Source organism: Calidris pugnax, unplaced genomic scaffold (assembly GCF_001431845.1).
Source record: "Calidris pugnax isolate Ruff unplaced genomic scaffold, ASM143184v1 scaffold103, whole genome shotgun sequence".
NCBI classification, from domain to species: domain Eukaryota; kingdom Metazoa; phylum Chordata; class Aves; order Charadriiformes; family Scolopacidae; genus Calidris; species Calidris pugnax.
This window is the reverse complement of record NW_015090990.1, coordinates 21,460,684-21,532,772: the sequence shown is the minus strand read 5'-3', so window position 1 is coordinate 21,532,772 and position 72,089 is coordinate 21,460,684. Positions and strand designations below refer to the sequence as shown.

Genomic DNA, 72,089 nt, shown 5'->3' with positions numbered 1-72,089 from the left:
TATACTTTTTCTCCTTTTTGAATAGAATTCTTAAACACGATGTTTATGGTTACCCAGCTGATTCTTGATGGGCACATCATAGGAATATTTTCCTTCAGTCTCATCTACTCCAACGTCGACTATGCTCACAGTAAAATATTCAGAGTAGTTCAGAATTACCTGACAGGTCAGTCTGCAGAAAATGAGATTTGTAACTTTCAACTAAAAGTAGGAAGTGTAACTGCTTTGCCAGTGTGCAAGTAAAGTGGGCAATTTGGTACCAGGTACAGTATAAAAATCAAAGGATACATTCTTCACCAGAACTGTGTTTTTTCATTAGTGATTGTGTTGATTTAGAAACTGCCTGAAGTGGTTTTAGGCAGTATACTCTAATGGAGCTGATGCAGATTATGCTTCTTTAAGTGGTGATTAGCTTTATTTGATCAGCTGGATACTGAAGATACAGATTGTGAACTGATATGTCATAAAATACAATATGGTGCCCTTGGTTTAAAATGTTTTAAAGTTTCCCACCTCCTTTTGCCAACAAAACTGTAAATAAAAACTGTCAACTTTAAAATACCTGTGTTGATTTTTCTCTGTTAAGTTAGGATATCATACCATCTGTTAATTACTTCATCTTCTAATATAGTGATAGACATTTTTCTCTCCAGTCCTCATATAGAAGTGGTGATGTTGGCTTCAGTTAAATTAGGGCTAACGGCGATTACAATTTTTTTCTGCACTTCATGCAGTGTAAGATCCAGCAGCTGACTTTTTTCCCTGCTGTTCTTATCTCCTACCCATCCATTAACTGCTTCAATACATTCTATACATCACTCAGTGCTATTTGAGTCTCATTCTTTCTCCACTGCCTTCTGTGTATTACTGATGACTTCAAGCTCTGCAGAGCAGGGATGTTACGGTCTAAAAAATGCCTGTCATGTCTTTGGTGTTCTATAAATAACCAAGTTATGCAGTAGTAAGTTGCCTCAAAGCGGAGCAGTGCTGTACCCTGCAGGGGGCACTTACTGTCAGGCTTCAAGTCAGGCAATGTGTCCTTTTAAAATTCATTGAATCCCTGCCACAGAGATTTCTCAGTAGTGGTGCTTTTGCAAGGGGGCTGTAGGTTGTGCTGCCTTGCCATACTTCTAATAGTACCTGCCAACAGTATTGCTGTACTCTTGATACAGTTTGTATTGATTTTTCTAAAGCTTTTAAATTCCTACTTAAAGACCATTAAGGTTCATGGCATTCTTAGTGAGCTTTTAGGTGGTAATATTAGCTTTAATAGTTCTGACACTGCTAAATTGAGTCTTGTATCTTGAATGCTATTTCTAAAATAGCTGACTTAGACGTTACTTGCCTGTTTTGGGATCTTTGGAATGTGTTTTCTCCTGTAGGAACAAGAAGCAGTGTTTGGGAGAAAGAGGCCTACTGAAATTGACTTCTAAATGTAAGTGTTTAAGGAAAAGCTGCAATATCAGATATAAATATTTATTTATGGAGATTTTTCTCCTATGGCCATAAATAAACAAACAGTGTTGACAGATTATTGTATTATACTGGCCAGCAATAGGATACCTGGGTATCAGGACACTTAAGAATGCAATTCATATTTGAATGTATGATGCATAATTTTTCAAAGTTGTATATTTTAAATTGGAATAAATTTAATCATTATGAAGGATGAAAATGGCTTTCTATATTCTGTGTCTTAGAGGCTGGTATATATAATACTGATTTCTGTAATACTGATCTGCTTCACTGATGTAAATAGGTTAAATCTTGCCACAATTGTTGTTAATGATTTGCATTTTCCCCCTGAAGGATTGATAGGGTAACTCAGACTAATTTCAGGTAATAAAACACTGAGATGGGCAGAGAGAGAACGTGTTCACTTTTGCATCTAAAGGGCTCAGTTGTGCATAACTCCCTTGTGCCTGCAACATTTAAACATTAGGACAGTCGACTTCCATAGTATTTAAATACATTCAATATTTTTAAGTTGAAGAAAAACTTACTTTTCATTGGCAGTAGTGACTAACACATTACTTGACGTGGTCAGGAAACTAGTTTGCTGTCCCTCTTTGGTTTTCATTCTTTGCTTTCAATTTTCTCTGGCACTTCTGACTGGACTTGTTCTAGCTTCTTGGCTTGGTTGGTCTGTCTAGATTTCTAACCATGGAAGCAGGGTGGCTGCTTTTAAGGCAGTCTTTGTTAGTGTAGCCTTCAGGTGTACTTTAAAGGATTGGTAGCAATTTGCTAGTTCCTTCTGATTGAATATAACCTGTTAAAAGTTCTGAATCCTGTGAGTTAAAGAAGCCTAGATTTGCAGCTGACAGGGCGTTGCAGTCAATAAATGCAAATGCCTCACTTAGGGTAGATTAATAATTAGTATTTTGGAAATGAGCACTGTGATAGAATGGAGTCCACCCTAATGGGACTTGCCACTGAATTGTTCATATTGATGCAAGTTTCCAGAAATTAATCTGATGTCAAGTGTATGAGTCACTTCTGGAAAAATGAGATGCAATCTGAATCCTAAAATAGTATCTTCACTTCAGTGACCATCCAGTTTGTATGGGGCAAAAATAGAGAATTTCACTGTTACAGGAGTAGGAAGGCTCTGTGGAGACACACAGTGGGTCAAGGTCGGGCCATATCGCATCATAATCCAGGGAAGAAACACCTCTGCAATAAACCTTATTCCTGTCCCTTGCAGCCTGCACCACAACCTGTTCTCATAACTCCAGTGAGTACTGTGGGAGAAGTGCAGGGGAGCCATGGCTGGAACATTTCTTAGGGAGATAAACACTAGTGCAGCACCTTTCTTACTGGACATCTACATAGACAAAACCAGTTTAAGAAATGCTGCAGAAAACACATGGCTTTCCTTCCTGGTGTTTGCTATTGTAGAAGTACAGTACTTGTTGGCTTTAAATTTTGATGTACGTTAAAATCCCACTTGTCACACAAAAAAACCACTTTAAACTGGCTAGCTTTAAATTCTAGGATATCTTTTTAACTTTTTTTTTATTATTATTTGAGACCTGTGTGATTGAATTTTATGCTTGCCACTGCTTTGTTAACTCAGAGCTCCCTGCTTTATTTATAATAAGCACTGTTGATAAAGGCCGGGAAAAAATTTAGAAGAAAATTAAATGTAAAGACTGACCTTAAATATTACAGTAGCTATTAATTTTTGTAACTGAAATGTTGCCATTTCTTAATAGACAGTGTTCCCTAACTGCTTTTTTATCAAGGGGAGATTTTGCAATTGATCAACTTTGGATGAAGCAGTGGTAGTTCTCTTGGTAGTTCAGTGTTGTTATAATAGATAGCATGTGTTTAGCAAGTAGATTGTATAGGAAGAACCTACATGTACAAATTAGTATATTTTTATTAATATTTTCTTTCACAGTGCTTTAGTGAGATGCGTGAAATAACAAGTGTCCAAACAGTATCTTAGACGTTCTGAATGCTGATTTCTACTTAATTTGCGATGTTTATGCCCCTTCGTAAAAACTACCCAAATATAATAAGCAATGCAGACTTAAATATTTTGTAAGCTTATATATATTGCAAATAATGTACTTAGAAGTTTCATAAACAGTGTGTGTTATTCTTGTTCCATGTGTTGCTTTCAAATAACTTGCTGAAACTGTAGAGTGATTAAGTGACTAAACTGAAAATCTTATGAAGTTAGATCTTTGTTTTCCTCACAGAGAAATTATTACAGCCCGAAGTTGAGGGAATGAGATTGCTCTCATATGCAAATATCTTTCATATATTTATCCACATGACATATCTCAGGAGAAATACCCCCTGAATATCATTGAAAAGAATAGGAAGAGCATTGGAGAAATTGAGATCTGAGAAGGCCAGAGGAATGGCAAAAAACCCCATGCTGCTTCAGACCAAGAAACCATTTACCACACTCTGAAAACCAGACACACAGGGAAGAAAGAGGTAAGAAAAGGGTAAGTCCATGCAATTCTCAGGAGTGCTTGACATAGGTACCTTCCAATGATTTTTAATCTAGAGGCTTTCCTCTACTTGATGTAGCCAGTGATGGCTTTCTCCTCCGAGTACATTCCCTGTTTCTCCCGTGAATCTCTATAGGTTTTTAGCTTTTTTTGTCAACCCAGCAGTTCCACTGCTCTGCGACATCTTGTTCTGAACATGACTCCTACGAGCTTGTGTTACTTCATCTCTAGGGAAAAATACTTAGAGGAAGTGGTATCCTACGCCTGCCTTTGTTTTGACTTGACGCCAAGTAGAGAAAGTGGATATAAAAATAGGAATTGATATATTTCAGTTGTGAAGAACACAATTTCTTGATGTATTTCTGTGCTAGAAACAGGTTTCTTAAAAAATTAGAAACTTTCAAGGTGCTTGATTGTCTTTTTTAGTGCGAATGGGCCTTAATCAGCAAAATCTTTAATGAAGCAAATAGTCTTTGTTCCCAGTTATGTACCAGATGTATTTTATGTGGCTATGATCACATTAAGCGCTTTTACAGCGATAAGGGCAAATCACCCTTCTCTTTTTTCCCTTCACGCTAGTATTGGAGGCTTAGAAGTGACATTGGCTTAGTCTGTCACTTTCGGTCCTCTCCTTTCAATAGATGCTCTGTCTCTTCACAGAGAGTGGCTGTTGCTGGCGTTAGCAATAAGGCCAAGATGTTTTATTCATTTGTGATGTTATAGCCCTAATATGTGACCACACTAGGCTCCTTCACAGCACATTATTGAAAGGAATGGCAAAAATAATCAGTTCTTTTGATCATAAAATAGCAGCGTCTCATTTGTGTTTAGTGAAAGAGACCTCAGAGGTAATCTTGTTATTTTACATTTGTGATCGAAAATCGTTAGCGTGTAACACATTTGGACATCAATTTGAGTAAGGCTGGCTTAAAACCAGAGGTGTTCCCAAAGCACACCCAATCAGAATTCAAAAATGAGGATGACTCCTAAATTTAAGCAAGGTACAATGGAAAAGAAAGTATCCCAGCTATTCTTTAAAAAAAAAAAAAAAGCCCCAAAAAAAACCACCCCACCTAAGTTGCTATATAAAAAGCATGGAAAGAAGTAGAAGCATTCCTGAAGGGAAGAGAGGAACAAATTACTACAAAAAGTTCATAAAGCAAAAAGATATTCTCTGTACAGACAGCCATTAGGGAAACGTGTTCTACGGATGCTGCATCCTTGGACCTGTGCTGGGATGAAACTGTCATGTCAGCATCTAATATGGGTGTGGTACATCTTCTAGAGTTGCAGAAATTCAGCTAAAACCTTACATTTTTCAGGCCTCTAATAAGTTTTAACAGACTTGCTATGCTAGGAGACCTTTTGTCCTGTTCATGTTTCATCTCTTTTCCTGTTTTACTCCTTGGTTTATCTTCTTAGACTGAGGCCACCAGTCTTGTTCTCTGAACGCTGCATCTAAAGATTGAAGACGTTATGGTAGTTTGGTCTCTATGCAATAATACTACGAATCCTCTGCAAACTCTAAGTCAATGTTTTCTATCAATCTTATTAATGTCTGACACATCAATTAGTTTAGTGTCTAGAGTTAGTAGACTACTTAGGAAAAAGATGAATAGACCTCCACTTCAAAAATTCTATAGCTGCAACATAATACCTCCTTAAAATAAGATAACAGCACAGTTTAGTGTCTAGAGTTAGTAGACTACTTAAGAAAAAGATGAATAGAATTCTATAGCTGCAATGTAATGCCTCCTTAAAATAAGATAACAGCAAAGTTTCTAGTCAAGAAACTTTTAATCTTCGCTCTTCATCACTTTCTTTTCTTGTCTTCTCTCTCTTCCAAGTATAAACACTACATAAGAGAGGCTTTTCCAACTGACCAAGAAACTTTTAATCTTCGCTCTTCATCACTTACTTTTGTTGTCTTCTCTTTCTTCCAAGTCTAAACACTACATAAGAAAGGCTTTTCTGATTGACCTCTCCAGTCTGATCTCTTTTCCTGTTTTACTCCTTGGTTTATCTTCTTAGACTGAGGCCACCAGTCTTGTTCTCTGAACGCTGCATCTAAAGATTGAAGACGTTATGGTAGTTTGGTCTCTATGCAATAATACTACGAATCCTCTGCAAACTCTAAGTCAATGTTTTCTATCAATCTTATTAATGTCTGACACATCAATTAGTTTAGTGTCTAGAGTTAGTAGACTACTTAAGAAAAAGATGAATAGAATTCTATAGCTGCAATGTAATGCCTCCTTAAAATAAGATAACAGCAAAGTTTCTAGTCAAGAAACTTTTAATCTTCGCTCTTCATCACTTTCTTTTCTTGTCTTCTCTCTCTTCCAAGTATAAACACTACATAAGAGAGGCTTTTCCAACTGACCATATCAACCGGTGCAGCAATTGGTGGTGAAGCCGGTTCCTTGGCCAGGCACAGAGCCAAGCACAGCATGGCCCAGGAGTGTGCTCTCCTAAGGCAGCTCCAAACACTTGAGGGTTTTGTTTATAAAACAGAGAGAAGGATTAGGAAAGTTGGTCAGAAAAGACACGGCGAAGATCTTATCTATTCCGAAGTCTGTCAGACTAGAGTGAAAAATGATAAGAGGGGATAAACTCTAATGCACCCATAGGAATTCAACTATCTTGGTGGAGTTTTTCCTTGAGTAAGAAGTTGGTAGGTGTCAGAACCAGACTTTGGGTCAGTACTATTAGCCTTATACCACAGGCATTTCAGTCTGTCTTGTCAATACAAAAGTCTGCATTCTGTAAATAGCACTTGAGCTTTTTCCTTGACTAAGAAGCTGGTAGGTGTCAGAACTAGACTTTGGGTGAGTACTATTAGCCTTATACTGCAGGCATTTCAGTCTCTTTCTGTAAATAGTCTGCATTCTGTAAATAGCAATTAGAGATCTTGTCCCACACAGGGTTTTCCATGCAGAGATATAAAGTTACAGTCCTACAGAGTACTTACTATACTTAAATAATTGCCCGTTCTTTGTAGCTATGGGGAGGTAGGAAGAAGTGGAATTGAGGACTCTTCCCCCAAGACAGCAAAAAGGGGGAAAAAAACCTTTTAAATATGCTCTTTATTCAAAGCACAGATATGTCTGTAGTTTCTGCTCTGAGACTGAGCTCTATTAGATGACTTTGAAAACGTGTGATGAAAAAAATCATAGGAAAAAAAAAATCAGTGAAAAATTCTTAAAAGCCAGGGAATAAAATTGTACATTAATTGCATACTTCTACTAAATGAATTTTTTGCACTACCGACAGGAATGGCAGTATCTGTAACACAAAGCAGTGGTCTCCGGTATTTCTGTATAACCAGGAGCAGGCAAGAATGTAAGAAAACTAGAAAATGCCTCTTGTCTCTTAGAAATTCTCCATAAATGGAAATATACTAGAAAGTGACCCTTGTCTTCTGTGCCTATAGATCCTCACCACAGAGAAGTGTTCTGTTTCTCTGGGTTTCTAGGAGGATACTGTTTCACAAGTATCTCTGCCAGGCGTAGTCACTTCTACTTTCTAAATAAAAACTGTGTAAGTATTGGAGTGATGTGCTCTATATGCATTTGCTATGGCTGATGGTCTGATCAGCAAGGATGGCACTTAAAATTCAATAAAAACAATTGCAGGCAAAATAAGGGAAAGGTTGTTAGGAAAGAAATTCAGATACAACTAAGAATACAGCAATGGGTGAGCAATGACTTCTTCCTCACCTTTGGGGAACTGCACAAAAGCAGTGTGCTCTGCAGGATCTTTTGTGAGTGTAAAGAGGTGGAGTTAAAATTCATGGCACAGAGTGAGAAATTTACATTCTCCGAAAAGGAGAAAAAAGGTAGAGGAGAACGTGAAGAAGAGATAGTAGGGATGGTTATTTATTCAGGTGTAGTATCAGTCCTTTTGTATTAATTGTGCCTGCTGTGGATTTACTAGCTCTGCAGGATAAAACCAGAAGGGTGGATTAGGAAGAAGTGCACATCTGATCTGAAATCAGAACCAGCCCATAAAGGAGGTGCCACTGCATTAGTGAAGGGAGCTGGAGCTTTCTCACCTCGTGGCTGACACTGCGTAGCATTGATGCAGCTGTCTCAGTGGGCAGGAGAAGCAGAAATACAGAGACACCTTCTGGACACCATACACACATCCCTAGGTGAGACAAAAGAGCAAATCAAGCTTGTTATTTCTGTTTCCTCTCATCTCTTTTCTTTTCCTATTCTAGAAGCATAAAGCCAACTCTATTACGCACTCTAGATTAGTGAATTCTCCCCATGCCTTTCTAGAAAGTCCTGCTGAGACCCTTTCCACCAGAGGACATGAGACCCCCGTCTCTCCCTGCCTGTCTCCTGAAAGCTCCTTCACCATGGTTAGCTGAGGGTGCCCTGCTGGGTCTGGAGGTAGGTGTGATGACTTCCCAGGCTTTCCCTTCTGGGCTGGTGTCTTCCCTTAATGGAACAGGGTGGTATTTTAACTTGTTGTCTCTCTATTACATCTCATATATACATGAATAATATGAAATCTTTTTTTATTCAGATGGGGTAGAGAATATTACAGAGGTTGGGTTTTTTCCTGATCCATTTATCCTTTATCAGATTATTTCCTGTTGATCCTTTTCTCTATAGTAAAAATATTGTTTAAAAACATTTACGTCGTTGGGGTGTTACTGAGCAATGTGAGAATATGGTTGTTTGTTAAATCTGTAGAAGTGCTCTTTGAAGCATAAATTGAGGCACAAACATGATTAATAATGAATAATTTTGTTTGACTGAAGAAATACGGATCCTTTTGTAAATCAAGCAAAGCTATCCCTGAATTTAACGGTATGAAATCCTAATATATACCAAGGGCTGGTGAGTAATAAGCGTTCTGTAAAACACAAAGAAGGGATGGTGGACAGACATGGACTATAATACTGAAGTAATGCTCAGTAATAATCAGTATTGAACAAATTAGAAAAAAAAATATCCTGGTACAACTCACTTTTTTTTGAAATGGAAGATTTCAAACTCTGTGCTGAGAGTTGCTCACCAGCTAGAAGCTGATTTTAAAAACCTAGTCATACCTTTGTCGTCCTAAAGAAAATATTGCCCTGTGGCCTTTGGCTATGGACAGCTTTTGTTCAACAACTGCATGAGTTGCTGGTGATGTGATGAATTGCTTGTAGGAGCAATAGGGCCAGTCAAGCTTACAACATTGCTGTAGTGGTTTCCCTGTGTTTCTCACCCAGTAATGCTTCCATAGTTTTCAGATTTAATGTGGGGTGGTTTTGTGTGGTGTGTTTGTGTTTTTTTTTTAAGAAAATGAACATGAAACAAAACAAACAAAAGGCATCAATTGACCAAAACAGAATAATATGTGAAGTCCATCTTTTTGGTCAAGTCAGGCTTGCTTTCTACTGCCTTGTTGGGAATGGAGTTATTCTGTAGAAGATCTGTTCCAGGCAGCTAATCTGCTTTACAGGTCCAGGTGTCTGGTTGTCACAAAACATGTCATAAAACTCCCTTGTCAATAAGGGCTTTTCTGGGAGGCTAATAGTGGTATCGATGAACAAATGAGCAGTAATCCTTTCTTTGCTCCAGATATTAATACCACTGATACTGTAAAGCACTGGATCTGCTAAGAGGCTGAAGCTTATCGCTTCTGTACAGGACATCTTGCTGAGCCTTTTAACTAGGACCGTGCTGGCTTGCACATTCACAATTACACCGAATTATAGGACTCTGTCCATTTCTTGCTGATGAGTGTCATGTCGTGAGGAGGAAACATAATTGCAAAGGAAAAATATTCTGAAATACTCTGTCAATCTTACAGGCTGGAGATTCAGGAATTGCCAAAAAATTAATACCTGCCTCCCCAAAGTGCTTTCCATCTTGCAAAGTTTTATTCAGCTGTGTTAATAACTAGTTGGGTGAGTAAAAACTAACAAGACTAACAGCTTGTAACAGGAAACTAGTTTTATCTGCTGCATAATGGAAAACAGATATTTAGACTCCAAAGAATTACAAAATAATTTTATGCAATTGTAATTAAAGATTTAAAATTTCAGTATCTTGTTAAAAGGAATCTCAGTTCTTTTGTCTACTTTCTTAGTGGTTAATTTTCACCGCTGAATTGCTTACTGGCCTGTAAATAGACATCTAGAGATAACAGGAGGGTGAGTATAAAAACACATAAATCATTTGTTTACATTCTGTAATATGATCTCAGTGGCTGTTCTTTATCTACTTGTTAGTCATGCTGAGAACTAACCAAGCAGTAAAGAAAAATACATCTTCAGTGAATGGGTGTTTCCTGCTTTACATTACCAGCAAAGCCTGGTTTGGGCTTTCACTCCTCTGCCTGTGATTCTGTCAGACCCAGTAGCTCAGTTTAAGCCATGGAATCAATCACTCGGTTTCTTCTGCAACAGAAAATATTTTCCTTCATTTACAGTAAGCTTGGCTGTGATTAGAAGTGTAACTCCAAGCCTGCACACTTCAGTCTCTTTCCCATGTTGAGGCAGGGGGGGGTTGAACACCAAATAGGGTTATGGAGCTCCGCTCCCAGGCTGTCTAGACTGATTGACTCTGATTGTGCTCTGAATTAAGGCCAGACAGCGGTGACGCCACCGCTTCCGTCTGCCCCGGGTGACTCAAGGCGGTGGGAGCCGAGCTGGGTGCTGAGTCAGCAGAACAACAGGCTGCTTCACCTTTCCTGGCCCAGGGATGGGAGAAGGCAGATAGGCACGGAGCAGCTGCTGAAAAAGCCATTATCTTCCTGAAGGCAGGAAATGGCTTCAAAAAAGAGTTCCCTGGGGATGAGTAACCCCTGACTCCATGTAATAAAGTCTGAGTTATGCCTGTCTTCTAGCAATTTGCTGACAGTAAGCAGTAGTGCTGCACAGCCAATCCTTAGGAAACCAAAATTTATCATTTTGGTAAATCATTTCATCATTTGGTATCGTTTTATCATTTGTTAAAACAATTCTAATATCTTAAAAATAACTTCTCCTTCACTGTTTGTATGATGTTGTAAAGCTATACAAACAAGTAGAGAAGATAAATTCTCCTTTTCCCTAAGCTAATGACTTAATGACCAAAGTACACACAACACACTTTTCTTTAAGTTTATTGCCCTGTCTAGTTGCTAGAATTTGGGAACTTATTAACCCATCTGCAATTTTGCTTTGACCAGGTCTGTAGTACAGCAGCTGTGCTAGAGTAGTCAGTAAATAACAATAAATTTTATTAATTTTTTTTTTAATTTATGAAAAGGCAGCAAAGTTAGGAAAATTAACAAGTATGAAGTCTAGGTATAGGAATTCTCCTCCGATTCTTGATAGAATAGGAATTTTTGAGTTGGCTTCCTCAGAGAATTATTATTATCACTTGGTAGCAAGAACAAGTGGTTGGAACACAGGGTTACCTGGTTCTTCTCTCTGGCTCTGCCATGGGTTTACTTGAACAATGTAATTATCCTCTGTGTGCTGCTGCTTGTCAAGCTGGGATAGACTATACTGCAGACAGGGAAGTTGTGAGAAGGAATAAATGGAAATGTTTGGGGGGTTCTTCCTTGTACACCATGAGGCCACTGAAAAACCTACATTAAAGCAAATATATATTTTTGGATCACAAATATTCATTAGTTAGTGCTTGCAGTGAGGTAACAGTGCTGCAGGGTTGTGCAAGAATCGAGACGACACATCTATTTCTAGATGGGAGGAAACAGTTCAGACGTAAAGTCTTTTTAAAAAGGAGAGCTAACTCACAACTCTTGCAGTGAGGTAACAGTGCTGCAGGGTTGCGCAAGAATCGAGGCGACGCATCTCTTTCTAGATGGGAGGAAACAGTTCACATGTAAAGCCTTTTTAAAAAGGAGAGTTAACTCACAGCCCTTTTTCACTGGAAACAATTTATTGTGAAATCCCGTCTTGCTTTTTATGCTTGTTTTCTTTTTCCTCCTGTATTGATAACTTTTCCAAATTATTTTTTTTAATTTCAAGAGCAAGTAAGTAGCTGTAGGCTTGTCAAGAATCCATGGTGTACAATATTGCTGATATTTTACATCTAGCTTCTAGAAGGTTGCCATTACTCACCCTCTTTCTCTTACTGTATTGTGTTTTCTGTTGTCTTCAAGACTAATTAAGCTTGCATGTTAATATAAAATCTGTCTGTATTAAGATACAACAGTGTGGATGTTCTCAATTGAAAGCAACTTCCTCTATTGAGTAAGAAGTAAGAAACTGCAATTATCACTCAGTACCAATGGTCAGTTCTTCCCCTTGGGATCCTTTATACATTACACATCTCTTTTTCTTGAAAGCCTAAATACCATGCTATCCGTAAACAGAAGCTGAGAGAACATTATTAGAACAAAACAAAACAAACCCAAAAGAACCAAACCTTCAGTGACTGTAAATTTGCACTCTGAGGGAAAACAGGAAACTGATACTGATTCTGAGATGTGATTCATTAGTGAGTGATGAAGAAAGCACTTTTTTTTTTTTATCTGAAAGGTCCTTGAGTTCATTGAAGAATAAGTCATTAAATGGAAAAGAAGACCGACCATGTTAAATGGACCTAGGTCAAAGTTTTAATATACTAATTTGTCTACATTGAATTAAGCCAATTACCTCAAAACTTCAGGAAGGTTCAATGATTATGAAATCCTGTCTCTCTTGTTCAGTAGGTTAATTATCAGTTCTTCTACAAACATAATGCTTCTGAGTGCATTGTTGCCTACCAGTATTCCTCAGGAGTTATTTTCTGCCATGATGATCACTCTCTATTTAAAACATTCTCAGTAAGAAGCCTCTAATTTTGCTCACTCTGCATCTTGTTAACTCTGTAAGTGAACTTTTGCATGTTCAGTTCTAAAACATCAGGTGCATCAGGTAACTTCAACAGATTTGTCTGGTAGGATACAAGTGGTTCCCATGTCCCATTCGAAAGTTTGGGGGCAGTTACACCAGTATTTTAGAAAGACATTTCAATTGATGTAAGTTCCACTCCTTCATTAAACAAGCCATGCCTTAACAAAACCTTTAAGGTAGGGTTTTCAACTTCTTGTTGCAGCTATTGTTGTATTACAATTAGTTACTTATGTTAAAAAGGCCTCAGGATAATCTTTCCACAACATGACATGCTTTCTGGGGCTTTTTCGTGTATAGCTTTGTGGGTTTTCATAAGCTTATTTTATAAATCATTTTCTTACGAGATTGCCTTTACTTGTAATCTGTCCCTCACTAAGTATGTATGGGCATTTTTAATTTGTATTTAGGGTTTGAAGCATCATTGTATGTTCTTTTTATGATGCTTACATGAGAAAAGCAAAGCTAAAGGTTTAGACTTTTGGTGGCAATAGCGTGAAATGGATTACATGGTAACAGTATTGGGTTTTATGAATTAATATTCTGAATTAATATGAATTAATTCCACTTGATAGGTGTTAAAGGGTGTTTTCTTTTTCCTGAAACCCTGCTATTCAAAGCAGGTGTTGGACTCCTCTGTGGGCTGATGCAGGTAAGGCTAGGAGGGGTTTGAAAGCAGCCTACACAAGGCCTCAGGATAATCTTTCCACAACATGACATGCTTTCTGGGGCTTTTTCTTGTATAGCTTTGTGGGTTTTCATAAGCTTATTTTATAAATCATTTTCTTACGAGATTGCCTTTACTTGTAATCTGTCCCTCACTAAGTATGTATGGGCATTTTTAATTTGTATTTAGGGTTTGAAGCATCATTGTATGTTCTTTTTATGATGCTTACATGAGAAAAGCAAAGCTAAAGGTTTAGACTTTTGGTGGCAATAGCGTGAAATGGATTACATGGTAACAGTATTGGGTTTTATGAATTAATATTCTGAATTAATATGAATTAATTCCACTTGATAGGTGTTAAAGGGTGTTTTCTTTTTCCTGAAACCCTGCTATTCAAAGCAGGTGTTGGACTCCTCTGTGGGCTGATGCAGGTAAGGCTAGGAGGGGTTTGAAAGCAGCCTACACCTGCCATACAAGGGAGAAAATCTTATTGGCATCAGGTGACACAAGGGCCAGAAGCTCTGGCTGAAGAGGGTTTGAAGCATCATTGTATGTTCTTTTTACGATGCTCACATGAGAAAAGCAAAGCTAAAAGTTTAGACTTTTGGTGGCAATAGTGTGAAACGGATTACATGGTAACAGTACTGGGTTTTATGAATTAATATTCTGAATTAGTATGAATTAATTCCACTTGATAGGTGTTCCAGGATGTTTTCTTTTTCCTGAAACACTGCTATTCAAAGCAGGTGTTGGACTCCTCTGTGGGCTCATGCAGGTAAGGCTAGCAGGGGTTTGAAAGCAGCCTACACCTGCCTGAACTACTGCCATACAAGGGAGAAAATCTTATTGGCATCGGGTGACACAAGGGCCAGAAGCTCTGGCTGAAGAGGTTCAAGCTGGACCCTGGACACTTGTTCAGAGGTAAAACCTGAGGTGAGCTCTCTGTCGGGGGGGTTTGACAGACCCTGCCCTTGATGGCCCCTGCACGCGCAGTGGCATCCTCCTCTCTGGCGGAGGGGACACCGAGATTTTAAATTGCTTCATTTAATATCCTATTCGTTGGGGTTTTTGACTCCATGGATGGATCTGCCGTGGCGTGCACCTCACTCTTTACTTGTGTCAGCAACTTTCCTGCAACAGACCCTCTCCAGGACTGGGTAAGGGCTTCTCCCGGAGAGAGCCCTTAGCGAGGCAGACTTGGTAAGAGGGAGCGTGGCTGTGTCCCCCCCCCCTCTGGGCACATCTCCCATAGCCCTCACCCTCCCGGGGGTCGCCTCCAGCAGAAACTGAGTGTGGAGACTCAGGTGCCTTAACGCAGGGGCCATCCCAGGCCCAGTATGTATTTCCCCCCCGTGGATCCCCCCCCGCTGCCGTTCCGCGGCCCCGGCGCTGCGGGCGGAAGGGCGAGGCGGGCGGGAGCGGGGCGGCCGCGGGGCCGGTGCGGGGCAGGTCCCGCCTCCGGCACCACATGATGCCGCTTCTCCTTCCTGCCGCCCCTGTCCCGAGCAGAAAAGGGAACTGGGCGCCGGGCGGGAGGAAGTGATTCCGCTTCCCCGCCCCGCCGCGGGAAACGCGCGGCCCCCTCCGCCCCCTTCCCTTCCCGGCTGGGGCAGAGCTGCGCGGCCTTGCGCGCCCCGCGGAGGCAGCGCCGGGCCCGGGCGATGGCGGGGCTGTGGCTGTGGCTGCTGGCGCTGCTGGGCGGCGCGTTGGCCCCGGGCAGCGCCTTCAACCTGGACGCGGAGCACCCGGCCGTCTACTCCGGCCCCGCGGGCAGCTACTTCGGCTTCGCCGTGGACTTCTTCGCTCCCGACTCATCCTCGTAAGTGCCCCGTCCCGTTCCGCTTCCCCGGGGAGGGGGCCCGGCTCCCCCTCGCTCCAGTGCGGCGGCCGGGGGTGGCGTTATCCCGGGTGGGGATGGTGATGAACACCCCCCCGTCCCCTCCATGGCTCGTTCGCGGGGCGGGCTGGGATGAGAAGCGATTAATTGATGGGAGCCGTCGGCCCCGCAGCGCTGTGGCGGAGCCGCGCCGATCCCGCCCCGCCCGGGCCGGGAGCCCCCGACGGTCGCCGTGCCCCGCTAGGGCCGTCGGGGGTCCCTGCAGCGGGACTCGGAGGGCACAGAACCCCGTCTCCATCCCGTCCCCGCTCCCGGGTGGCTCCGGCCGCCGACGCCCGTCTCTCGGGAAGGGCAGCCCCCGCGTTGGGGCTCGGTGTTGCGGCCGGGGGGCTGGCCGGCACGACCCTCGCTTCGCGCCCCTGGTTTTTCTGAGGAGCCTCCTCAGCCCCGCGGTTGGTGCGCGGGATGGCGACAAGAAGCGCAGCGCAGACAGATGGAGGTGTGGGGTTTTCCTTCGCCGCCTCTCCCACCTGAGGTTTCGGTCTCGTGCAATTTCGGAAGTTCTGCTCTTCTCCTTTTTGGCTGCTTTTTGCCCAAGAGCCGTGTTGGAGTTGTGCGGGCCACAGAGCTGCTGAGGAGTCCAGAGGAGAAAAAGTTCTGTGTAATTATCCCTCTGCGTCTGCTTCCTCAATTGTGGCCTCATTTCATGATAACTGAAAATCAGGCAGTGTCGAGGAACTGGTCTGTTTCAGGCTTTTCGCCTGGTCTGTTTCAGTCTTCTCGCTAATTTCAAAGTCGTGGTGTTGCCATAAAGAATTACTCTGTTTTTCCCAGGTGCAGGCTACATTAACACCCAGCTCTTGCCACTCTTTTTCCCTCCTTTCCCATCTTAAGGAAGGGCTTTAAAGCTGGAAAAGCTCCCATCGCGCTGAGGGGATTTTCTCTCCCTCTCTCTCTCCATCTTTAACTCATAAAACTTTATAAACAAGTTCTATAGCTCTTGAGCAAGTCTTGTTGCAGTGCATCACCCGGCCTTGTTTGCATTTCTTTATTGCCTGCAAACACTAGAAGCCATCCTGTCTTAACTTGCACATGTTGCAACATCTTTCTGTGCTATCTTAATCCTCTAAGTCTCAGCACTAAAAGAAAAAAGGTTCTATTTGTGTCCCTCCCTCTATTTTCAGTCAGCGTGCGTGGCTGCAGAGTTATCAGGAGACTGGTTAATGCATGGAGTAAACTAACTTTCTTTGCTTGCTGATAAGGAACTACGTGACCCAGCTCTCCTTGAAATTACTATTTGGAACCTTTGCATTATTTTTATGAAAAATATTGACCTCGGAGTGCGTGGCTGTTAAAGAAAAGATTGTTAGCTTGTTGCATTATTTTTATGAAAAATATTGACCTCAGAGTGCATGGCTGTTAAAGAAAAGAGTGTTAGCTTGGTTTTGGTTGTCTTTCTTTTTTTGAAACTCTGAACACTGGTGGTTTTCAGACACCATGGAAGACTCCTTGGTATTTTTAAGTGAATTTTTTGCTCACTTTCTAGCTGTGACTGGAAATTGTTTTTTTTTTTTTTTTTTTTTTTGAAACTTTGAACACTGGTGGTTTTCAGACTCCATGGAAGACTTCGTATTTTTAAGTGAATTTTCTGCTCAATTTTTAACTGTGACTGGAAATTAGTCTTTATCTGCGAAGCCAAAATCTGCTTCATCTTTAAATTAAGCTCATAATGGAAACAAAAGTAGCTGTACAACTTTCACAGGAACAGGCTCTAATGGTGTTAAATTTTGAGTTTATGGCTACGGAGACTCATCTTTTTGCCTCCTGAAATACCCAGGAACACGTGTAGGCTGGGCCCTCTGGACATAGTGTCTTCCCCATCCTTCAAGAAGGATGAACACACCTGCTGGAATGCCTGGGGATTCCCTCAGGCTCTTGGAGGAGAAAGAAAGGTGGTGATAAACAGCGAGCTCAGCCCTGGTAGTTAAAAAACTGCAGTGAAAAGCAGAAAACTGACTGTTTTACAGCATCAATAGCAAAAGGTGTTTAGTGAGACGAGCCTTGTTATGGGGTTTCTGTTGAGTGTCACACGTGTTGCTTGGTTCCTACACCTTTGTTGTTGCTTCGGTGAATTTTTATTTAACACCTGTTCTTTAGATGAGTACTAGAGATGAATTTAGCCAAGCTAAAGCTATTTGGAATGACTGGCCTGACAATGAAGGCGCGTTAATAGTTCTTGAATGCTCAAGCTGCTGTTTCAGTCTATTTTGACCTGCTAGGTACCAAAATAAAGCATGTTTAGAAGTTCAGTACAAAAGACCTATCCCAAGAGCAGAAGCAGTAGCCCTGTGTCGGGGTGCAGTGTGGTGCCTGATGGGGCATAACCACAGCGCTGAGTGACCCAACATAACTCCATAAAAACTGAAAAAGATTTCTCTTACACGCCATGTTTTAAAAGAATTGCATTGGGTAGTCTCTCTTCCAGCATACAAGTGCATGGAAATACCAGTTTCTCCTTACTGGCCCTCGGCAGGTGATTATTGCTGTAAGTGCACCTCCCTAAACTGAAGGTGAGGATGTCAGTGCCCTCCCAGTCCTGTGCTGGGGCAGGGGCTTGCATCACGCAGGAGATTGGCAGCATCCGAGCATCGCTGGTGTAGCCCCGTGGCTGTAACACATTGCCCTCTATCCCCCCCTTCACAAAATACGTGGGCTGGAGACTTCTTTGTATTTAGGTAACTTGTATATTATTGTAAGACCGATGGCAAAATCTGCTCGTTTGGTCTGTCATGATAAAAATGCATATTTTTTTTTTTTTTTGCTTTAGGAAAAGAGGTGACTAAACCTTTGTAGAGTTCCATAGTGATTCCTTTAGTCGTAATCTTGTTAATAAACTCAATCACAAAGATTATCTTAAGAAAGATTTAAAATATATGGTTAGAACAGGAATCATTCATCTTTTTAAACCAGTATTTAATTTGGGGTATTATTGTAAGACCGATGGCAAAATCTGCTGGTTTGGTCTGTCGTGATAAAAATGCATTTTTTTTTTTTCTTTTGCTTTAGGAAAAGAGATGACTAAACTTTTGTGGAGTCCCATAGTGATTCCTTTAGTGGTAATCTTGTTAATAAACTCAATCACAAAGATTATCTTAAGAAAGATTTAAAATATATGGTTAGAACAGGAATCATTCATCTTTTTAAACCAGTATTTAATTTGGGGGGCTTCTCAAATGCTAGTGATACAGGAGTTAAAGCGGGAGGCAAGCTACCACTTGCCTAATAGACTGTAATTAGAATAATGAATGTATTTCTTTACTTGGCACTATGATGGCTATTTTGAAGCATTTCTGTTATGCCCAGAGAGAATATTTTAAGTTGATTAAAGTATTCCAAATTCTTTCTTTTGGAATCCAGAGAGTGTATGAATGGCAACTGAGGGAAACAAATAGATTGCCAGCGAGGCTAGATGTCCTGCCGGGGAGCACACCAGGAAATTTTGAAGGTTCTGCAAATTTAAGCGAGTTGAAAACTGGTAGCCTATGTTGGTCTTCATATGAATTGAGCTTTGAGGAGGCGATACAAGTTTATACCTGCTATTTATGTATTAAGAAATATAAACCTAGCTCTGTACTGTGGAAGCCAGAACGAGTTTGATCAGTCTGGATCTGCCTACCTCTAGACATTCTCTCCAACCAGTCTTGCAGCTTGTTCAGCTTATCCCAGTTTCAAACCTAAGTAACTGTAATGCCTGATACGGGATGGTAAGACTTGCAAGCTCTCTTAAACTGTCTAAATGGAAACAACAGGGAAGATTCTGATGAAAGGAAGCATTTAGTTTTATGTCTTCTTCATCTGTACTTCAACTTGACTTCCTCAGGAAAGTGCTGATGAGTTAAGTGTGTCTCAGAGGTCTTGGAGTTCCTGGAAGATGTTAATAACCTTGTTGGAAGACGCTAAGCACCTTGTTTGGTCTGCCTTTTCATTAAACCTGTTTCTTATTTTGCAACTTCTGAATTTTAGCACCTGCACAGGCATAATCTTGTTGCAGTTCCTGCTCAGAGTGCACTTAACATGTTTGTATAATCAGGGATTTACAAAAAGCACAACAGAACTTAATAAGAAAATGATTGCTGTGTAATTAATTTCACTAAAGATTCATTAATATACAAACCTGTGGTTGACAGTCACTTGGGTACTTGGAGACTCATTTTGAAAAAAGAGCATTTGGTATTACTAGGCTGACTCACCCCTTAGTACCTTCAGGGCTCAGAAGCACTACTGTTCTGTTTATATATTGTTTCCATTTTTGAGTGACTTCATTGAGTTTAGTTACTGACAAAATTAACCAGAAATTGTGCTGGCCGATCAATTTCTTAAATTACAGAATTAACACAATTTCCTGTTCTGTTGCATACATAACACATTTGTAAAAGTGGAAAAAGAATACAAAAGTTGTTTATCTCACTTCAAAAATCATTTTAGGTAGGACAGAATGCTTTTATCTGCTTCGTGGTAAATGTTTTGGGGGTTTTTGCCTGCTTTTGCTTGCAGAAAAGAGGGACCCAAGACCTAAACCTAATATGAATTTCTCTGAAACTCCAAGTAGTTCTAGTCAGATTTAGATTTGAATGGGAAAGGGTCTTCCTTTTATTAACTCTTCAGATGTCATAAAGTAACAATGCCTTTACCTTAGGTTTTGAAACCTTTGTTTTATTTCTTCTTTTTTACTGCAGGATATTTCTTCTGGTGGGAGCTCCAAAAGCAAACACTACCCAGCACAACATCGTAGAAGGAGGCCAGGTGCTCAAATGTAACTGGAATTCCAACAGAAATTGCCAGCCCATTGTCTTTGACCCCACAGGTAAGGTGTAGTTGGCTGTGGGGGAAGATGGGGTGTCTCTGCTCTAATCCTCGAGTGAGAGTGCAGAAGGGATTCAGATGCGCGTGGGGTCTTCTGCTGGTTGATGTGAATGCAGCTGGTTTTGGATTGGCAACTAGTGAAGGCTTGGTGGATTTTGAGGGTTTTTTCCTCTCCTCTCTTTGAGAATTCTGTTGTCCATGGTATATGCTGAGAACCTGAGTGAGCATACACTATTCTTCTTTCCTTTTAACCTATTTATATTTCTCCTCTGTGCTTTCCATTGATCCGAAAACGTTTAGCGACCTAATTTCCAATAAACCCCAATGGGTTTAATGCCTGTTAAGTACGTGGTATATGAGGAAAGATGAAAATTTTTTAATATCAGCAGAGATGGTGTATGCAGAGATATTTAGAAGTTTGATCTGAAACTGGGCGTTTGTTGTTTTGTTTTTTTTTTAAATTTTTTTTAATTTTTCCCATTGGATGTAGCTTCCCAGTGTTTGTGACACAACAGCAGCACTGGGGGTGCCTCAGGTCAGAGGCGTTGCTTACCCAGCTCTGAAGCCCACTCCAGCTGAGCAGCGACGATGCTGCCATGAAACATCTCCCTCTGTCTTCGTGCTCTGGTGCACAGGGTGATTTCCACAGGCTGTGGCAGGTCACATGAGAACACGCTGCGTGTGCTTTGCCGCCGGAGCCGTTCCCTGTTGAATCCTGTTTTCCACAGCATGTTGCAGGGCAGCGGAAAAACCTTTCCGTGTCATGGGAGTGCATTAGCAAGACCCATATGGTACAGCAGAGGAAGCACCTGTGCTTTCTAGGTCTAGTTGCTTATCATTCATTCTTGCCTCTGCTGGTATTTGGACTTGGCAGCCTAAAGCCTGTTATGCAGCCTTTGTAAATCATGTAGGATGCAGTGGAGAAGCTCTTCTTCCAATCCCATTGTCAAGGCATACCACGAAGGTGTGCAGATTTCTGGAATCTCCATATATTTTTCTGAAAACTATTTACGTTACCAGTTCCCGTGAGGGGAAAAAAAAAGTATGTAGTGGTACACACAAAACTGAAGTGGTTATCAGTCTCTTTACAGGAACCTTTCTGCCACATTACTTAAGATCTCTAGTAAGCTGCAAAGTGTGGCATTTTGTCTGCATTGGTGTGAGACAGCAAAAAGAGTTTTAAATGTGTTTATTTATTTATTTTTAACGTGGGGATTATGGTTTGCTAGTATACACATGTGGTCTTTGTTTCAAAGAAAGAATCTAGATGTCCCTAATTAATAATCACCACAAATAAAATATCCAAAAAACTTCTGATAGGGGAAGATGAGGCACCTGTGTAGGTTCTAGATGCATCTTCCAGTGGGCTTTGCAGTGCATTTATCTGTTTATAGTGTGAACGTTTTCCATATGCTGGGCAGAGTAGATAGAGAGGCCACGCTGCTTTGCCGTGTGTCTCTGCTTCAGGGATATGCTACTGGGCAAACAAAGAGTGTTTTGCTCATAATTTGCCTTTAAGTAATGGGCATGTTAATCGCTTGAAATTGAAAAGGAAAAATAGCAGGTCATAATGGCTTAAGAGGATTCCTTTCAGGCGCATTTTAACTCATTTCAGCTTTGTGGCAATGAATTGGGAAATAACGCATTTGTCAATTATTCTCTGGGTGAAAAGAGGCATTGTGTTTCAGTATAATAAAATAATAAATGCACTGGGACAAAAATAAAACGTCTTTTTCTTTGTGCATAGTACAATGGTTGACTCCCTGCGTTATGATGACAATGTCTTACTGCCACCACAGTGTCAAGCCCCACTCCTGCCTGCCCCTACCTATGGTGTAATAGGAAGAGCTGTGATCCCTTTTGCAGGAAATAGGAAGCAGATTGGACCACTGATTTGTGGTGCTCACGCCAAGGTGCTTTTTGTAGATGACTAAATGGAGCCTCTGCAAGAATCCAGGCTCATCCATCACTACTTCAACACTTAAGTAATACGATTTGTAATCCCAGAGGTATTGCTTAGCCCTGCAGTACAAGGGAGATTTTTAATTTTAATTTTCCCTTTCCCCTCCAAGATTATTTAGCTGTTTCATCACTGGAAAAAAGCAGCGCAGGTTGTGCATAATTTATTAGGTGGGTTTCTTTGGAGTTCTTTTCTGATTGCTTACAGCTAGTGAGAAATCTGACCCGTGAAAATAACGAGAACATTTGCACTAGTGGCTTTTCTCTGTTTACCTGTCGATGCCAAGCTCTGTATGTGGAGTTGCAAAATGGTAATTGCTAGAAGGCATGCCCTTCTTCCTTCGGCTGTTTCCCTGTGCCAGGTGGCATCGCTGGCAGATCCTGGACCGTGCCAAGCCACTGCCTCTTGCATGCAGTGTCTGAGAGCAGGGAGGAGACCTTGTTCCTGTGCTGCGGAGGTAGTAAGGGAACAGAGGACTAAACAAGCTTTGCTCTGAGGTTGTGTTTGTCCACTTGTCTCCTGGGTGTATCGCTAATAAACAGGAGAGCAGGATTTTACAGAGGTCCAGCAAGCAAGGGCTTTTTCTCTCTCACTTATTATTCTTTTTTCTTATTAAACGTTACTTGGTTTTAGTTAAGTTTTCCTCCAGCTTTTTTTTCCTTTTCCCCATCTGTGCAAAGGCCACACTGAGCTCAGGTGCACAGCAGTGGCTGCACAGAGTTGGGTTTTATTTTCTAACGCTTGCTTTTGGCTAAAATACTGTGTTGGCACAGAAGCTTGGTCATTTCCGTGAGACAAACACAGTGTAGCCCAGCAGAGAAGGTCCTAGCGGCTTCACCTTCAGCTTTGGGGGAGGAGTTGGTCAAGCCCTTGCCATATACCAGAAGTGCTTGTTACTTGCATTTACTGTCACCCCAACTTCTCTGGAGGGAAGCGATAAGTCATTAAGGTGATAGTTCCTGGTAGTACCAAATTTACCACTTCATTTCTTCCTTCCTGTGCATGACAACTCAGCTCTTTGAGGAGGGCAGCGGTGCAATAGAAGTCCATTTGTGGAACTTGCGTAGCTCCCATGCTGAAAATATATGTATTTATCTTCCTTTCATGCCCTCCTCACCAGCCTGTAACATCAAAAAACCCTCGTTAAAGCGTGTAAAAGTTCTTTCGGTGTTCCTACACAGTGTATTTTCTCATTTGAATCGGTGGTATACTTGCAGAGGGGAAGGTGGATCTCCCCTTGTCCTAGGTCTCCCAGCGCAGTGGTTACACACATGTAGAAATATACTAGAGAATATTCTGTGCGTGTGTTTCTGTGCATATTGTACTAATTGCTTTTGACGTTCTGGTATACATGGTGGCTTTGGAAGACAAAATGTTTATATCGCACATTAACACTTCCCAAATGTAAAGATGCTTCGCTGTGGGGCTTCTGAGCATTTCAGCATTGACATCAGTTGGCTTTGATTTAACGGAGTTATGACTATGTGAAAATTGCATAACAAACATGTGTGGTAGAAAATGCCCTCAAATTCAGGGGTGCATATAGCTGTGCTGCGTGTGCTTGTGCATACATGGCCAGAAAGTTAGAATAATTTTTTTTTTTTGAAAGGCTTTCAAGTATCGTTAGGCATTTCAGGCTGGTTTTTGCTCTGAGAAGCACATAAAGGTTAAAGTTAAAAGGGAGCTCACCAGCTTCTTCACAGGCAGCTTCTTTTGCTGGTACTGTTGCAAAGCTTAATAAGGAAGCAGTGCTTGTATCTGTTCCTGTAGTGGGTTACCCTGAAATTCTAGGTAAAAATAGATCTGATTAAGAAGGACTATGTAAGTGCTGAACTTCTTTGACCATATTCTTGTTTACCTTGTTAATTCAGAAGCTGAATGTGTCACTGTTACAAACCTCAGGTTTCTGAACTATAGCATCATAGAATACCAGGTTGGAAGGGACCTCAAGGATGACCTGGTCTAACCTTTAGTATTTCTATTTGGCATTGTATTCAGTATTTGTATTCTTTCATATCTTGGCTTCTTATTTCAATCGCCACAGCATCACTATTCCAATTCAATTGTTATGTAAAATACTTAGGATTTTTTTTCCCCTCTGTCTCAGTTAACTTTCAGAGTTTCAGAATGCGTAGGAGACTATTTCTTCAGGGCAAGCACTGGGGGGAGATTTTGTGGCTGAAAGTTTAGTTTATTTGTTGTGTTAATCCATAGCATTAGGGGAATGTTCCGAATCTTCCAAAGGAGAAAGGATCTGTGAAAGCAAATGGTGGGAAAGTTGCTCTTCCAGCTTTCTGAGCCCTAGTACTGCTCTTTCTACAAGTGACTGGAGAGGAGGTTTCTCTCTTAGAAAGTTTAGGAGTGTCTAGTGAGCAGTTGGCTTCATCTGCCAGCAGTTTAGCAGCTTTTTCCAGGAAAAACATATTTCTTGTGGGTAAACTGTGAAAGGAATGCATTTAATATAGCAGTCCGTTTTCTCCTCCTGATCAGTTTTGAGGCAGAGGTCCAAAAACATTTGTTTTAAAGACACCTCTATTCTCCCTCACCTTTTTTTGTCCAAAGCCTTCACAGATTAGCACAGCAGAGCTTGCATAGGTAGTACATGAATATTACTGAAAGTATTTCCATAATCTTGCTCAGGGAAAATATTCTTGAAAAGTTCAAGTTTTTTTTTCTGTGAGTTTTATGTATTTTGTATAGTTGTCCGGTTTTTTTATGTATAAAATTAAACATGGTTTTTCTATGCGAGGGGAAGATCAAAAGCTCACTGAGCCGGACAATGAAATCAGTGAGCAGAGGGGTGGTCAAATCTGCTTTTTAGGAACATCACCAAGCCAGTTTGGCATGCGTGGAATAGCAGGGTGGATACACTTAGCTAATTGTCGGACATCTAGATAAATAACTCCATTATTTGGCCGTGGAATTTTAGAAAGAGGAATCACTCTGAATTTTCGTGCTGACAAACAAACAAAAGATTCTTCAGAGACCCATGTAACCAGTTGGAGTTAATCAGATTGTACACATGTGAGCAATATGTCGCAAATTAATGTAAACCAAATGAGTTTCCTGTGTGCTTGTTTTCCAAAAGGAAACTATCTCCTTCGTAATGATTCATGTTATTTTACTTTTCATCTTTGGGGCTCTAGCTCTTCATCAGTCAAGAGTCCTGGGAAGTGGGTTGGTAAAAGCAGCATTTATTCACGCTCCCCATGGCTTTTGGTAAAAATGTAACAGAACCGTTTTGTGATGATCAAGTTTCTTTTGCAAAACTCGCCAGTTTTTAAATGAAAACTTTGAGAAATGTACCTGCTGAGGTCCAGGATGCTCAAAAGCACAGCTCTTTAGGTCAACGTTAAAAAGTGGAGTCCTGAGGCTGCTCTAAGAGCTTCTGGGTTTAGAGTCATCTGATGCAATGCAGACAGCTCTGTGGACTCTTACAAAGGAAAATATGCTCATAAACCAACTTTGAACTTCTGTGCTAATGAACTGCAGATTTCTTGAGCAGATTACGTTTTTAGCCCAGAAAATGTGCTTGCTCAGACAAGGTATTGTTTTGCTCTCCTGGGACACGCAGGGTAGCACATCCACGCGCTGCTCCGTTGTCTTTCCTGCTTTGGGTAAAAGCTTTCCCTACTGCTTCCATGCTCTGTGTCAGATCTCAAAGTTCAAGAGTGGGGAAACATACAGAAACTTACAAATATTTTCAGCTCTGCGTGGTGTGTTTTTACTGCTTTGGAAAAAGAATTCAGTGCAGCCTCTGGCTGCATCAAGTTTTATCGCTTTGACTGTTGTCCTGTCCCTCCTTCCCACGTGTTTTGATGCACCAGAGTAATTTTAGAGAACTGGTTTGTTCTTAAATATTTTTTGTATGAAGTTCTTCTAAGACTGGTTATTTTGATCTGTGCTAAAAGATGAGAAAGAAGCTTTTGAAAAAGAAAATACTTATAAAAACTCTCCTGACTCCTCCTTATGTTTCCACGTTTTTTTGGTTGCTTTTTTTTTTTTTTCTTATCCTCAAGTGGGTGAATTTAGACAATAGGAGTCTTTGTTTGGAAGCCTAAACCACCAGTTTGGCATGGCTGTATCTATCTGTGACCTATTTAGTTTGAAGTGGGTATTTTAACTGCCTTGCTCAGCGTGGTGCAGTAGCATTGCACAGCATCTGCTGATGTTGAGAAGTTATGTCTGGAGTTGGTGTCATCAGCTTGTATTTGCCTTTTGGAGATTTGTGATCGTTTGTGCAAATGAATCAGTTGTTCGTAGCTTGCATCTTTTCCACTGAGGGAATAAGGAAATGTGGGCTAGGTCAGTATTTTGTGATAATAACATGCTTTAAAAAAGTACTGTTTTATTTTTAGCTGATGGGTTTTATTGCTATAAGGGTGTGATCTCTATGGGGGTTTCAGTCTCCAGGGCTATTGATGTAGTCAGCAAGAAAGCACTCAATCTTGTGAAGACCATTCATTCAGTTGGAGTAAAATGGATTGATTTTTGTCTCGCCAAATCTATCACTGCCTTGGTCCCACTGAAGCTGGGTGTTTGTCCTCATCGGGTGTGCTGACAGGGTGTATCCAAGTCTGTGCAGGGCCCCGGGTACTGCTCTGAAGAAGAAAAAGGGCGGCAGAACGTATGAAACCTCCTCTGTGTGTTGTTACAGCTGACAGTGGAAAAATGCTCATGCTTTTGTGATTAGGTAGACTCCTGCGTGAATACTGTTGGCTCTGTGTGTGTGTAGCTGGATCTCAACCCTATGACAAGTTGGAAAAAAGGAAAAGAAAAAAAAAAAAGGCATCTTTCTTATATTAGGCAAAGGGAAAAGATGCTTTTGTTCCAGCACCCGCCCAGGGAAAGAAGCAGGATTTGTATCTCAGAAGAGGGAAGGGGAGCTGTGGGAAGCTCTGTATTCCCGCCTGCCTGAGTCATTAACAAAACACTGTGGCTGAAGCAAGGTTGCTAAATCATCAGCTCCCTCTCGGCACAAGGAGCTTCAAGTCAAGATAAGCTCCTCCGCGCTCACTCTTGGCTCGTTAACTGAGGTTGAAATCACTGTGATTTGGCTGGAAGTGAGCTAGTTCTCATAACTAAGAAAAAAGGGCGCTCGCATATTTTTCAAGTTTGTCTGTCTTACAGCTAGAGGCGTAAAGTTTCCCTTTTACCTAGAAGGGGGCACATCATTTACTTTGAATTGGCATAGTTACTTATAAAGAGGTTTGTTTTAATGGAAATTCTGTGAATTCGGTGACTCTTCGAATTTTGCAGCTTCTTAAGTATTCATAGTATAACAGCACCGAACGGGGCTCTATCAGTTCTCTGCCTCTTGCCTCATGTTCTCTCGGTGAAGTCTGGCGCTCCAGATCAGGGGCAGATGTTGTAGTTCAGTTTTCTCATTACCCTGCAAGCAGGCAAGTTACAACTCGATCCGCTTACTCAGCTGCAATCCTTTTGTAGTAACCCCATTGTTTCTGTTAACTGATAACGTTTACATTGGAAGAAGGAGGTGCCAGCTATCCCAAGCTGATAGCCAAAAGAAATTCACCGCTGAAAGAACTTTTGATGGTTTTATTACTATTTGGAAGATGGCTTAGGCTATTAACTTTTTTTTCCCCTTCAGTTTCTACTCAGCATCCCTCCACATCAGTTTCCATTTGTAAATCTAAATCCTATGTTGTGCAGTAAAGTGACAATGTTCTGTTGGTCCACCAGCAACAACACACCTTTGTGATAGATTTTTATTTTTTTTTTTAAAGCAATTCTGTTCCTTCCTTGACAACCCCATCACTCCACCTGGACAGTACTTTGTGAGACAAAGCACAGTTGACTTGGCATATCAGCCTTTTTTCCCTAACGAAAGAGTTATGTAAAATCATCATGTGATGTCTACTACAATGAGAAGCAGAGGAAAAACCACGGTATAAGCTGCCTTTACAGTTACAAAAAATACCCTATGGTCAAATGACATAATCCTGGAATTAATGATCCATCAAGTAGAAGACCTTGTTGCGGCTGCGTTTTAGCGTTGTGTAAAAACTCAAAACGTTTTCTTGAATAAATCTACTCAGAACATACTTTGTATTGCCTAGATGTATTTCTTTGCTATATGCGTCATTGGTTTAAAGACATTTCTATGGCATTCTTGAGACACTCAAAAATGAAAAGAATTTTGAAATAGAGGAAAAACAGCAGTGGCTGTAAGAAGCATTATAGCAGTAAGGCTGACTATGTTATATCACAGCATTGGTCTGCATTTATAAATCCCTGTAGGTTTAAATCCTACCTGTATTACAGTTTGCTTCATTTTATGTGGGTACTGTTTTTAAAGGGTGTGGGGGAAGGCTTTGGGTTTGTTTCTGGTTTTGTTGGGTTTTTTTATAACTAGCACTGGAAAGTTATACCATGACAAAATAATAATAAAGCCAAGGTCTTCATTTATACTGAAGCACGGAAATGCTGAAGTCAGTCCTGTATCTTCCTGTGACCCATCTATTTGCAGTACAGCTAAATCACCTTATTTAATGCTGATTTGCTTTAGTGAGGGCTCTTGTTTTAGCATACTTTATATTGGTTTTTTTTCCCTGGTCAGGAATAGAAACATCAATGGTTTCTTGTTAATAGCAAGGGGATTTTTGATGACAGGTGTTTTCCAGATTTCCTTGTAAAATCAGTTTCTCTTCTGGACCTGAGGGAAAGGCTCATAATCTCTTTACACAGTGTTTTCCTGGGGAGAATTTTGAATCGGGGTGGGTAAATAAAGGTTACTTTTGTTCTTGAGTAGAGAGTTTAACATCAGATTTGACCTGTACTTAGCGCTTGCAATTTTTTATTTGAAAAGTCCATGTTTCCAGTGTACATACTTTCTACTTGACCTAGTTTTTGTGTCTTAATGCACTTGCCCGTGTTACAGCCAGACTCAAGCTGAACAGCAACCCCCTCTCCCCGAGACACCCCCTTAGTTTTAGAGAACCTAATCAATCTCTGAATACAAGATAAACTCAATGTAATCTTAACGTTGTGGCAGATGTTGTTTTATATTATGTGCATCTACACTGACATAAGACAATTTGGCGAAGAAGTTTATAAAATATTTTTGCAATGGTAGTGTATTATAAATAAACATAATTTATTTAGCCAATGGAGTCAATTTCGCCTGATGGAGCATGTTTTACTCTGTGGTGGTATTTTTTATGCATAAGAATTCCTAATTTGTTACTTAGGCCTTCAGAAATTACAATGCTGGCTTCTGAAGTCATGACATTTGGAATATAACAAACTTGAGGTCATGTTCGTTTCCTTCCTGATTTGGAGATTTTAGTTTTTTACATCCCAGTTTCTGACTGCATCTCAAAGCCTAGATTTTTACCTATTAAAATACAATTGAAGAGAGGTTTCCAATATTATCCTCAAGTTAGAGCTGGATCATGGCTTTTTCAGTACTGTAGAAAAAATGATTTTGTTCTGTAAAGACTGAGGGAGAGGGAAGTTCTTGTAGCTGCCGTCCTGGATGTTGATTTTTCCTTGGGCGGGGGCACTGCCTGCTGCTCAAGAATGGACAGGGGAAAAGGCAGAGAGGGGCTGTTTTGGCAGCATGTGCTGGTTAAAATGCAGGGTCCCCTCTTCTCCAGTGTTCCTATGGGTAGAGGGCACCAGTAATTTTTTGTTGGTGGTTTTTTGTTTTTTTTTTTAATTGCATTATGCTGTCTCATCTGATACATTCAGCTGAAACTTGAAGGAACTAATTTCCTTAACATCTCTGATAAAATCAGATTGCTGATAAAGCTGAGTGGCTGCTGTTGCAACAAGACCATTCCTTCTGCTTGTTGCCTATTGTTTTAAACTTAAATGGGATGTTCTCATCCTAGGAACATTTATAGTACCTAGCAACTGTTATACTACCTTTTCGTTTTAGGCATAGATATGTAACATTGTGTAAGTATCCAACAGTAGAGAAAGGTGTAAAATGCCATGCCGTAACTCTTCCCAAGTCTTAAATTCTTTAAAGCTTTGTTTGGCAAGTAAAGCTGAGAGATTTCTTTGTATTCAAGAATAACTGGACAAGGAGAGGTAGAAGCCAAATCTGTCTTTCCTGGGCTGCGTAACCTTGGGTGCGGTTGAAAGCAGAATAAACCAATTTGAAGGCCTTGATGCTGCCAAAAATGATATAGTTCCCAGCCGTATGCTCCTGTGGTCTCCCCAGCACTAGGTTAGCATGACTTCACTTCCCTCCCTATCCAGTCGGCTGGGTTGGTCCCTCATCCAGATGAATATTTTATAAGTAGGTTTCATTCTTAGGTGGTTCTTGTTACTACACTGGGACCAAAAGTTAGCAGTGCCGAGACAGAGGCTGGCAGCAGGAACATATGGACCAGAGCAAATGGCATCTCCTACCCCTTTTGGTGGCAGCTCCATCTGGAACTAACCCAGTCACGCAGCTGCATCCTTGGAGCAAAACTGTCAGTGGGTGGGTTTTCATGAATTGAAGTCAAGGAAGGGAAAAGTTGTTGCTAGAACAGAGATTTTTAGGAGTGTGCTCAAGACAATTCCCTATTTGGAAAACATCTTGATCTGGTTCTGGTTTTCTGTGCTATGAGGTGACATGCAGGTCTACAAACTAGGTTTCTGTCTATGCAGAGGTGACAGTACAAATGTTCAAGTGCACGTAAATCTGTGCGGATGTGCTAATCAGCAGGTCCTCCATGTCTGTAGAGCCTGTTCAGTAAGAGAGTGGAGGAGGGGGTGACAGAAAGAAGTGGGTTTTTTTAAATTACCTTTGATGAAATTAGAAAAAGCACTGTAGTTCTCTGGGATGTTATGCGCTTGGCATTGATTTTCACATAGGTAAAGTCAGAGCAGAAGTGGTTTGTTCTGGCTGACTGCAGATTAGAATTGCTGTTGTTTTGCTTTTCATGGGATTTTCCTAATGGAAGTAACACAGTCTCTGGAGACAAAACATTCTTTTACAAGGTGTTTTGATTCCAGTAGTCACAGGTCTCTGATTCATAGCGGGTTGGGTTTGGGGATTCCCCCGGCAGTCTGTGGAAGAGATGTATGGCTGGTGACCTCATTGACTCCTTTAGCTCTAGGCACTGTAAACCAGCCATTTAGGTGACTTTTTAAAAAATACGTGTTTTCCCCGACTCTTACATTTTTCTCATGAGGCTGGCAAAGTTTCCATCGTTGTTCCAATGAAAGTACATAAGAAACATTAAATGATTTAAAGACTTTCAACATTGACACTTGCAGAAATACCACTCATTAAGTTGCTTCTACCAGCTTTCATCACCAAAGAGTTAACATACAGACACCGGTGCAAATTATCCCTTACTTAATTTACTCTTCTGTATGGCAAACTCTCTAACATTTTTGTTGCTGAATACCCTTTGACTTCCCTTGGAGCTTGTGAGCAAGCGAGTTGCCGTGCTTTGCACACTGCTGTGACCTTCACAATAGAGATGTTAACACTTGGTAGAATAGTAAAAGAATTTCTGTCCCAATTCTAGCCAAAGGCAAAAGTCACACAATTTAATCAGGGCAACGTTTCTTCTAGAAGCATTAGCCCTAACTTGGCTTTGGCACTGATTCTTGAGCAGTGCTGTAATCTGACTTGAAAGACAAATACCTCAAGTATGAGGTGTTTACTTTGTCACTGTCAAAGATGCTATAAACTTTGTGCTCGTACAAGAAATTAGCATTGGACAGATTTTTCGTATGTAAAAATAGCTGTATTTGGTCCTAGGTGAATAATAGTAAGAAATCCTCTTAAAAATCTTATTTCCATGAACAGGCAATATCCTCCAATGTTACTGTTTTCTGGTTTTCTCTGTGTGCATCGAAACCAATGACTTAGCTTTTCATTTATTTATTTCTTTATTTAGTCCTACTGTACAGTTTCCTGTAAAATTATGCGTCTTTTTCATTCTCTTTGCAGGCAACCGAGATTTCGCTCCTGATGATCCACTGGAATTTAAGTCTCATCAGTGGTTTGGAGCCTCTGTGAGATCCAAAAACGATAAAATTCTGGTAGGTTTCTGATTCCATTCAAATGCCTCAGTACTGGGATACTGTAGTAGAAGAAAGTGTGAGAAGATCCAGATAACTCTGAATTTAGACAAAATCCCACTAGTCAGTAGGGCTTGGCTTTTTCAGAATTTATTGGCTAGCCTTTTTTAACTCTCTATAAACAAAGGTTGTAGCATTTTTGTCTGATTTTGAGGAAAGTAGTAGAATTCTTTTTCCTGAAGTTACAATGTTCTGTACATTCTTGAGGAACTCTTTCCAACTGTTGCTTTAAGAAATCATTATTTCTAAAACTCTTGCAATAAATCATCTATTTCTAAAAATACAAACTGGTGATGCTTCTGCCTGGGCACTCATATTATAAATCTTCTCTAACTATCCACGTAGTCATCTGATCTAGTACTGATAATATTTATTTTATTTACTTTTTATCTCACTTTCTTTTATATGCATTCGAAGGACTGCTTCTGCAGTAAATACTTGAACAAAATTAAATAGCAAATGCATTTTCTAAGACCAGCTCTAGAATTTTCTGCTCTTCAAGTAATTTAAAGAGAAAGCTCATTTTAGGAGACAAGATTTTTCTCAAGTAGATTCTGATTTCCATGTTTGCATACATATGTAGCGATGCATTGTTTTAATTATATTCATTGTTGAACATTTTGAATCTTATTTTCCAAGCGCTTTACATCCGTATCATGTGCTTGAGTGGGTAGATTATTCAGACACTTATAACCTTTTTTAAAATACAGGAGTCTGAAATTTGAACATTCAAGCTAGGATTTTTTTTTTTATATTTTCTGAAAATCATTGGTGAACAGCAGGAATGAAACCCAGTGTGGTCCAACAGAAAAAGTTGTTAAATAAGCATATATTAAACTAAATCATGCTACATAAGTAGTCATATTTCCAGATAAGGGGGTCTCAACATTTCTACTCGGGAGCTGTATAATCATAACGTTAACTCAGCCATTAACAAGCCTTGTTTGGATGAGTCTAGAGGTATTTTTCAGCCAGGTATGCTTTTTTGTTGCTTTGTTTAAGCCAATACTTGAAACAACTTATATTTATGTACCTTCCAGATTTTTATTCCATACCAAAAGAAAAAAAAATTATTCCCTATTTTCCAGGACTCTATTTCCTGAATAGAAATTACAAATCTTTTCCCCCAGTTGATCAAGAGAAAATGCTGATTTAGGAGAAAAGAAGATTCTGAGGTTCAAGCTCAGGACCACAAGGTTACTTAGGAAGATGCATTGGAAAGTATCCACATAGTCATCTGATCTAGTACTGATAATATTTATTTTATTGACTTTTTATCTCTCTTTTATATGCGTTCTTTTTTTGTAGCCACTATCGATGCGGATGGACAGGGATTTTGTCAAGGAGGATTTAGTATTGACTTCACAAAGGTATGGGACTCTTTCTCAGCTCCTACGAGGCAGCAGACAACTGCAAGTTACCAACAGCCCTGACACAGACCACATACCAGCACAGCTATTGGGAAACTAAACATAAACTACCGTTCCTGAGGGGAAAAACCCACAACCAAACACATCCTTGTGAATAAACAAAAAGAACTTGAGACCACTTTGGTATTATAAACCTGGTTTCTCCCTGTACTTATTCACAGCAGCACACTTTCACCTCTTGTCAGAATCATGTCCTGAACAAATCCTCTGCTTTTCCAGCCTCATGCCATCCACCTCTGCTGCAGCTAGTCCCCAAGTGAAATAATCTGTAGTAGTCAGGTATTTTGAGATACTTATTTTGAAGAGATTAGTGCATAACTAGTGTTACTTCTTGAGGAAGAATAACTTCCTGCTAAAGGGAACTGGTAACCAATGTTTTTGTGAATTATGTTATGTTTTTCTCATCAGCCAGCAGAAGTGGACTTTTTTTGTTGTCTGTCTTACAGTTTCTTCTACTTTTATGGTCTCTGTGCCGTTTATACTTCTTGCTTTTTTTTTTTAAATTTACAGTTACTTTTTAAATCCCAGCACAATAAAACTGTGCACAAATCTGGGAACTAACTATAGGGTTTTTTATATTGTACAGCTAAATTGTTTAGCATACTCTGGGCATGTTAAGAGCATGCAAGTCCTTGTTGTGATGTGGCAACTTCTTGGGTTCTTCACAACGTATGATTGTGTCATACCCCTTCTCTCTTTGCCTGAGGATGCTTGTTTTTCCTCCAGAGGAAACTGCTAAGTTCAGTATAGGACTTGAAGTATTTGAGTTAATTTGCATCCACCCCTCAGGCTCACTGTGCAGATTCCAGCCCCAGTTAAAACCAACCTTGGGCTTTAATCCAAAACCTGAGCTGAGCGGGCAAACCCTGGGTATAAGGTATCTCTAAATCTCCGACCTAGATTTTTCAGAGTGGTGAATATGGAAGTTTTTAAGATGAAAATCTGAATAAGTGGCTTAGTTATGCAGCAAAGCCTATGGCCCAATTCTGTACTTAGGGAGCAAATTCCCAGCACTGGCATAGTTAATGTGGTTCAAGTTTCATAAAATGCTTTGTGGATTGCAGTTGTACCAAGGAATACGGAGTAGAGGAATTACATCCCAGCTTTTTTGAATTAAACTTTTCTAAAGATAAGTTACAGAAAGTGGCAGGGCCAGAAGATGAAACTAGTTTTGTGTAGTGACCTAGAAACATGTTATGGTTGCCTTGTCACAATCTTAATGTTTCCTCCTAATTGTGTTTCTGTTGTCTTAGATTTATGTGGGTAGAAGGGTCTATTACAATCAAAGCAAAATTCTGCCTAGCATTTTAAATGGATGAAATAAAGAAGCGAGTCACTGAAGGCATATTGTTTGTTATCTTGGCATTTTATGAGATGCATTTTTAATTAGTCATTCCTTCAAAAAATGTGTTGAGGTCAGTGAAGCTACAGTGATACACATACATGGGATTACTTCCCATAAACATAGGACATGTTTTCTTCTCTTTAGTTACGTCTAATGTGGTTTTGATTTTCCTTTTTTTTAATTTTTTTATTTGTTTTCCCCTCCAAGGGAGACAGAGTGCTACTTGGAGGACCTGGAAGTTTTTACTGGCAAGGTGAGATATATTGTTTAAGTCACAGAGAAGTTGACCTCTTTGATTTTTCTCTTTATCCTCTTAAATCATTTCTATCCACACTCCTCCAATCACTGCCTGAGGCTTTGTCAGTAAAAAGACTAACAGAAATCATTTTCCCCCATCCTTCAAAATATTTCCTCGATAATGAAGCCAACCACAGATTAAAGCTGCAGTAATAATTGTATAGATGGGTCTTCTGCCTTGGAAATAACTTTATGATTTTTTAAAAGGCATTTTCCCAGAAATGTGGAATTTGTTTCCACTAGCAAGATAAGTTTCCTTTAGGATATTTTGCTTGTTGATTCAAAATCTGTGTTTTGTAATTTCTGACACATGTATGAAGCATTATTTTCAATGAGAGATGTACCTTGCAAAGAGAACTACCTTTATTTTCCTTCGACAGCAAAGATGCATTGTGTTTGTTTATACGGATCTGTTTGTGCCTTGGTGCAGATTTTACCTCTACTAACTGCACTAATAGTGATGTTTATGAAAGATTTTTGGTACCACCTTACATGGTGCAGCAGCACAGGAGGCTTGTTTCCAGCCCTGTGTTTCAAATTCTGAACAGGATTGAAACTACACTGCAGATAAAGTATAATATACATTATGTTTGTGTATTTGTTTGATTTCTTTTTGGCAAAAGTGACATCTCATCTGCCAAAACAGCCTTATTCTCTTCTACTACTACCAAAAAAAAAAAAAAATCTCAGCTCTGAATAGGAGACAATGCTATACCTCTAAAAACGAGGGGTTTTTTTTAAACTCAAAGAAAAGAATGCAATGAGGTCACCACCTAGTGGCTCGTGAAGGAAAGACAGGGAAGGCGGTAATACACGATGCTCATCTTAATAGCTCCTTGTCTGCCATATGAAGCTCTCATGTTTATGGTGTTTAGACAAGGAGTGATGACTCAGTTCTGCAATACCATAAGCATGTGCTTGCTCTTACCTAACTGAGCAGTCCCATTTAATTCCTGGCTTACATGTAGGAGTGGCTTCTGTTTCCAGTGAGGGCTCTTTGTCTGCTTGTGATTAAATACATGCCTAAATCTTTGCTGAAGTAGGATCGAAATTTTCACTTACAACCTTTCTAGTGCTGCTGCTGTTGACTATTTTCTGGTTGCTATTGTGGAAGAGTTGTTGCTTTACAAGGAAGCGTTCTGGGAACGGGTCCTGTTGCTTATTGAATGAATGCACATGTATTTGATTTGTAGTTTTAAGCTGTTTTGTTTCTCTTTTAGGCCAACTTATTTCTGATCGAGTGACAGAGATTCAAAAAAAAAAAAAAATCTCAGCTCTGAATAGGAGACAATGCTATACCTCTAAAAACTAGGGGTTTTTTTTAAACTCAAAGAAAAGAATGCAATGAGGTCACCACCTAGTGGCTCGTGAAGGAAAGACAGGGAAGGCGGTAATACACGATGCTCATCTTAATAGCTCCTTGTCTGCCATATGAAGCTCTCATGTTTATGGTATTTAGACCAGGAGTGATGACTGAGTTCTGCAATACCATAAGCATGTGCTTGCTCTTACCTAACTGAGCAGTCCCATTTAATTCCTGGCTTACGTGTAGGAGTGGCTTCCGTTTCCAGTGAGAGCTCTCTGTCTGCTTTTGATTAAATACATGCCTAAATCTTTGCTGAAGTAGGATCGAAATTTTCACTTACAACCTTTCTAGTGCTGCTGCTGTTGACTATTTTCTGGTTGGTATTGTGGAAGAGTTGTTGCTTTACAAGGAAGCGTTCTGGGAATAGGTCCTGTTGCTTACTGAATGAGTGCACATGTATTAGATTTGTAGTTTTAAGCTGTTTTGTTTCTCTTTTAGGCCAACTTATTTCTGATCGAGTGACAGAGATTGTGGCTAAATATGACTCCAAAGTCTACAGTACGAAGTATGATGACCAGTTAGCAACCAGACCTGCCAGTGCTACTTTTGATGACAGCTACTTGGGTGCGTAGTTTGAAAGGAAGAAAACCTAGCTCTACCTGAAAAACTCCTTTGTGCTATTCATATTTAAGTCTAAATGACACTGCTATTAATTCCACACTTGACAGATAACTTAAGAGCTACATACCTGAAAATGCTGTAATTTATATATGATGGAAGCTTAGTTATCTTGCCTTAGCCGAGGTATGATATTTATGTGAGAAGTTAGTGGCAAACCTTTTATTTTATTTTATTTTTTTCTGAAAAGCAGTTGTTTGTAAATAGTTTACCAAAACAAAATAAAAACATGAAAGAGTCATGTTTGGGCAGAAAAATAATGAAGAGAGTCCCTTAGAGGAGTAGCAAATTGTCGTTCAGCTTCTCATATGTCTAATCAGTTTCAGAAAAAAGCAAGGATAGACCAGGACAGTTCCCAGGATGAAAACTGTAAAATTTTCATCTTCGTGTAGCTGTTCATGGTCTAAGCTACTTAAACAGGCACTATTTATTTCATTGCCTTTTAAGATGAAGTGAGAGGACTGTGCATAGAGACCTATGAAGAGTGTCAAGAAGGGTGAAAAGTTTCATAAGGTTTTTAAAGCGATTTACCAATTTTGTCTGTTGATCAGGTTATTCGGTGGCTGTTGGAGACTTCAATGGTGATGGCATAGAAGGTAAGACCCTTGCTTCAGTAAAACAGTCATGTTAACATGCTGGGCAGGTCTTTCCAATAAGTAGTACAGAAGAAATGATACAGTGCACAGGAAAATGTATAAAGCACTAGGAATGAGCTGCTCTGTTCAAGCAAAGTCATTGTGCTTTGGGACCTGAATGTTACCTGGGTGTCTTGCTTTATATTTCAGACTTTGTATCTGGAGTCCCAAGAGCAGCAAGAACTCTGGGCATGGTAGGAAATTTAAAACATTAAACTTAAAAATCAATAAAAGAGGCTGATATTGTAGGTATGCTATAATGTGTATTTCTTCATGTGCAGGTGTCTATTTACAACGGGAAAAACATGTCTTCCATGTACAACTTCACTGGAGAGCAGGTACGTAGCTGTATTCAGTGTGGTGGGTGACCAGGAAGCTATTCCTATAGAAAGGTGACATGTTGAGACAGTATTTAGTGTACTGGAACATATAAATTCTGTATGTTATTAGTTTATGTTCCAAAGAAAAATTTTATGAAGTCTGCAGGATTCCTACAATTATATGCTCTGTGAGTTCCTGTTTTGTAGCACTACTTAGAAAAACAGTCTTATTTAAATGAAGGAAATGCTGCTTATTCCCTTATGTATTGGGAGAGAGGACTGATCATGAAGGAGGGAATGGGGAAGGTAACAGACCAGTGTACTTCCTAACAGAGTAAGGAAGAGAAAGGAAAACATAAGGAAGAAGGAGACAAAAAAAATTTTGTGGTGTATATTATTGTCTCCCTAACACCTTCTCTGTGCAGCTTTGTATAAACTTGTTTGTTTATATCACTATAACTCACAAAAATTTGGTTTTAATTTTCTTTTCCAGATGGCTGCCTATTTTGGGTATTCAGTGGCTGCCACAGATATTAATGGAGATAAGTAAGTGCCCTTTGCCTCACTGCCACCCAGCTTGTTTCTGGAAACAAAAAAAAAAGATGCTTTTAATAAAAAGACTTTGCTACAATGTAGATTTCTGTCTTTGTTACTGGTTTAATGTGTATCTGTACAACATAGCTTCTTGCTAGCACTCAGCATTTGTTTTAACAATTGTAGATTTGTTTGTGTATTTATGTAAATAAATACATGTGGGTTTTCACATGCTTTACATGCATTCAATTCTGATATATTTGTGCTTACTTTGTCAATAAATATTTGCCTTCAGTTGCAATGTAAAGATAGGTAACTTTCATCTCAACGTTGATTTCAGTGCTGAGTTAGTCCTAGTAACGAATGCTTAAGAGAATGAAACTGTATTTTCATGCTCTTACTGAAGAACCTTATCCTTCTTTGGTCCAGTTATACAGATTTGTTTATTGGAGCCCCTCTTTTTATGGATCGAGGTTCTGATGGGAAACTTCAGGAGGTCGGCCAAGTTTCCATTTGCCTTCAACGAGCCTCTGGAGGGTTTCAGATCACAAAGCTGAACGGTTTTGAGATATTTGCAAGATTCAGCAGTTCTATTGCACCTCTGGGGGATCTAGATCAGGATGGCTTCAATGGTAGGACATCGATTTATTGACAGTATTTTCAGTTCATAGATGAAATCTAGACAGCACACTGGATTCTGCACACAAACGTTAGGCATTCTAACCATGACTGAATGTTGGACACTAAGGTCTAGACTCCTTTCGATGCTTGTATGCTACTCCCAAGAATGCTAACAGGAGTTACATGGATGCATCGAGCAGAGACTATACCATTGAAACTACAGCATGGATTGCTTTAGCTGTTACACTTATCGGTTTATTATTTTCTAATTGATAAGTACAGTAGAAACCCGACGAAGTATCTGACTCTCCACTGTGACTTGTTAGGACATCTCCAATATAATTTTCCAGTTTCCATCGCTTGAAGATAATTTTCCTCTCCAGAATCACTATGATCACCGAAAAGAAGGATTTGGTTTAGAGAGCTGGCTAGGAATGGTGTGATACAAGAGATTTTCCTGAGAAAAGTAAACTTTTTTTTTTAAATTTTATTTCAAAATGGAAGAGTCTGGTGAAAATGTCCCATAGCAACTACAGCCAACTCTACCAAGAGCTGAGTGTCCTGACCAAGTATTTGGATGAGAAGTCTGCATCTGAAGCTGTGGGCTCTCAAACCTGTTGCCAGTGTTTCTTGTCATTTTCACTTAGGAATGGAGAGCAGTGAAACAGACATGAACCATATAGTTGGGATGGAGACTTTCAGGAATCCTAGGGGGACAACACTTTCTGTTTTGCAAGTCAATGCTCCAGTGTTTCCTGAAGAGTGTTAGGAATTTGAGTTCCACAAAAAATGCTCATTTATGGTTTTTCCGTACTTCTTGCAAGCTAAGTATTTTCTGAATGATCAAAGATTATAATAAGCTAATATTTCAAATTCCCAAGTAGCTCTAATTTATTTTTTTAATTAAATCATTGACATATTCTCTAATCTTCAGCTTGCTTTAATTATCTTGGAAAGATCTCATTCTATATCTAAAATAGTCATATTTTAAAACCCTATAAGAAATGCAGAAGAGCTGTAGAAAGCAGTACAATTTGTTCCAGCAACTTACCCATTAAGTGATATTAAGTGGATAAGCGACTTATGCGTTAATGGATAAAACTCGATTTTTAGGCCAACTAGAAGTAGGTTAACTTTAACATTAACTATTGTAATGTACCGGTTTGAACAGGATGTATATTTTGGAGCTCAGAATATTTTCTGCCATTGGTTTTGGTGAGGCTAATGTTTAGATTTTAATGCTAATAGTATACAGCATTAGTGTGAAGATGCAATATCTCTGCAACTATGTACAGAAGGCATTGGAAAGGTTACAGCTGATAGCCCAAAATCCAGTCACTTGATGAGATTATCCAAACAATGTTTTGATTCCATCATATTTCAATCTGAAATACACTGTAGGAGAGAAAATCACAGCAAAAGCTGCCTCTTTGTGATTACTTTGCCATTATTTAGTCTGGGGTTTTTAGTCTTCCCCCCCTCCCCTGGCCCCGTTTCGTTTTGGGAGTGTTAATTAAAATGCTTTCCATCACAGTATGGTTCAAGATTGCAATTTCTACTGTTTTCATGAAGTTTGTAAGGATAAGTCAAGAATACAAAATGGTAAACTTTTGAGTCCTTGTTCTTTTCATGAAACTTTCTCAAATTTAAGGAAAGAGGAGGGAATAATGTAATTACTCTGTACATTTTCATGTTTGGTCTTTGAACTGACTGAAAATGTTGACTTTAGATCATATGTACGCTGTTAAAGCTGTCCTTACAGATAGTCCAATTAACATTTTGTTTATTACTGTTTATTAGTCATTGCTAATGAGTACTCTCAAATGAAACTTTAAGAGATAGTGTAATTGCACTAACTGAAAATTTTCCATAAATTGTATTGCCAAGCCGTGACGAGGATAGACTGGAATTTGATATTTACCATTGGTTTAGGGTGATTTAATTTTTTCAGAATTATTAAAATGTCACAGCCTTTGGAGGAACATGTCTGTTAATGAAATGGGCAGATAGTCCCGCCTACTTTTTTGATTTTGCACCAAACAGTGACTAATTCTGCATGTTTAAGAGTCTCAAAAGCATCTCAAAACCATATGTTTTGGCTGTAAGTCAGTTACTGAAGTGCAGAAGTGTTTGCAGAACTATTCCATTATCCTCTCAGCCCCCATACAAGTCTATGGTATATGTTCTTGTTAAACATTTATACTTTCTAGAAAATCCAGCATCCAATTAAAAAAACCCAAGTTGTTGATGGGTATTTTAAAGGCCAGTTGCATTTCCTTCCTGCTGACACACGTTGAAGCTGTAATAACAGAAATTATTGGTTGATGTAAGCACGAGAATGTTTCCTAGTCTATGTCTGGAGAGGTTGACTGTTCTTCTTTTGGTTTACAGATATTGCAGTTGCCGCACCATACGGTGGAGAGGAGAAGAGAGGACTTGTCTATATCTACAATGGAAGAGCACATGGTTTGAATGCTGTCCCATCTCAAGTTCTTGAAGGGCAGTGGGCCGCTCGCTCTATGCCACCCAGCTTTGGGTACTCACTGAAAGGAGCTACAGATGTGGACAAAAATGGATATCCAGGTCCTTTGCTCTAAATGTCACCTTAGAATAACTTAATAGTAGTCCCATCTGTGACTAACAGCATGTTTTTTAAAAAGTAAATTATAATGTGTAATATTTCTCCTTTCTTCTTAGACTTGATTGTTGGAGCCTTTGGTGTTGATACAGCTGTTTTGTACAGGTGAATATCCCTCCGTGCTGTTTCCTAACTGTGAGCAGAATGAAAGCTCAGTGTCATTGAGTTACAAAAGAAGGAAGGGTCAGGGAAGTCTGAAATTCTGCCACTTCACCTTCCAAACTGCTGGAGATACAAAAATTATTATACTGCTGTTTTCACTGATTAAATCTACAGTCTGCTACCTATTATTTACCTTTCTCAGTAATCTATAGTTAAGATACAAATAAGCTGTCTTCAAGGCTTTCTAGCCTGTCAGTTTTCTAGCTTTTGACACCTACAGGGTACTGCTAGCTATTACACTGCAATCCTGACATTCTCATCCAAACATGCTCATTTTAGGAAAATACCTTATCTATCTGTGCTAGAAACAGATAGGATGTCCTCTTAACACAGTTTTCCATGTTCTGACTCTGATGGTAATGAAAAAGGGCACAGAAAAGCTTCCTGCTGTGCTGTTTCCTAACTGTGAGCAGAATGAAAGCTCAGTGTCATTGAGTTACAAAAGAAGGAAGGGTCAGGGAAGTCTGAAATTCTGCCACTTCACCTTCCAAACTGCTGGAGATAAAAAAATGAATATACTGCTGTTTTCACTGATTAAATCTACAGTCTGCTATCTATTATTTACCTTTCTCGATAATCTGTAGTTAAAATACAAATAAGCTGTCTTCAAGGCTTTCTAGCCTGACAGTTTTCTAGCTTTTGACACCTACAGGGTACTGCTAGCTATTACACTGCAATCCTGACATTCTCATCCAAACATGCTCATTTTAGGAAAATACCTTATCTATCTGTGCTAGAAACAGATAGGATGTCCTCTTAACACAGTTTTCCATGTTCTGACTCTGATGGTAATGAAAAAGGGCACAGAAAAGCTTCCTGCTTTTCTCTAATCTACGAAATGATTATTTGTTATTTGTGCAGTTTCACTAAATATTGTCTAAAGCGTGTATGTGTATATTTCACAGTTTGATGGGGAGGGTATTGTCCAGCATGGTGCCGAATGCTGTTCAAGAGGATGTTTTCTTTGCAGGGCTAGACCAGTTATTAGAGTAACTGCTGCCCTGGAAGTGAACCCAACCATTCTAAACCCAGAAAACAAAGCCTGTTTGCTATCAGATGTCAAAGTTTCTTGGTAAGCCGGGTACCTTTGTTTTCCTTTGAGGGGAGGGACCTTTTTGGTTTTATTTTCATACACTTTCAATTTTGAAAGGATTCAGGAAGTCTAGTCAGCTAATTAAAAAAAAGGCGATCAAACACAGATTTTTTTTTTTTCTGTTCAGGAAGTCTAGTCAGCTAATTAAAAAAAGGTGATCAAACACAGATTTTTTTTTAAAGAACAGACAGTACAAAATAAGAACTCTGACAACAGTGGGAGGACCAACGTTGTCTTCAAGGATTCAGGAAGTCTAGTCAGCTAATTAAAAAAAAGGCGATCAAACACAGATTTTTTTTTTTTCTGAAAGAACAGACAGTACAAAATAAGAACTCTGATGACAACAGTGGGAGGAGCAATGTTGTCTTAACAGATGCTAGACTGACTCTTAAGTTACATCCTACCTGCAGAGATTGCCAGTTGTCTGTGTTGAGTAGAGTAAGATCTTCCCAAGATGGCAATGAATCACATGGCTTTTGCAATGTTTTTACCCATCAGCTTACTTTTTAGGTGAAAAATAGTCAGCTTATGGAAATTATCTGCTCTGCAAACTGGTTTGGGATCTTTTTCCTGGATTACTATTGAAACCCACTTTTCCTTGTTAGTGTTAACTTAATTTTCAGCTCAGTATGCCAGTTCCTTCTAGCTTTAAAAATAAATGAGCCACCTTAGATTTCAGGAATAAATGCTATTCGTACATGAGTCGAGAGTCCAAAGCTTTGCATTGGAAAAAACTTTTTGGAAGTGAGCTAGAGACTCAAAAGAGAAGGCCTTTGAACTAAGAACAACGGTAAAGAATTTTAGAAGAAAATGAGAGGGAAAAAAAAGTGTGAAACTAATTTTTTCTTTTCCTCCAAAACAGCTTCAAAGTCAAGTTCTGCTTAAAAGCGGATGGCAAAGGAAAGCTCCCCAATTCCCTCAGTAAGTTCTGCTCATTTAACAACTTGAGTCTTTTCATATTGTTTGCAGACAAGAGCACTGGTCATCTTTCTTTTTTGTTATTGAAACAGTTGTCAACCCTTTACAACACAATCCTACCAGTTCAGCAACTGTATACATCTATATGACTGTCTTCAGCAGTGTTTTTGTTGAAATTGTGTTGAAGTTGGTGGGATTTGAGCATACTTGGGACTTTTAAGCTTACGTTTAAACTCTTGGTGGAACTAGTCTTGGAAAGTCCTTTGTATTTTACAGAATTGAGATCAGATCTTGTTGAGGGGAGTTTTAGAGAAGAATATTCAAGGATATGAATTATTAGGCCTGAAAAATATAGATGAGCTGTAGGGGACTTCTCACATTTCTGTTGGACTCATGACTTTCTGATTCATGTAAATGATTTCTGCATCAGATTCTCTGGATTGGAATCAGGAAAAGATAGTTTCAAACAGGTTTTTAAGTTGTCTCTGAGATTTTGTAATGTGGCATACAGCTTGCTGCAATCAGGTTTTGTCTACTGATTATAAAAGCTTTTCCTTATTTTCTGTATGGCATGTATAGAGACAGTGTGATCTGGGAAGATTCATCTAAATAGCTGTTATGTATTTTAAATTTCATTATCTATTTCAAATACGTGACGTAATTAGGTTAGCAATACAGCTAAATAATTATGTGGAAGATTAACTTTTGATCTTGTTCTATAGCAATTTATTTGTGTAAGTCCTCTTGCATGTTTCCACTTTTTAAGGAAAAAGCAGAGTCTAATTTAGGACAACAACAGTACTCTCAATAGTTACTCTATTGAGAAGTACTAATGTAGTAACAGATTTTGTATTGAAAGAACTGGAAGTTCTAAAAGTTCCAAGTGCTACATTTTCATTGTAGCTGAAATCAGAGCTTTTAGCTCTGTTTCTGATGGGAATCTGCACTGTGTTCAATTGAATGTAATATCTCTAACCTAAATGCTTTGGCTTGGACAGATTTCCAAGTGGAGCTGCTGCTGGATAAACTTAAGCAGAAGGGAGCCATAAGGAGAGCTCTGTTTCTCCACAGCAAACAGCCCAGCCACTCTAAGAACATGACTATTACAAAGGGGGGCAAAATGAATTGTGAAGAACTTGATGCCTTTTTGAGGGTAAGTAGCCATTTGCGTTCTAGGCAAATCATTTTTGCTGTGTTGTCTGTTACAAGTTTCTTGCATTAAGTCTTTAAAAGAAAAATAGAAAGGAGAAATGCTAAAGAAACTTCTTGCCCAACAGATCGACCTAAAATTACTAAAACCACATGTCTGTCCTGGGTTATCGCTGCTGTCAGAAGGTTGTGTCACTAAATGGATTGAAAATTCAACTCTGAACTTTGTTATGGACTTCTTGGACTTTGTTATGGACTGTCTAGGCACCAAATTAGTTATAATTTCCAAGGAACGTGAAAGTCAATTAGCAGAAGTTGTGCTGCTACTTTGGAGGTAAAAGAACAAAGAAAAATACGGATCTGCAACTAAAAAGCAGAGACCAGCAAATAACAGAGGAGACAGAGAAGGTTGAAATATTGTTTGCTTTTTCTGTTTTTTTTGTTTTAGTCTCCACAAATGTGGACAGACGCTTAAGTAAAGTAAAAAGTGCAACCCAGTACAAGAAACTGCCCGAAATAAGGAGAAACATGGGGAAGTGTAGTTAGATGTGAATGTTAGACACAGCTCAGATTTATCTCTGAGTACTTATAAATCAAATGTAAACAATACTTACTCTACTCTCCAAAAAACCTCCAATAAAAATACTAGTGATAATTAAGAACTCATGGAAGATAGGTAATACTTTTCTTTCACTGGCCTTGTGAGTGGGATATACATGGAAATAGACATCCCGGATCTCAGTGTTAGTAAAGCTTTAATGCTTTTCCACATGACATTCTCATAAAGTAAATGGCACATGACCTATATAAAATTATGTTAAATTGGATGCAAAACCAGTTGAAAACTATAAGGAAAAGAGTCATCAATAGGTTTCTATATTTCATAGAACATAGCTTCTGAAGTGAGATCCAGCAAAGAGCTGTTCTAGGTTTAATAATTCTAGTTATTCTCAGAATAACAAAGCAGAGTTTACAGTGATAAATTCTGTGGCTAACCTAAAGCTAAGAGGTGGTTTGTAAGTATTCTGAAAGGCAGGATCAACATTTGCTGACCAGAATGCTTTGAAATGAACAATATGAAAATCAGCAAAACTAATAATTTTAGGAAGGAAAAATCACAAGTCCAAAGATGAATATCTGTGAAGGGTCTTAGAAGCATACTGAATTTTGTCTGATGGGAAAGGCTGGAGTTGTATAGTCCTTTAGGCTCCTTGCTATTATAGTTCTACAACTTAATACTTTTGTATGCTCCAATCTACCATTTGTAAAACAGGCACGTTAGTGCTAAAGTCTTCAAAGTTTACACTGCAGGTTTTCTGACAGGAGATTTTCTGCTTTGAAAAGAGCTCTGAAGTTTTAATGTTGTTTTGGCTTCCCCATTCCTTATACAACATGAACAATAAATGAAAATACTGCTCAGTATTGCTCTTGGAATGACTGTTTGTTGCCTAGAGAGACTTTTGAAGGGTATCTGTTGTTGTTGTTGTTTTCTTCACATCTTCTAGTTGTAATTCAAATCTTTGGTTTCCTCAGGATGAATCTGAATTTAGAGACAAACTAACTCCCATTACTATTTTTATGGAATATCGTCTGGATTACAGAACAGCTGCAGATGCAACAGGATTGCACCCTATCCTCAACCAGTTCACTCCTGCTAATATGAGCAGACAGGTATACTTCTTACATAATCTGTGTTGAGAGAACCCTGAACTCATTTTCAGCTTTCAATCCTTGTCTTCATCTTAGCACTTCTGAAAAATTAAGATATCAAAATGCACATCTAGGCTTTAGTCTCTGAATTATGAAAACAATGACTGTTTTCATCTTAGCACTTCTGAAAAATTAAGATACCAAAATACACATCTAGGCTTTAGTCTTTGAATTATGAAAACAACGACTGTTATTGTATGTTTCTCCTTTTTTTTTTTTTTTCTTCTATCAGTGTCAAATGTCTTTTTTGACACATTATTCCTTAGTGCTGGACTTCCTTTTCGTGCATACTAGTTGAGTTTTCTGGGAAAAAGCACTTAGGAGCTGGACTTCCTTTTCGTGCATACTAGTTGAGAGTTTTCTGGGAAAAAGCAGTTATGACTAGTATTGAAAGTTATTAATCTTGAAGGATTACAGTGTTTCATTCATTGCTCCTACTCCTTGTATTTTGTTTATCCTTATAGTTCTCGTAAGGTAATAAACATAATTTTTCTATTTCTGCCCTTAATACAAATGTTTACACTTGTTTGTAAAGAGGATATTGGAGATGCGACTCAAGATGAACAGATTATTCAAAGTATGGAAAGAGGATTAAGTTTTCTAGACATCAGTCCTAGAATTGCAGTGTGGCAGGATTAGGTACAGTGCCCCCCATATATAAAAACTCATTTATTCTTTGAGGCTAACAAGATGAAGACATCTCATAACCAGCTATTTAGAACATTTTTTATTTGGTGGTGAAACAGTAATATTTGAAATGTATGTTAGAATGCATGTAGGAATTATTAAAACAACATGCATTTGATTTTTACATAGGCACATATTCTGCTGGACTGCGGTGATGATAATATCTGCAAACCAAAGCTGGAGGTTTCTGTTGAAAGGTAAATACATGAGAAGAGTATTTCAGGGAAAGTAACTTCCTTAATTGAATTCTAACCTTTAAGAGCTTGTAATACATTTGGTAAAAGGATGTATTGAGACCAGTAGGACTCCTCTATGTATTCAATCTGAAGTCATGCTTATTTGTTTTAAGGAAAACCTATTTTCTGCTTTGTAACCTGATGTCTTCAGCATGTAATACCGGGAGAGCACACACCACCTCCCCCCACCCCAGCCCCCACTATAAGCACACAGTACTTATTTGTGTGTTTGCCAAGCTGGATACACATAGCAAGCGTAAGCCAGTATTAGCTGCAGTTGTACTATTGTTTCGTTATTTAATATTTGATAGATGCACCAAGATGTGAACAGGCATGATGTCATACAGCAAGGGGTGGGCCAAGAGCTCTCTTGTCACATGTATGAAAAGATTTGGTGCTATTGGTAATACCTTTTGTTAAACCCGGAAAAAAGAAACAAGTTTTAACTTCTTTCATGAGTCTGGGCTCTTTGTGCTTTGGATGCCCAAAAGCCAGTCTTAGTGTATTATCTCTCCTCATAAACACCATCTGCTTTTTATGCCCTTAGCGCAGAGCTATAGCATATGCACGTGTATGTAGGTCGTATGGATCAGGAGCATAATCATTCAAGCAAAAGCTTCAGAAACATTTTACATCAGTGCAGGTACAGCTAGGTTTCATTCTAGTTGGTGAAAGGAAAATACGTTGTTTGGAAAGATGATATTTTTGTGTGTGGAACAAATGTATTGCAGTGGTCTTGCCTGTAATTCTGTAGTCAAGCCTTCCACCTAGTTTTGTTACAAACATATGCTTGTACTTCTGCTTAGTAGGCATCTCGTTCAAAATGTACACAGGGATTTAGCTGTGCATAGTTTCTAGTCCTTTGTTAAAAAAGGTGTCAGTGGTGTTGTGGTTTATTTTAAATTTTATAATTTTTTTTTTACAAAACAGCATGTAATATTTGTTCTATTTTTGCAATTGTGGACATGTTTTAATTTTAAACATAGTGCAGAGCTGTTCTGGTATTCCTGAAGCACAGGTACTGCCTCTAGATTTCTCTGATGTCTTTGTGCAATTTCAGAATGTCTCTTGTTTCTGTAAGTTCAACCAGTTCAATACACTTTGAAACCTGAATGCAGAGCTCATTTTTACACTTGTTTTTTGTAGTGACCAGAAGCAGATCTATATTGGTGATGACAATCCCTTGACACTAATTGTCAGTGCCCAGAATCAAGGGGAAGGAGCTTATGAAGCTGAACTCTTTGTCATCGTTCCGCCCCAAGCAGATTTCATTGGTGTTGTTCGTAACAACGAGGTAAAATTCCAGCTGTCTTTCTTCTTTGAGTACTCATATTTCAGGTGCTGCTATGGAAGTCTGTGGGAGAGGGGTTCAGTGGTGTTTTTTATGCCTTGATCTTAAAGAAAAGTACAGAAAAAACAAGGTTCTTCCAAGCCCCAAGGCTATATAACACCTGGCTGGATGGTTCCAGTTCAAAAGCCTACTGCTAGCAACAAAGGAGAATCATCTGTGTGATGGAGCTTGACACACAGAGTTTATCTGCTATGAGTCTTTATTTGAACGGTGCCCTTGTTAATGTATTTAAATTTAGACTCAGCATGTCATGTGCTAGGTAAAGAGCTGGGTGCCTGTGAGGCAAAAAGTGATGTTGGGTGCTACTGCTCTCCTTCTTATAAGTATGTAGAAAGTCTTGGGTGTTAGTTATCCCGACTACACAGAATATTAAAATTTATTTCCTGACTTTTCCTTGTTGTATTATAAAATGTCTATATAACGTCTGTTTCTTGGAAGGCATGTGGCAATAATCCAGATTTTGTTTTAGCACATTATAGCTATATATAAGCAACATACATTCGGATTTTCTTCATGCTTTTTTTTCATTCGGTAAAATCTATGATCACTTAATGTATCTGAAAGCTGCAGAATGTTAAGGGGAAAACTATTTTCCCCCCTATCAAAGGATTCCATCCTTCATATGTGTTGGACTATGCTTTGGTTTGGTTCTCCAGTTCACCTCTGCTGGCTTTGTCCAAAATCTGATAGCTCCTCTAAGACCTCTTTTTGAGTAAGCTAGTAAATATGTGTATTCTTTTGCCTTAAAATCTTTATTTTCTTGTGGAGAGTTTTAACCCTTGCCTGATTGCCAAAGCTGCTTCACATAGGCTTTAAAGAATCATATGGAGAAATGCTTTATGTCACAAAAGTCATCAGTGCTAACCAATATAAAAGTATTGAATTTCTGTTTTTATAACCTTGTAAAGAGCATGTATCTCATAACAAAACTATTTGTTTCCAGGTAGACTTTCATATCCAGAGTGTATTTAATTTTAGTGCTTTATTGTGTTAGGTTCGAGAAGTTATATTAAATTTAATAGCTCAGTATAGCTAGAGTTTTTCTGCAGACCTTCATACAAGCATCCAGAGGTAAAGAGTGACGTTTCTTAATATTTCTTTCTGGTTGGTTGCAGGCTTTAGCAAGACTGTCATGTGCATTTAAAACAGAGAACCAAACTCGCATGGTAGTTTGTGACCTGGGGAATCCCATGAAAGCAGGAACTAAGGTAAAGTTTGGTTCAACAGGTGTCTGGAAGCGCAAACAGGAGCGTAGCTGGCATTTTTCTTAACCATAGCAGTGTTTGGGCAGGATGTTTGCTCGCAGGAATTTAAGATTAGATCTCGCTGACCTTTAGCTGCCCACGTTTCATTAGTTCCGTGGTAATTGGTTGGAACTTTTCAGCTAAATTAAAGGCTGAAAGGAGTGTTCAAGAGTTTTATGATGCAACTCGAAAGGCGTAGTTCATTAAACAGTGAAATTAATGAACTCTGGTCGCTCATGAGTATTTTTGAGTATATAATACAGAGTTAGCTCATAACATGCCTTTATTTTAGTGGAAACCTAATAGTGCTTTTCTCCTTTGCCTAGTTTTGTGAAGTTTGAGAGTTTTGTCTAGTTGAGGCTTCTGCACTTTCCCCAAATGTAGCTGAAATTGGAATAATTTAAAAACTATTAGTGGGATTTCGCAAATACTAAGATGATATGACATAGTTAGTCTTATTTTCTGAGGAAACAAAGTCAGTCACAATTATAAGCACTTAGATGGTGCTTTTCTTTCAAGAGGCATCTTGTGTAGGTTAATAAATGCTCTTTCCAAAATATTTCAAAGTATATGAAGCTGAATTGTACAGATGTTGGAGGAACTATCATGCATTGACTTGAAATAAACCTTGGGATATGCATTTAGAACAATTCCAGGGTGCTCTATTCTATGGTACTTTTTGTAACATATAAGGATGCTCAGTTATGTGTAAAAAAAAATGGCTGAAGCAAGGGGGGATGAGTATGATGTAAACCTTACATTTCTGTTTTGTGGCAGTGATGAATTGGCTGAAATCTACAGAGAGATTTCTAGTCTTTGGTGACCTGGACAAGTTGTAGTTGCCAATTCTGTGTGCGTGCTCTCTTTATGACCATCTGCCTCAAGCAATTTTGTTGTAGTATAATAGTATAGGAAGCTTTTATTGTGTATTTTATTGTGCTCCCAATGAACCACAGTGATTTATTTTTTTCTGAAGCTATTAGCTGGCCTGCGTTTCAGCGTGCACCAGCAGTCTGAAATGGATACCTCTGTGAAGTTTGACTTGCAAATCCGAAGGTATGGAAATCTATGAGCATGTACTTCACCTGGTAGATAACACGCTGAGTAAATAGAATGTGAACACAGCAGTTAGTTTCACTCGGGACTAATTCTTTGCTCTTTGCCTCCTAATTGTTTAAAAGATCAACACAACTGTTTAATGAATTACGTTTTCCAAAATAGAGGAAAAAATGTAAGAAAACACGGTTTTATGTTTGAAGGCAGTTCCTTTGGCTTTTAGACAGGCCATGGCACAACTACAATATTAGTAATGAGAAACAAAACCATTTAAAGTGTTTTCAAGAAATACTTTGTATTTTTGTACCTGTGTACTCTTGTATTCTCCTGACACCTGTGTACTGCCACAGAATGATCTATGTCTTTGGGTTTCTAGCCCTGTTTTGAAACTGATGTTTGAACTTGGAATTCCTTCTGATGTAAAGCCAGAATTTCAAATGTCATGTGTTTTGCAGAATTAAAGTATACTGCATAAGGCAATGCATGTGATGATCTGAGCAGAAGCAATATGCAGTGGACCATTTTAAGTGTTGTACAGTAGCCAGCATAAGAGAGTCTAAAAATTAAACAGAACAAAACAGTAGTATTTCTGGTAATGATGAGTGCAGCGTTTTCATATGATATATAAACATGGATTTATGCCTACTGGAGATGATATTTAAGATTTGGAGTTGTGACCAACAGGAATCTCTTTACCCAGTACAGTTTTACGTTGTTTAGTGGACAGTACAATACAGCTTCTATTTTTCCCCATGGTGGATCAAAAGCTTATTTTTTTCCATTTAAGGGTTTCATTTTTTTAATGCAGTGAATAAATTATTGTTATCCACATACACGTTTTTCATCTACAAGAGTTAAATAAGTTAAACCTGCCATTCTGTTTTCATGATGCAGTGGTTTGCTATCCGGATCAAAGGCCTTGGCAGCATTAAATATCTCTTTGATCTCACGTTGCTGTCTGTTCCATTTTTTTCTCTCTTCTCCACCAGCTAGTAAGCTGTGCCAGTGGCATGTGACTCCAGTTCTTTGCAGAAAGTGATCTTCTGTGGGGATGTCTGTTATCTTCCTTAAGCTAACAGCCATCATTAACTACCTTTCCCTGGGAGGAAAAAGTCAGGGAGGTCTTAAGTGACCTCCCTGTCCTGCTTCTTTTCTAATAAAAGAGAAAGGAAGTTCCTGTAACTTTTTACAGCTTTTATGGAAAGAAATTCCTGCTATGACTTATGAATGCAAATACAATGATGCAATTGAACATGGTAATCACAGTTTATAGTGACAAGCATTATCAAGGTACTACCTTGAAAAGGTCTTAAAGATCACATGAGTTGTCTTAAACTAACAAAGCTAGACTTCCAGAGCTGGTGCAATTCTGAGCAGAACAGCTCTAATCTATGAAAGAATGAGGTATTTACGGGCTAGGAAGCAAAACACTGTTGTTGCATTTGTCTTTTGCTTACAGCAGCAGTGAAAAACACTTAGAGGATTTAAGAAGATCCTTCTAAAGGACATGGTTAGGTAGACAGAATAATCAGATGCGTCTAAAAACATCAGGATTCTGTTCCCAGCTCCGCTGTGAGTCTAGGAGTGCTCTTGGTATTTCCTCCATTTAAATACCAAAGAAATTTTATGCATGAATGACTCTACATGTGTTAATATTTGTCATCTCTTGGTGTGTCTGAAGTGTAGGAATGGGTTGTTAACTGGTTTAAAAACTATGAAGAGATATAGGCAAAAGTAACTAACACTAGTTTGTGCCTTGGGACTAGTTTGAGGCCAAGAGGTCCCTGAGCAAAACAGATGTCTTAAAGTGGAACTTCAGGCTCTACTAGCTCTATAGTTGACATTATCACACAGTGTTGGTATTCGAATTTTCTCAGATGCAGCAGTGAAGGAACAGAGTCAGCATTGGCGCTGTGTCCTTGTCAACTTCTCCCTGCTGAGGGACCTCCAAACTACACTAGGGGTGGGACTGGCACGCGCTTAAGTGAGAACTTCTTGGAGTGTGCTCCTTAGTTTTCAGTAAACCTGCTTTCTACAGTGGCCCAGGAATCATGTTATGATGTTACATGCAGTTATTTAAAGTGGGTTTTTCTGTTCCGTTTTGGTTTGGGGTTTTTTAAATACTTAGTTTACATCATTTAAGAAATTAACTTTTATTTTCTCTGCAGTTCCAACCTGTATGACAATCTAAGTCCAGTAGCGTTCTATCAGGCTGACCTTGCCATTTCAGCAGCTGTTGAAATTAGAGGGTAAGCATTGATGCTATTTTAATAAACCTTCTCAAATGAGCTTTGCATGTTTGCTTCTTGATAATTCCATCAACTTTCAGGTCTGTGTAAGTTTTCAGGAAGCCTTAGAAAATTTTTAATCATAAAGAAAATGCTGTTCTCTCTAGCCGCCCTTTGAACTTTCAGATCTTAAGTAATTCTAAACAATTACAAAATGAATTCCAAAAAGGAATGCTGTGCCTCTATTTCTAGAGGTTTTTTACGGAAAAGAAAAAAAAGCCCCTAATTTTTGCAGTTGCACACATTTCTGCAGATCGCTTTCTTCCTCAACAAACTTACAAAGTTGTCACCTAAAACCCCCTGAAATCTTTTCTAAAACCAAAGCTGAAAATCCTATCGAAGCTAAGTTTGCAATGCACTCACCGCCTTCAGCCTTCAGTATAGTATTAGTATTTCAATATGGCTGCATTACCTCCATTACTTCTGCTTGCCAAAAATCTGTACTTCACACCTAAAAGCTATACAATCCTCTTGCTTAGCCATTTAACTCGGGTTCCCAAGTCATCAATTTTAAAAATTTCTACTACGTTCATTATTGTGATCTAATTCTGTTAATACTTGAGAGGTGGGGGGATGACACAGCTGGAAAGCATTGTTGCGCTGTTTTCAGTGCATGCTGAATTATTCTTATAACTGTACTGATAAGTCTTCACATCACCAATATTTCTCATTGTCGAAATATTTCACACTTTCGGTTTTTTTTATGACATGTATGTATGTATCTTAATGCTGTCAATGGCTTGATAGGTGTTATAGGATGAATCCAAAGTTTAGGAGAGGAGAAAAATGCTCTAAAGGCAAATGTCATCTTTTCGTGTAAAGAAGAAAACCGAACATTTAATATAAGAGCTACTCAGCCTCTGTTCTTTCTGGTTTTATATACAGAAGATGAAAAATTGGAGATTGTACTTTAAGCGTGTTGATTTTTTTGAGATGTTCTAGGGAATTACATTTATCATTTCATATTTTATAATAATGACTTCTTTGCTCTACTGTTTAGTGTGTCGTCTCCTGATCACATATTCCTTCCTATTGCAAATTGGCAGCCAAAGGAGAATCCAGAAACAGAGGATGATATTGGGCCTCTAGTTCAGCATATCTATGAGGTATGTAATTACCACTAAATTCAATTACACAGTTCTGTGATACATTAAAAGAAAGAAATCTTCTGATGTGTCTTTCCTCTAGAGTAAATGAAATTTTTTTTTCTTCATTTTGTTCTTGCATGGGAGCAAAGATATGGGTCTTTTTTTAATGCTGGGTCAATAATTGGTATCTGCAAGAAGGACTGGAATGCCTGCAATTAGTGTGACAGGAGTGGCCAAATAGAAGAGGCTGATTTTGTACATCATTATGTATATTTTATTTTCTAGCCCTTTGAAATCTACATAAAACATTTGAAGTAATTTGAACTCAGAAAATTACTCATGGCTGTAAAATATTCAGGATCCTCATTTGTATTCCACCTGTTCTTAATCATTACTGTGAAGTCTTTTGCTTCGAAAAAATTTAAGTATTTAAAATTTCCTTAAAAGAGTGATCACGGCTTTAATCTAGATTGTTTAATTAAGCAAAACTTACTGAGAGAGCTGTATGAATAAGAATAGTTCTAAGTGCTTCTGGAACTTAAGAGACCACTTATGTTAAAGTTTATGGGTGTGTGTATCTGTGTTCAGAATATCTTGGCTGAGACACAGACAGTGGCTGTTACTCAAGCAATACACTACATACATTTCTCCAAGGAAAAAAAAATAAAATCTTTGTTTCTTCAAGGCAAAAGCCTAGTGCCATATAGCTTCTCTTAAAAGTAATTTTTATCAAATTACACAAGTAATTTTAAATTTTCCCTGTTGGGGGACTGAAGTTTAGCTACCATTTTTAGGTAAAGTTGTTGATGCTGTAGCCATAAGTGGTTGAAGGCAAGGGTAGTGGCAATATCCTTTGTGGTTCAAATATAAAATAACAGCTATATGCACATTAACAAAGATGGTGGCATTGGGTTTTTTTTTTTACATCTGTTAACTTTATTTTCATAATCAGCTGAGAAACAACGGTCCAAGTGCATTCAGCAAGGTGATGATGACTCTCCAGTGGCCTTACAAATATAAAAACTACACACTGTTGTATATTGTTCAGTATGAAATTGATGGTCCAATGAACTGCACTTCTGATATGGAAATCAATCCGTTGAAAATTAAGGTAAGTAGGACTTTTTTTTTTTGTTTGAGTGGAATGAAGCATGCTTGTTTGTTTTGGAAACACACATAAAATGCCCAAATCTGTGAGAGTATCTAACACTTTGAGTTAAGTCTTCACCTGTTGCGGAGGAACAAGACTGCACTCTTTGATAGCACTTGTCAATATATATGTAGCAGGTGAAATTAAAGGTAGACAATAGAGTGCTAACCCAAAGATAAATCTGTCTTATTTCTTTTTGCTTTTTTTTCTTGAAGACTGTACTGTACAAGTTCTGAGTCCAAAGCAATGGAATTGTATTGAATATAGTCAAGAACAAAAACATTTCAAATGCTTCTGGGATGTTTATGTAAATTTTCCGGGGTTTATTTCTTGGGAGAAAATGGCATTGGTTTTTTTTATGTCTAGCTTGCTTATTTAGCTAGGCCCTCATCCAAATGCCACAGAGGTTAATAAGAGTATTTCAGTGGGGCTTAAAAGTATGCTATCACTGCCAGCAAAATGTGCAGTTAGCAGAGCACAGAGCAGAAGAAACCTCTTTTTTCCTGAGTTGGAAAGACAAAGAAACACCAGGAAAAAACCAGCAAGTTTGACTGAGAATAGAGAGCTGAATTCTAAGACAATTTAGATCAAGTAATATAACAGTATCTTCTAGAAGAATTTAAGCCAATGTATCTTCCCTTTTTATAAAGGGAAGATGTTCCACGTATAGGACAACACAGAATAGTCATTTATCTTCAGTAATAGGAAAGCAACTGTAGTTAATATATAAATAAAAATTTCCTGTGCTTTTGCTATACCATTTGTAAAAATATATTTTTTACAAGTTTCTTGCTCTGTTGTTTTTTCATATAAATTTGTTATGTAGAGAAAAAGCAGCAGGGATCTGCCTAGTCCCATATGTAAATTTGCAATTTTACATTGGGAATTTCTAAGGGTTTACTGAAATAATTTATTAAACCTACTGTATCCTTTCTCAAGCCCTTCCTAAGAAAGTTTTTGTGTATGTCTGGGCATGTGTACACATGTATAGTGGTATGTGGTACATCAGCACCATACTGGTACTATTTTTTTTGCATTAAAAACTGAAATGTTGAGGAAAAATCCATAATAGAAGATTGCAAAATTTAATTATTTATTGCATTCGAAGATTATTTTTTTTTCTGTATATGAAAAAGTTTTGCGTTGAAGAAGGATTTAGATACTCAAGGCTCTGTGTGAGATCTCATAGAGATTTGCAGCAGTGATCTCGATAAGTCAGGAGTAACATTTTAGTTACAACTGTAGGTAGAGCCAAGTTCTGAAGAACAGCAAGGATAGAGAGAGAGAAACCTGGTCGGTTATATATTTTCTTGACCTTAATTTTGAGGTCTGCAAGTATCTAAATGTAAGTATTATTTATTATTTGGGTTTCCTTGGTGTATCCTAGATTTCTACTTCTAAAGATGATGATAAGAATGAAACACTGAGCAGGGAAGATAATCGTGATCATCGGATCAGTCGAAGGGATATAACTGCCATTGAAGGAGACGTGCAAACTTTGGTAAGCTTTCAGCATTAATATGTTGATATTTTCATTTTTTTAGTGGAGAGATGAAAGCTCTGTGTGACGAAGAATCATTTCAGAAAATCCATGTTCTGTATTTAAATGGTTAGCAGACAAAAAAACATATGCTCCAGAGCTGGTTTGGTTTGCTTTGGTTTTTCTTTTTTCTCCAATGTTCATCAGTGTTCCTCAGGATAGTCAGCCAATGAGGCATATGCCTACAGTTCTGTGCTGCCATGTTTTAAGTCCTTAAAAACCGAGTTCAAGTTGGGCCCTTCATTCAGCGTCAGTTTCCTATACTGTGCTGTTCTCTGAATTTGAAAATCAATACTTCATGGGAGGTAGGCTGGTAAAATAGGGTAACTGAGAGGCAGCAGGTGAGTGCTACAAATTACAGTTGATTTCACAACACATTTCCTACCTGAACCGTGGAAATTCTGTAATCAGACGTGTGGAAAACCTGTCCTTTCTAAGCAAGATTGGAAATAATCTGTAATATGAAGTAAATATATTCCTGTATCACTGTCTTTTTAAGTGCGCTTAGAGAAAAGGACATATCTCTGCTTTGGGCAAGGCAGGACAGCTGCGAGAAATGCTTGGGAGTTTAGGGTGGACTAAGGCAGTACGACCCTGATTCCAGAAATGGTTAGACTCTGGAGAGGACAGAAAAAGGGATGAGCAAAGAAATTGAAAATAGGAATTCATTTCAGATTTTATGGTGAGAAAAGTTACATTTTTTAGATATAAGCTGCAAATATTCTTCATAATCTATAATTGCAGTTCTGAATTTTACTGCTTTTTTGTTGTTTTGTGGTTGGGTTGATTTGGGGATTTTTAAAGGCCTTGGTTTTTGTCAGATCTTCCCAATGACTTAGCAGGATTTCACCCCAGAGACTAATCTCCAGTATTCATATTAATTTCATGAGTTGTACTTAAACTGGCAGGTGTACCTACACTGTACAGTGCTTTTATCTATACTACAGCTAAAATGACAATTAGAAAATGAAGCCGTGCTTTGCTCTGCTTTCTTTTTGAAATACTGATCATTTAGCATCAATATTATATGATGGATATTAATGGAAGAGTGGTTGAGAAAGGCCAGCTGAACTTCTGTAGTCCTAAGTGTACAGCTTCTAGATTAGGTCAGTCGGGCAAGTTTAAAGACTTCCATTGAATGCGAGGAAGCATATTGTGTTGGCTCCAAGTGCAGCTAATTGCCATGAGTTTTCCTATCAAAAAACGTGTGGAGTATGTGATGGGAGTTGATCAGAAACCACCTCTACTCTCCAACGTTTTTTCCTAAGTATGTAGGTAAAAGCACATACCTTAACACTACAGCCAGCTGTTTCAACTTTGGGATTCAAGTGACCCACGTAATATTTTTCAGAATACAAAGTTATGGTACGCTATAAGTAATTATTCAATACTGTGATTTATTTAATGTTATCAGAATAGATTATGGTGCTTTGCCAGAAAATAGGACAATCAAGTATGTTTCTGAGTAAAGTAATGCCATTAATGACTTCTCAAATATTTCTATATTTGCAATATCCTTCCTATTTTCACATGCAGGGCTGCGGAACTGCTGATTGTTTAAAGATAGTCTGTCAAGTTGGCCACCTGGAAAGGGGAAAGAGTGCAATATTGTATTTAAAATCACGCCTTTGGACCCAAACTTTCATGAATGTGAGTGACTGTGAATATTCTGTCCATGCTTCTGAAACATAAAAACTGATTTTTGTATCCACATGAAATACTGATTTTGTTTTTTCTTACACAGAAAGAAAATCAGAATCACTCCTATTCTCTCAAATCATCTGCTTCTTTCAATGTTATAGAGTTCCCTTATAAGAACCTTTCCTTTGAAGATATCCACAATTCTACAGTAGTAAGTCATTTATATCCAGCTTGAGCTACCATATGTAATTGCTTCAAAATTAATACAAAAACAATTGTTTTGTATTTGTTTGTTGTATTGATATTGTTGTATTGAACAATATTGATTGTTGAGTACCTTTTTTGTGGTTTCATATAATTTTAAGTTTATCAGATATTTGATTCATATATTAATTTCAGTTCTGCACATAAAATTGAGTGTAATACAAACTTTTTGGCCTAAAACTAGGGGTAATAATATTTGTAGCTTTAAGAACTTAATTGAAAATGAAAGAAATGAACAGTCCCAATGTTCTTGTTAATGCCAACAAGAAGTTAGAGAGATATTATTAGTTGAAAATTGTGTCCTACTGTAGTAGCACTTAGAGCTTGAGTAATGGACCTTTATTATATTATACATGAACAGTCCCAATGTTCTTGTTAATGCCATTGTTGTTAGAGAGATATATTAGTTGAAAATTGTCTCCTACTGTAGTAGCACTTAGAGCTTGAATAATGGACCTTTATTATATTATATGAAGTACTATGTGAGTGTGGAGCAAAAAGACCATCTGTGCCCTAGAGGGTTTCAAAGAGAAAGGAGTCAAGGTGCAAAGAGAAAGGAAGATACAGACCATTTATTTGGGCTGCCAAAATAAAAGTTTTTGGTAAGCATTGTAGCATAAAATATCTTAAGAAGGGATTGAAAAGGATTGTGATTGATTTTTATTTTTATGTGGTTTCTAATGCCTATTATTTGCTGTTTTTTCTCTCCTAAGCCTTGTGGAATTGATTTTTTTGTTTTGAAAAGGATTGTGATTGATTTTTATTTTTTTTAATGTGGCTTCTAATGCCTATTATTAGCTGTTTTTTCTCTCCTAAGCCTTGTGGAATTGATTTTTTTGTTTCAAGGAATACTGCCTTTTAAGAAAAAAAAGGAAAAGCCCTGAATTATTTTTCTCTTAATTCCCAAATACTTCCAGGTTCCTACAGTTCTACTGAAAATCATCACGCATTAGAGAATACACGTTGCCATGGTGTCACTGGTTGCAAATAAACAAACCCCAACCAACCAAAAAAACCTCCAAACCTCCTGTTTTTATTTAATTTGAAAGCCCTCTTAAATTTGAGTCAGTGAAGCCTTTATGTCATTATTAATCTGTAGCTGTTTTCTCACATTAGAGAGAAAAAGAAATTTATGCTCTATTAATATTATTTTATACACTGTAGAATAAATATGCATGAATGAACAAATGACAAAATGCATGAATGAACTTGGCGTGTCACTACTGAGCAAAGTGTTGATTCATTGTGTTTTTCTATTAGGTTACTACAAATATTACATGGGGCATTCAACCACAGCCTATGCCAGTGCCAGTGTGGGTTATAATTTTGGCTGTCCTAGCAGGATTATTGCTCTTGGCTGTTCTAGTGTTCGTTATGTACAGGGTAAGTACTGTATTTGGGTTTTTTGTTTTATTTTCTTTCCCCTAATTTTTATGTATTACTTCAAGTAGTACCAGCACCTTGCAGAAATACCTTGGTCCCCTAATCATCTGAATCATTTAAGCTTTTGGAGAACTGTAAAAGCATTTTAGCTTTGTCAAGAAGACATTGGATAAAAGAGGATGTCTGTGATTGTAGTGAATTTCTGTGTTTAATTTTTCAACTGATATTTTTTTGCTTTGGAGATAAAATTAAGGAAAAGGAGAGTAGGAGGGGAAGAAAATCAAATAGCATAGTACCAGCACCTTGCAGAAATACCTTGGTCCCCTAATCATCTGAATCATTTAAGCTTTTGGAGAACTGTAAAAGCATTTTAGCTTTGTCAAGAAGACATTGGATAAAAGAGGATGTCTGTGATTGTGCTGAATTTCTGTGTTTAATTTTTCAGCTGATATTTTTTTCCTTTGGAGATAAAATAAAGGAAAAGGAGAGTAGGTTGGGAAGAAAATCAAATAAGGATGTCTGTGATTGTAGTGAATTTCTGTGTTTAATTTTTCAACTGATATTTTTTTGCTTTGGAGATAAAATTAAGGAAAAGGAGAGTAGGAGGGGAAGAAAATCAAATAGCTAATCTGTTAAGATCTGATCAAGAAGCAAAGAGAAAGAAAGGATGTGTGTATGTTTTGAAAATGACAATGCTGCAATTTTGTTATTGTTCTGTGACTCACAGATGGGCTTTTTCAAACGTGTGAGACCACCTCAGGAAGAACAAGAAAGAGAACAACTGCAGCCGCATGAGAATGGGGAAGGAACATCAGAAGCTTAAGCAGAGTTTTATCTGTAAGACATTCTGAAATTTTAAAATGCCTACATCTCGGTTATTGAATATTGGTTTCCCTGTTAAGGAAAAACACTCATGACTGCAAAGCTGCTGGTCTCGGAAGGTACCAGCACGTACAAAATAAGAGCAATATATTTAAATCCTCCTTTTTGTATTAATTATGTTCATACGTGACTAACGCATCTGCACTGATTTGTGTGTGAAGAAATTAAGTAATATGTAGTGCTGTGATTTTGCTTATTGGGATGTAGGAGACATCATCTTTTTTGATTCACAGACCAACTTTACATGATTTGCTACACAGATTCTGCGTTTGCTCTTGAAGCCAACAGCTCCCCTAGATACTTGCTGGATTACAAGTCTATTTTCGATTGATTTTTGTTGGAGTACACTACACTTCATTTCCTAGCTCTTGAAAGCTAGTTGCACAAAAAAAATGGACATAGCTTGTTTTACAAAACTGAAAATACTCTTTGACCCATTAACTCTGCTGATGATTTTTCACCTGCTCGAAATTATGAAAGAGATTATTCAGTGGAATAATTCACATCTGCATGCTTTTTCCTAGAGATTATTCAGTGGAATAATTCACATCTGATACCTATTCTGCATGCTTTTTCCCGTTCCTGCTCAGTCATCTTGTCTTGTGCTTTCCCTCTAGACTTTGCAAATATTGTTCTCCAGGTCCTAGGCCTCTTACTGTAGAGATTGAGCCTACAGAAACAGAAGTGAGCAGTAGAAAGCTGGGGATGATCTAGTGAAAACATTCAGGGCAAGGTCCAAAGACTCTGCTGTGTATTTCCATGGAGCAGGATCCAGATGTTCCACAGAATTCTTGGCAGCATGGACCATTCAAGTACTGCCAGGGACACGATGTTGGACTGGGGCTGCCAACAGACATGCCTGATGAGAAAACCCATAGTCTTTGGGTTCACGAGTCAAACCTCCACAGGGTTTGGAGTTAAGCCTGTACATTACTGGGGTTGAATTTCAGTTTCTGGCAAAACCAGGGAGGGAATACTTTGTTACGTGATGCGCTGTAAGGAAGCTGTTGTTAATTCTCCCATTCTGTGGTTGGCCGTGTCCAAGTGCAGGATGGAGCAGTTCAGGGAGTGTTTAAACTACACTGTCTGCTGGCCAAACGTGTCTAGATGACATCAGTACTTTACCCATGCTCACACCTGCCCTGCAGCCTGCCTGGAGAGAGCAGTGAGCTTGTCAAATGGTGCAGAATACAGCTGGCAACGTGAAAGAGTTTGAAAAGAGAAGGTTGCTTTCCCTTATTTCATTTCGTTCATTGTTTCATTCCTTGTATGTTTCATTGCACAAAAGGCATTTCATTGCACGAGACATTTCATTATGTTCAATACATTTCATTACCAGAAAAGACACTAAAGATATTTGTTTCGTTGTTGATTTTTAAACAGGCCAAAAGTTCAGTGGTTTAAAGCCACGGGTTTGTCATTCTTAGCTTATTTCACTCAGCATTGGTTTGGTAAAACGAAGCTTCTTATGCTTCTGAGAATATTTACTATATGCATTTCAGTACACGTGTAACTGCAAATCAGGAGGTTGCTTGTTTTGCAGCCATGTGTAGCTGTGTTGCACAAATCTTAGAGTGGACATACTTAAACTATTACAAAGGTGCCTTACATGAGATTTGTTTATTCCAACAAGGGAATAAATTACGTTATAAACTCCCTGTATGCAGCCACATACAGAAAAGAAGACTTCTACTGTAATTATACCAGTGTGATTCCTATGTAGGCAAGCTCTTAAAAGGACAAAAACTCTGGTTTGGTTTGGTTTTGTTTCTTGGGGTTTTTGTTCAAAGCTGTGTCTACCCCAAAAATACTGTAATGCCCAGTAAACCTACAAGTATCTGAAATGAACAGTTGGATTCAACTCTCATTTCTGCATCCTTTCTAGACCTCAAATCCACAAATGGCTTTTGTTGTTAAGTCCATTTATATTCACTGAACCGTGATGGCATTTGAGTCATTAAAAGAGACGGCACAAAGGCTGTGGGGACCAGTAGGTATATCAGATATAGGCTTGCATATTTATCCATTTACGTCTTTTTGGTTTAGACAATTTGTTTAGATAGAATTAGCTTATATGAGAGGGTATAGGGAATAATTCTGCTTTCATTTTTGTCTTCTAGTATTGTTACTAGTTCTACAGTAAAGAATCAGGAGTTCAGGCTTTGATCCTGGCCTCAAAATGTGACTTTTATAAAATACAATTTCAGTTACTTACACAGGCTTCTAGCTCACACACTTTGTCAACTGATTATCTGTATGTAAGGAGATTGTTTTTACCCAGTCTTAATCTTAGTAGGTTAAGAGTTTTAAGAGACTGTCAGACAGATTATAGCTCTAATTCTTACATGTGTGCTTTCATTACATGTACACACCGTGTTGACTTGAAATTTATTAGACTACTTGCATGTCTAGGCATTATAAGGAGTTTAAAATAAAACTTTAAAAAAGCCTGATGAAGATCTCTTCAGCTCACACGGAAGGGATACCACGGCATTGTTAATGTCAGTGCTAACTGCATCTTAATTTTACTGTGGCAACTGGAAACTCTCATTTTGCTGACTTTTAGGATAAAAGGTACATTTTATTGGTACAACTACTGTAGCTATGGAAAGTTTCTTCCATTTATTGAAGTTACGTAAGGTAAGACTTATTTAAGTGATTTTTATTTTCTTGCACTCCACTGGAGAATAAAAGCAAATAGTTGCTTCTCCCATGTCCATTAATTTCCAGTTTGGTTAAAAAAAAAAACCCAGTAGCATATGTCAGTGGAGTATGCAGGTTACTTAGTGAACATATATATAACACCCCAAATTCAGTTCAAAGTAATATCTGTGTTTCAGGAAGATAGTGACCAGGATGTTTTCCTGAATGGGAGTGCAGGAAACATTTGATACCACATTCCAGATTCAGCAATAAGACTACAGACTATATATGTATTTGTGTCAGTATAAATTTCATACTGACCTATCAGCATTGATGCATTCTTATAGCAAATATTGTAAAATGACATTAAAGCTTTTAAGGAAACTTTAAAATATGTATTGTGGAATGAAATTAACGCCCGTGAGTCAAAATTGCTGTACATAAGATGCATATTGCAAGCATTAAAAAAAAATACAAGTACAGTAACAAAGAATTAGTCCTCTTTTGAGAGTTATGCTTCAAAAGCATTTTTTATGAATATAAAATTGACAGCTATATAACTATTTAGACAATGAAAACATTTTAAGAGAGTTACATCTTCTAAAATGAAATACAAATTCCCATAAGTACTCCAGTTTGCAAATATTGCAGCATCTCAGTATTAAAGTGATTTATATTACAAAATGCGTATTATCTATTACTATGTTTGACAATATTTAGAGACAGTAAAGCAAAGAACCTAATATATAGGTTTACATTTCTTTCAAGAAACTACCAAATTGTGGAGATAGCTTTTGTATAAGCATGGCCGCAAAGTCAAATATGGGATACGTTTATCTACATCAGTTGAAATCTTTGAGGAAATGTTTGCAGATACCAGTGTCAAGTTGATAATTTTATTTATCTCATTTTTCTGTTTTACATTTTGATTTACATGTTGATCTTTGATTCACATAATGTTTGTGGAAACTTTAAGAAAGTTTATCATGTATGCTCTTTCTTTATAAAACATTTATTTCAAGCAAAGATTTTTTTTAATATTTAGTTGTTTCTAAACTTGTGTCCATGCTTCAGCGGTCTTTAAGGTAAACATGCACGGGTATTTTGAAAATATTTCAGCTATAATCAGCATGTTCTTGGTGATTTGAAGGATTCATGTTGCACTTAGATAATTTTTTTTTTTTTTTTTGCAACATTGAGGTTTGCTGTTGTTTACCCTGGCATAGGCCCTGCAGTATTTTTTCCTACATCCTCACAAATACTCTTGGATCAGCGTTACCCTGGTGAAAATCTAGTCAGTTTTTTGTCTTTGGTCAAGACTAAGACCTTAAGACCTGTTCCACAGTCTAATGAAGTCAAAGAAAACCTGACATTCATTGCAACTGGTTTTGAATGTGACCCCTTGGGTTCAGTGCTGCTGGCTGTTAATGAGGGGGGGAAAAAATAATGGGATTTTATAGAAGGAAAATTGAAATCTAAAAAATAAAAAGGTGGTAGCAGACCACAGATGAGCCTTACAGCAAAGAGATTATTATTTTTGATTGTTTGCTTGTTTATTTCCGTGCTGGGAAGAACCCCTTAATTCCCTGTTGGCAGTGGCCTCCTATCACAACCAAATCCTACAGTTTGGATCATGATTATATGCTGAGCTCTAATAACTCTCGTTGACTTGAGTGGGATCTGACCTCTTCGGTACTGAATCTCTAGCTTCTAACTCCCAAGTGCAATATAACATGATCAGATCTAGTTCACTGCCAAGTCATCTGTTTATTTTGTTTGCCTAGGAAGGGATGTAGCAGTTGTTTACTTGCAGTGGTCAGTATTTTAAAGACATCAGCAACACCAGCGTGTTAAATTGAGGTGATAAATAAATGGTATAGAAAGTTTTTGATCACCCACATTGGGTGAAACGTGATGTATATTCTAAAGTGTATCCATTACTAACTCTTGAGTTATTGAGAATTGGTACAATATTCTCGAAGTCCACTGTGGAAAATTTGACTAGAGACTATACAATAATGGGCTTGAGTCTGTAGTGCTACTACTGTTTGTGTGATTATGGTATTTAGTATTTTGGTCTTTTTTTTCCAGTGTGTAGAATTTTTATATAAAACATGAAATCTAAGCTTTGATGCAATGACCTTCTCCAGATATGCTGCATTAAGGTCGAATAACTTGACCCTTGGCTTTTGCAAAGTAAATGAAGATTTATTGTAGCATTTCAATCTTCAAAAACTTTTACAGGTTTAGGTGGCCCTTTGTAGTCCATGAAGGAAACCTGTATTTGCTATGATACAAATATGTTGAAAATGTAACGTTTTATTTCTTCATATAGCTTTTTTTTGGCCTTTTTTTGGTTTTGCTCGTGCATTAAATCAGTAGAGCATTGTTTGCACAAGCAGAAAATTAACATACTAACAAGAGTGCTGCATTTTGGGTTTCTTAGTCATGTAGTAAATACTTGTAACATAAATTGGAATATTTTCAGTCACTATGAACTTATTTCAAAGGTCTTTGGTACATTAAGGAGAGCAATATACATTTGAAGTCACCTTATTTCTATTAAATTATAAATCTTGCAAAAAAACACCTGTGGGTATTGTGGCACAGTAATTTTGTACTGATATCAAATATATAGCTGTTAAGCTATGGTTATCTTTTCAACTCATTCTTTTCATCCTAATGCAAATTTGATTGATTTTATTAGGTTATATTTTTCTATATGTGTATACAATTTCAAAATATTATGATTGGGTAAACTTAAAAATATACGTATTGAGTTGATTCTGATACTTAGAATTTTGGAATAAAATACCTCTTAATTAACAGGAATTCTGGCTTGGTTTTTGTTGTTTTGTTGTTGTTTTTTTTAAAATCCTAGACACATCTTTTAAAATGCATTTAATTCACCTGAAAATATTTCATGATATATGTTTGTAACCCAGAGTTATCTACTAAATACAAAAAGATCACATTTACACAACTTTTACATTCTTAGGTAAAGCAGCATATATTAACCTTGAGTCAAAAAATTTTGTAATCACAAGCGAGAAAGGATCTAGTCACAAATTATATTCTGTCACCAGAAAACTGATTTCCTAGCAAAATTTTTGTATACTAAAAGTAAATATTTCAGATTTATACCTGCCACATCACTGTAGAAAATGATGAATTCTTATTCTTTGGTTAGGAAAATTCTCAGAAAGGTGGTGTTTCTTTTCTTGTTGTATTATTAGACTAATTTTATCTTAGTATTACATTCTTTCCAATTAACAATCGTACTCATCTTTGTGAGTGGGGTGACAGTAAATATTTTGTGTCACAATAAAGGCATACATGTTTATTTTACATTGCTAGAACACTTATTTAGAAACAAGTGTTGATGCTTGTGAACCCTTTAGAAAAACTCCAAACTACTGAGTTCCCTGGATTGCTAGTAGAGAATGTGTTGAACTATAGAAAATAATAAGAAAGGACACTAAAGAGATGGAAAAACTGGTATTTTTTTGTTTTAATTAACAGCTTCCAGTAACCTTACAGTAGCTACACCTAATGTACATAAGAAACATGACAGCAGTACTCAAAACATGACTATTTGTTCAATGCACACAGGCCTAGTTTTTGTGAAATAAGATAGATACCTTCAATTAGTTATCAGCACAGGGATCACTGCATCTGTTTAGCAGTTCCAAATTAATCCAGTATTGAGAAATTAGTAAGAACAGGTGTCTCACTACAGCAACAAGGCAATAGATTGGTTTTTCAAATTCCCATCTTATGCCAAACCACCTTCAACAAAAGAATGGCCCATGTCTTGAGGTTATTTACATCAACACAACTCCACTGCCTCCACTGGAGCTATGCTGCTTTACATTGTCCAGGTTCTGCATACACATATGACACTATTGTATGCTTTTATCATTAGTGAGTTTGTAAATTAACAACTAATACATTAATACTTTATTACATATTAGTACATGAATATCTTTTTAAATTGCCAGTTCAAGTAACTTTAGGAACATGGTGAAAAATTGAAAGGCCTTTTTTTAAAAAAACAACAAGCATTTGTATTCACATCTTTTCAATCTATTGTCTCACATACATGCAGAATTAGGTTAGTGCTGACAGCAGCCCATCTTCTCACAAGGCATTTCATAATCAATCTGTTTTACTGCATCTTTCTGAGAAACCTCCTAAAAGTTTGGTATTGAATCATTATCTCTCTTGGCAGACATACAGGACATGCTGAAACTAAGCTTGCAGGACACAATACAGATCTTCCAAACGTGAGAAGCAAAAAAAAAAAAAGTTAAATACCACATTTCCTAGTGGCATAACTAGTCTTTACAACTTCACAGGTAGACCATGTCTGTGTGTTATTGTTCTTCAGAGAGTTTTGCAGAATCTATATGTACATTTCCGTGTCATTTGTGTACACACTTTTCAGTCCCTGACAAAATACCAAATGCCACATTACATCCCTTCAGTGGTTGATGGTTATAATTTGTTTACGGAGTATGTGAGCAACCTTTAAAGACTAGTCCATGCTGGACATACTTCCTCAAGTAAATGCTCAGGTAGTTGAAATAATTATTATCAGCTTTCACCTCTTTTCAAGAAAAATGTGGTTAAGAAATCATAATCCTGATTATGATTATTTTTTTTTTCTGAAATGAGTGTTACAGCATACTCTAATCCCTTCTCAGGTATTTATCTAAATGTAGTACAAACAATGAATTTCTACATGCCTTATTCCTCTTTTGGGGCCATTTTTAATAAAACTTTTATCACACATTTATCAGATTTATTTCAAAACTCTATAAATGAATAATTGTGCATATTCACATCATCAATTTAAAGCGTTGCAGCAAGTTGGTTCCACTATTCCTCCCCAAATAAACTTGATTTAGATCATTCTAAAAGTAGTGTACAAACATTTGGAAATGAACATATATGTGATACACATACTCATTCATTAGACACATTTATTAACAAAGTCTTGTGGTTCAACCCAGTAGGCAGCTAAACACCACACAGCTGTTCACTCACTCTCTCCCAGTGGGAGGGGGGAGAGAATCAGAAGAGTAAAAGTGAGAAAACTCCTGGGTAGAGATAAAGACAGTTTAAGAAGTAAAGCAAAAGCCACAGCCATAAGGAAAGCAAAACAGGGAATTTGTTCACTGTTTCCCACTGGCAGGCAACTGTTCACCATCTCTAGGAAAACAGGGCTCCATTACATGTAATGGTTATTCGGGAAGACATGCTGTAACTCTGAACATCCTCCTCTTCCTCCTCCTTCCCCCAGCTTTATGTGCTGTGCATGACATCCTATAGTATGAACTGCTCATTGCAACAAACTCCTCCCCTTGCTGCTAGCCTGGCTAGCAACAAGGGGTTCCTGATATAGTAACTCCTATAACATGCAGCTCAAATCCCAGGTTACAACAATTGAAAGGTATTTCCATTGCAATCTCCATCCCTTGCCCCTTTGGACCACACCGTAGAGAACGGTCTCTTCAGGGGTATACCTGCTGCAGCATGGACTTATCCATAGCCAAAGATGCTTTGAGGTGTACCTTTTCCAACGTGGACACAATCCCTGCAGAGTTACACCTGCTGAGGCACAGACATAACCACGGCCGCAGACACTTCGAGGTGTACCTGCTCTGGCGTGGACGCAGTCGTGGTCACAGACGTTTTGGGGTGTCCTGCTCCTGCGTGGACTCATCCACCGGTGACGGTCCCTTCAACTTGGGTTCCCACTGGAGTTCCAGCTCGTCCAGTAGAGCAGCAGAGATACAGCAGCGCTGCTCTGGCCATCTGCCAGCCCAGGTGCATCACCACTGCTGTTAGCAAAACGTTCCCAGGCACAGCAGAATACGACGACAAGCCATACAGCAGTACAGCAAGCAGCAAAAGCAAAAAGCAGCCACTAACGAGCACACCACTCTAATTTATAGTAAGGCAAGCAAGCCCCATGGCAAGCACAGGAACCTGCCAATTAATAGCTAAACAGCAATAATCACTATAAATTAACTCTTATCTCAGCCATAACCAGCTGGAAATTGCTCAAAGCCTCAGCAAACTTTTTGTAGACCCCTTTCTTCCACCCGAGAACACACAATGTTGCAGGGATTCCAAAATGAATTCAGCTCTCACAAAGGCTGTAAAGAAGCAGACTCTTTTTCTTTGCAGTGCCCAGATGAAAGGTTGAAATAGGAACGTGGGTGAGAGGATGTTAACTAGGCAAGTGTCCTGATTTCAGGCAAGTAGGCAGTGAACAAATGTTTTCTAAACAGAAGAGAGAATCTCTCCTCGTCGTGAGCTGCTGGAGGAGGGTTCCACATCAAGTAAATGATTGTTTAATTTGTCTGGGTTTTGTGCTTTTTTCCTTACTTAAAAGAAGAGTCCTATCGAATTAAAGTTTTCATGGCACAGGTGTTTTTGGTGGTGACGAAGGAAAGGGAGACTGACATACTCAAACTATTCTGAAGAGAAGTATTAAAGAGTACCTGCTGAGGAGGGTGTCCATTTCCCACTGCAGCATTACTCAGCAGGCAATGATCGTTCATAACGCATCAATGGGTGAAGTCAGTCCGTTCTTCAGTGGTCCCAAAAGGCGCCAACAAACTATCAGCAAGTGAGATAAACATAAACTGTATTTTCTATGTCAATCTAAATCTATTTCAAGTCATTGTTAATGGCAATGGATTATATTGTACTGTACAGAATTACATTAAATAATAGGAAAAAATGTATTAGATTTTCTTTAGATTTTATAAGAGATCTGTTGAAAATACAGACTGTAACCTCACAGTTCTTCCTTTCAGTATGGGAAAATTTATACGCCTCTACAGTTTGTGACTGTTCCCCTCCTTTTTCCCCTGCATTGAAAACATTTTCTGGGATCTGAAAACTACAGAATTTGTCCTAATGTCATTATATCTAAAATAAATATTTTTATTTGGTTAATCTTTATTTTATTAAAAGACAAAGAAAGTGGCTTTATACTGTTCAAATAAATTTACATTCACTACTCAAGCATACATTGAAAGTGTAGTATCGTCGAGTTCTCAAAGTCCTTAGAGTGAATGAGATGTTTGCCTCACTGAAATCATGGCATGGGCACATTCATCAATGCTAGTGTGAAATTCACTGTGAGATGGTCCCGCTTTGTGTTTAGCTCTCTACCATGCAGATGACCACATGCTGTGGGCCAGTTTGATTTGTCCAGATGTGCTGCCTTTGCTCAGGTGTAGCAGCCTTATCTGCAGTGAATGACTTCAGTAATTTTTCCATGATCCCACCCTACATTGTGTCTATACATGCATTCCATTTTTACCTATGTTAATGTGTATCCTTTGTTCTAAAAAATGTCTAATGTTTGATAACAAGGCCATTAATGTGAATAAACATGTAAATAAGGCAGAGACATGCCTGTGTGTAGAATCATGGAATCACGAATTGTTGGAGTTGGAAGGGACCATCTAGAGACCATCTAGTCCCACTCCCCTGCCAAAGCAGGGTTGCCCAGAGCACATCACTCAGGATGGCATCCAGGCGGGGCTTGAAGATCTCCAGAGAAGGGGACTCCACACCCTCCC

At 38.4% G+C, this 72,089-nt stretch overlaps 2 protein-coding genes across 2 annotated transcripts in view; both read left to right on the top strand.

The window, feature by feature from the left end:
• Positions 1 to 559, top strand: part of ZC3H15 (zinc finger CCCH-type containing 15) — a 12,235-nt gene extending 11,676 nt beyond the window's left edge. Inside the window, exon 10 of the mRNA XM_014954685.1 lies at positions 1 to 559. This exon is cut by the window's left edge and continues 246 nt beyond it. The gene's annotated coding sequence lies outside the window, so the exon portion shown is untranslated.
• Positions 560 to 15,002: 14,443 nt separating this feature from the next.
• Positions 15,003 to 62,309, top strand: ITGAV (integrin alpha V). Its single transcript, XM_014954159.1, has 29 exons — positions 15,003 to 15,302; positions 20,057 to 20,184; positions 32,066 to 32,161; positions 33,505 to 33,566; positions 35,179 to 35,224; positions 37,073 to 37,198; positions 37,804 to 37,848; positions 38,038 to 38,081; positions 38,169 to 38,225; positions 38,701 to 38,753; positions 39,171 to 39,373; positions 41,754 to 41,945; positions 42,060 to 42,105; positions 43,133 to 43,234; positions 44,118 to 44,176; positions 45,172 to 45,326; positions 46,856 to 46,993; positions 47,849 to 47,916; positions 49,102 to 49,249; positions 50,422 to 50,514; positions 51,527 to 51,606; positions 53,775 to 53,855; positions 54,895 to 55,000; positions 55,935 to 56,093; positions 57,520 to 57,633; positions 59,209 to 59,322; positions 59,417 to 59,524; positions 60,838 to 60,960; positions 61,688 to 62,309. Exons 1-29 carry the CDS (start codon positions 15,145 to 15,147, stop codon positions 61,781 to 61,783), a joined length of 3,000 nt encoding a protein of 999 aa, XP_014809645.1. The 5' UTR covers positions 15,003 to 15,144; the 3' UTR covers positions 61,784 to 62,309.
• Positions 62,310 to 72,089: the final 9,780 nt, after the last annotated feature.

Excerpts from the sequence above, each read along its gene's own strand:
- ITGAV (XM_014954159.1), top strand. The coding sequence starts at position 15,145 with ATGGCGGGGCTGTGGCTGTGGCTGCTGGCGCTGCTGGGCGGCGCGTTG. Across the intron at positions 38,082-38,168 it reads CAGCAAGAACTCTGGGCATG|GTGTCTATTTACAACGGGAA; the intron begins GTAGGAAATTTA and ends CTTCATGTGCAG. Across the intron at positions 46,994-47,848 it reads CTGCTAATATGAGCAGACAG|GCACATATTCTGCTGGACTG; the intron begins GTATACTTCTTA and ends ATTTTTACATAG.